This window comes from Quercus lobata, chromosome 4 (assembly GCF_001633185.2).
Source record: "Quercus lobata isolate SW786 chromosome 4, ValleyOak3.0 Primary Assembly, whole genome shotgun sequence".
NCBI lineage: Eukaryota > Viridiplantae > Streptophyta > Magnoliopsida > Fagales > Fagaceae > Quercus > Quercus lobata.
In genome coordinates this window covers 73,637,270-73,706,516 of record NC_044907.1, presented here as the reverse complement: position 1 = coordinate 73,706,516, position 69,247 = coordinate 73,637,270, and the positions used below count along the sequence as shown (strand labels likewise).

General features: G+C 34.6%; 4 protein-coding genes, 1 long non-coding RNA gene and 3 other non-coding genes across 9 annotated transcripts in view; 5 read left to right on the top strand and 3 right to left on the bottom strand.

Moving 5' to 3' along the window:
• LOC115985778 overlaps window positions 1–6,533 on the bottom strand; it is an 8,600-nt gene extending 2,067 nt beyond the window's left edge. The window contains exons 1-3 of the mRNA XM_031108677.1: window positions 6,373–6,533; window positions 4,175–5,409; window positions 2,810–4,075 (exon numbers count right to left, since the gene is read on the bottom strand). Of these exons, the coding sequence (XP_030964537.1) occupies window positions 2,810–4,075; window positions 4,175–5,409; window positions 6,373–6,379 (2,508 nt within the window). The 5' untranslated portion in view covers window positions 6,380–6,533. The remainder of the gene's footprint in view (window positions 1–2,809; window positions 4,076–4,174; window positions 5,410–6,372) is intronic.
• Window positions 6,534–9,960: 3,427 nt separating this feature from the next.
• On the top strand, window positions 9,961–10,461 carry LOC115985777. The gene has a single exon (XM_031108676.1). The coding sequence runs from the start codon at window positions 9,961–9,963 to the stop codon at window positions 10,459–10,461; it is 501 nt and encodes a 166-aa protein (XP_030964536.1).
• A 6,784-nt stretch (window positions 10,462–17,245) lies between these two features.
• Window positions 17,246–24,030, top strand: LOC115987530. Its single transcript, XR_004091132.1, has 7 exons — window positions 17,246–17,505; window positions 19,134–19,192; window positions 19,282–20,028; window positions 20,398–21,131; window positions 21,911–22,035; window positions 22,119–22,153; window positions 22,228–24,030. It is a non-coding gene; the product is annotated as an uncharacterized LOC115987530 (long non-coding RNA).
• Window positions 18,099–18,192, top strand: LOC115988256. Its single transcript, XR_004091426.1, has one exon. It is a non-coding gene; the product is annotated as a small nucleolar RNA Z223 (small nucleolar RNA).
• Window positions 18,503–18,624, top strand: LOC115988264. The gene has a single exon (XR_004091433.1). It is a non-coding gene; the product is annotated as a small nucleolar RNA Z278 (small nucleolar RNA).
• On the top strand, window positions 18,770–18,872 carry LOC115988202. Its single transcript, XR_004091377.1, has one exon. It is a non-coding gene; the product is annotated as a small nucleolar RNA snoR97 (small nucleolar RNA).
• Window positions 24,031–38,087: 14,057 nt separating the features above from the next.
• On the bottom strand, window positions 38,088–39,624 carry LOC115987525 (receptor-like protein 33). Its single transcript, XM_031111100.1, has one exon. The coding sequence runs from the start codon at window positions 39,553–39,555 to the stop codon at window positions 38,434–38,436; it is 1,122 nt and encodes a 373-aa protein (XP_030966960.1). The 5' UTR covers window positions 39,556–39,624; the 3' UTR covers window positions 38,088–38,433.
• A 9,592-nt stretch (window positions 39,625–49,216) lies between these two features.
• On the bottom strand, window positions 49,217–50,214 carry LOC115987527 (DNA replication licensing factor MCM4-like). Of its 2 annotated transcripts, none has more exons than XM_031111104.1 (2): window positions 49,434–50,214; window positions 49,217–49,342 (listed from the first exon to the last, which is right to left on the bottom strand). In XM_031111104.1, the coding sequence occupies exons 1-2, from the start codon at window positions 49,759–49,761 to the stop codon at window positions 49,278–49,280; spliced, it is 393 nt and encodes a 130-aa protein (XP_030966964.1). In that variant the 5' UTR covers window positions 49,762–50,214; the 3' UTR covers window positions 49,217–49,277. The 2 variants fall into 2 exon arrangements, with proteins under 2 accessions (XP_030966964.1, XP_030966965.1); XM_031111105.1 differs by having other exon boundaries at window positions 49,456–50,214.
• Between the last annotated feature and the right edge of the window lie 19,033 nt (window positions 50,215–69,247).

Sequence of the window (69,247 nt, the reverse complement as noted above, 5' to 3'; positions counted from 1 at the left end):
AGCATCGTTATCTACACACACACATTTAATAGTATCAATTTTGTCCCTCGACTTTCAAATCAATTTCCCCAACTATTAGTTGTATCAATTTTGTTCATACACTTTTAAAACCAATTTGTAAGAATAAAATTAACTTCATTTAAATGTTGAAAGTCGAAATTAGCACATTTATATTAACATTGACGCCATTTTAGCAAGGGAATAGACTATTACATGCACAAGGAGTGCCTTAGGAGTGCCTTTTTGTTAATAAGAGATGGTTTGAAAACAGTTTGAATACATTTTTATCTAATGTTTCATCTTGTTTCCCAGGTTCATCTTGAACGGAAATATGTTGTTGACATTGATAAAAATATCGATATCACCAAGATAACTCCATCAACAAGAGTTGCTCTCCGTAATGACAGTTATGTGCTTCATTTAATCTTGCAAAGCAAAGTTGATCCATTGGTCAACCTCATGAAAGTTGAAAAGGTTCCAGATTCCACATATGACATGATTGGCGGTCTTGACCAGCAAATTAAAGAGATAAAGGAGGTTTGCCTCGTGTACCCTTTTACTTTCTGCATTTAAACTGGTAGTGGCAATGGTGACAGTGAAGTGCAGCGGACTATGCTGGAGCTTCTCAACCAGCTAGATGGATTTGAAGCATCAAATAAAATAAATGTATCGTGTGTGTTTTCATTATGCAGCTTGGGTTGTTTAGTTTTTGGTACTTTTCTTTATTGTGACCTCAACTATTTAAACAGATTCATCTCTTATTGTAAGTATTTGGCAAGCATGTCAAAATAGGCTTTCATTCTTGTAAAGATTGCCAGTATTTTATTCAATTTAAACAATCTCAACTCTTTTGGATGGATTTGGATAGAATGATAAGTATAGTCTTGTTAATTCCATAACGAGATGTTGATTTTCTTTTCTTTTTCTTTTTTTTCTTTTTTTTTTGGATTTACAAGGTTGGGTTAGTTAGATGTTGGCAGTTGAAAACTAAAAAACCAGATTGTATAATTTTATTTTGTTCATTTCAGTTATATTTTTGGATTTACAAGGTAATTTTACTCTTCGATGTTGGTGGTTTAGTAAAAAATTACCTGAAATTAGTTCTCAATGGTAATAAAAAAAAATTGAAAAAAAAATCCTAGTAGAACTCTAGTTTAATGGGTTACCATAAATGGGAATCGAGTCTTAGAGGCTCGATTTCCATAAATAGAAATCGAGTCTCTAAGACTCGATTTCTATTTATAGAAACCGAGTATAAGATACTCGAGTTCCACTGGGAATTTTTTTTTTTTTTCTTTTTTGGCCGCAGGTCACCAGAATTATTTATCACATTAATTACGTTTTTTAGTTCTCAAATTGGGGTAAAAAAAAAAAGGGGAAAAAAAAATCCCAGTAGAACTTGAGTATTTTATACTCGGTTTCCATAAATGGAAATCGAGTCTCTAAGACTCGATTTCCATTTATGGAAACCGAGTATAGATACTCGAGTTCCACTGGGAATTTTTTTCCCCTTTTTCCACCAGAATGGAAAAAAAGGGGAAAAAAAATCCCAGTAGAACTCGAGTATTTTATACTCGGTTTCCATTTATGGAAACCGAGTCTCTAAGACTCGATTTCCATTTATGGAAATCGAGTATAAGATACTCGAGTTCCACTGGGAATTTTTTTTTTCTTTTTTGGCCGCAGGTCACCAGAATTATTTATCACATTAATTACGTTTTTTAGTTCTTAAATTGGGGTAAAAAAAAAAAGGAAAAAAAAAATCCCAGTAGAACTCGAGTATTTTAGACTCGATTTCCATTTATGGAAACCGAGTATAACATAGTCGAGTTCCACTGGGAATTTTTTTTTTCTTTTTTGGCCGCAGGTGACCAGAATTATTTACCACATTGAATTACGTTTTTTAGTTCTCAAATTGGGGTAAAAAGAAAAAGGAAAAAAAAATCCCAATAGAACTCGAGTATTTTATACTCGGTTTCCATAAATAGAAATCGAGTCTTAGATACTTGAGTTCTACTGGGATTTTTTTTTTTTTTTGCCACAGGTGCATGGACCAGAATTAGTTTTCTCCCCTGCAGCAAATTTTCCAGGGTCCAGAACACATCAAACAACTACATACGTATGATAGGCGAAGGGAGCATACATTAAAGTTTTACAACCAAATTAAAACAGTAACTATTCAATAAAATGATTGTTGGACAAAAGTCTTAGCACACAATGGCAGTTCAATACTAGAAGGGCCTTGTGGTTGAACTTGCCAAAGTAATATCATTGTTCGTATTATAGGAAAAAGCTGCATCACGCAACTAATGTAACGAGTAAAATGGATAGCAAAGAGTTCAATTATTCGTAATTTACAACAATAAACAAAATAACAACTAAGTTAATACAACATAGTCTACATATTCGCCTAGCGGATATAACATATTATACATAGTCACCTAACACTTGTCCATACTGATACAACATACTCTACATAATCACCTAGCTTGTCCATACAGAAGATAACGACAAGTCCCACGTACAATGTCACTTACGAAAATAAAGTCTCCGCTTGCCTGACAAACATGAAATACGGTTATTAGTTTCCAAATGCAAAGAACAAAAACCAAATGACATTCTGAGTATATTATATAAAAACAGTGACGGCACTTGCCTAGTTCATAGCACTAGCACTTGTCGAAGCCCCATGGGAATTGGGACAACATCTACGGTTATGCCCCTCTTGATGACACACTGTACATCGTTGCCTCGGTTGAATCTCCCTCAACTCCGGATCTTCCCTCCGGCTTCCCCGTTCTCGCCGTACCCCATCCATTTCATTCCTTATTCTTGACATCGTAGGACGACCTTTGGCCCGCAACAATCGTGGGTCAGGCACCCACCGTGGTCCGCGAACGTCTCTCCATAATGACTCTGACTTTGGCACCACAAAATTATGTGAATATGTGAGAATGGCGTTGTTCAGACTGTAACATGGGTCAATATAGCTGGGCGCATCGAGATGCAGAGCTTTAAGAACTTTAATTGCATGCGAACAAGGGATCTTCAAGTTTTGCCACTTTCCACAACCACAGGTTCTATCAAATATGCGCACATCATGACTGTGATTTCCCCCTCCAGCTCTATGGTCGTTATACGGGGTAACCACTTGATATATACCCTCTGCATGATTATAATTCCTCAGAGTGTGTCCTGCAATTTTCTGCTCATTTTTGTTATAGATCTCCATTGCATAATCACTCCACACCTTACCTCGAGAGAGATCAGAAGTAATTTGTTTATGTCGATCGTGGAAATATGCAACAAGTTTAAAATAAGTGAACTCAACCATTGCAGCAATGGGCAAACCGCGGGCACCTTTAAGAACCCCATTAAAGCACTCAGAGATATTGGTTGTCATTGCCCCGTAACGTCTTCCACCATCATGTGACTGGGTCCATTTGTCTACATCCTCACTCATTAGATATGTGTATGGCATATAACGTATAATCCGGCGATCAGTAGGGTCTACACCCCTCAGTAAATTAATCTCGGCCTCCTTAATGGTTTGCATTATGGACACAAATTTAGCATCATGAGTCGCATATCCAGCTTTCAAGGCCAATGCCTTTAGAGTCGGGTTATTAAAATGTGTGTTGAAGTTGCTAGCAACATGTCGAAGGCAATATCGATGATATACCCGTTCTCTTCTGTCTTGCCCTCTAGGCCACTCTCGAATGGCGCATTTGATACCTTTATGTCGGTCAGAAATAATGCAAATGTCCTTATTTTCAATAACACGCTCTATCGAAGTCCTGAAACACTCTAAAAACCACCCCCAACTAGCCCCTGACTCCTTGTCCACAACAGCAAAGGCGATAGGCAAAACCTTTTGATTAGCATCGGTTGCCATTGCAATCATCAATACCCCTTTGTATTTACCATATAAATGAGTTCCATCAATACTGATCACTGGCCTGCAATACTGGAATGCAGCAATGCATGGAGCGAATGCCCAATATACATAGCGCAGTAACGTAGTACCTTCTAATGGCTTAGGTATGGTGTGATAGCTATACTGGGTACCCGAATCCTGATCCAAGTATGCCAACAACAACTTTCGCAACCTTTGGTAAGACTCCTCCCAATCCCCAAAAATCTTAGCAATTGCCTTTTGTTTTGCGTCCCATACTTTATAGTAAGAAAGCTCATGATCATACTTAATACGGATGATCTCCCAAAGCTCATCAACAGTAGCAGTGTGCTTTTTTCGCAATCTTCCCACAATTTCTGATGCAACAAAATTAGAATCCATCATTCTACCATCTCTTCGCAGCCCAAAGGGTATACAACTGTGTGGACCCACATAAGACGTGACCATCCACAGACCATTGAATTTAGGCTTCATGTATGCCCCAACGTACCACTTGCAATTGTCGTCAATGCATGCGGCGCACAATTCAGTTGTGCTCGACCTTTGGATGGAGAAATTTCTATTATCCTTTGCTGCGTATATTATCAATGCACGCTTCACCGCAGCTTTATTTGCAAAAGTCAACCCTTTACAAAAATGCATCCCATCTTGCCAAGTACAAAGATATGGTATCTGAAGACGTGAAGGATCAACCATATTTTCCCAAGTATTTGCGTAGAATGAGTCCGCAGGAGGTCTGTAGCCAGTGGTCGTATCTGTATCATGCTGGACACCAATATCATCATCATCTGCATCACCTTCATCATGGTACTCCATATTTTCCTCTTCAAAATTAGGAACGACTTCATGCTCATCCACATCGTTCTCAAAGTCACCTCGCTCAATCCTCTCTTCGTACTGATCCATATCATCATTATTTTCACCATCATTCACAGCATGATCTTCGTCTTCGTCTTCGTCTTCGTCTTCCTCCTCTAAATGTGTCTCTTGAGAGTAGAGGGTTCCACCAGTATTCGCAACATAATCTTGAGATGAGAGCGTATAACCTCCCATTGTAGTGCATCCATCATCTAGGGTTGTAAATTGTAAAGCCGTAGATGTTTCTTGCACCACCTCAGTACTGTTGTCTACACTCGCCTCCAAACTTACATACAACTCAGCAGCATTTACTTGGGGCATTTTCTGGATCCTACTAAACATCATCTTTACATGTTTATCTTCTTTAATCGCCATATACCCATAATTTATCCGTTCATGAAGAACTTCTTGTGGGCAACGATAAATAATCTTGATGTCATACCAAGCAGGGTTCAATTTCAATTCGTCCATTATTTTCCTCTTCAAATCAGTCAACGTCTTCAACTTACGACGTAACATCATGTAGTAGCATTCGATACCCTCCCCTCTAAATGGGAATCCGTCAATCCCTTCAGGATTGTAAAGGTGTCCACCGAAGTATACATTTATGTCAATATTCTTCAAAGATTGTGCACCTATTAGAGAGCCAACTAAATTTATGTTAGTGACATATTTGATCTCTTTCATTTCACATCAATTACAAAAACTTTTCTATCTACTCAAAGTACAAGAATCACAACTTCTAAAAGTGTAACAATTGCATATACTCACCCCACATCACATACAAACACACTCAATCATTATAATTTCATACTCAAACAAATAAAAAAACTGAAGACAAAACTCACCCCCATTACAAAATTGAAACTCAGCTCTAACAAAAATATAAATAAAAATATCAAACCAAACAACAAAAGTCATGAGGATGTGCAAATGAATGAGTGCAATTATGTAACAACATCATTCAAGTCATTTTAAATTAATGCCATACCCTATTACACTACTATTGATGAAATAACATAGAGCAGGGTTCATCAGACAAAAAAAGGAAAAAAAAAACACTAATGTGAATATAATCATGATCAATCAAATTAGACATATCATCTAATTTAATATATAAATATAAATATATTTATATATTTAGCCTATTTATACAACTATATAATTAAATATTTATATAAATATATTTATATTTAGCCTATTTATACAACTATATAATTAAATATTTATATATTTATATAAATATATTTATATAAGTATTTATATATATAGTTGTATAAATATAAAAATATAATTATATTTATATAAATATTTAATTATATAGTTGTATAAATAGGCTAAATATAAATATATTTATATAAATATTTAATTATATAGTTGTATAAATATAAATATAAATATATATACGTATTTTTTATAAGGAAACAAATATACATATTTTAATACAAACAAATATCTTATCAGGAAACAAATATATTTGCCTAATACAAACAAATATTTTATTAGGAAATGGCATATACACTAAAACAATGCAAGCAACACTTTTTAAAGCAGCTATATACACTAAACAACTAATTAGAGAGTGAGGAGACCCTTACTTGACATAATGATGTGCAAATGTACTGCTGAGATTGTATGAGAGTGAGAGGAGCAATGTTTTGCTGCTAAATATGTATGAGAGTTTGAGTCTCTGTGAGAGTTCTTAAGAGAGGTTCTGTGATTGAAGTTGCTGAAGGTGAGAGTTGTTGAGGCAAGTTGTTCTTCATGTGAGAGAGTTGTGTTTAGTCAAAATATTCTCTGCATCTGAGAGTAGTGTGAGAGTTTTTTTAGGTTCAACATACTGAGAGAAGTTTTTGGTGCTTGTGCTAGTGCTAGTTTAACATATTTTTTGAATGTGTCTCAAAACAGACAAATTATATTCACATGTCCTTCAGCAACGTACTCATCTTACCTGCTGGAGGAAGCAACAAAGACTGTTGACTAGCAAAAGCACCAAAATAGACTAATAGACTAGCACAAGCAACAGACAAAACATGTCATTCAACACAAGCTTTAATAATAGCACAGAGCACGTATTCAGCTAATAGACTAGAGCACAGAGCACGTATTCTAGCACAGAGGACAGCAAAGACACTTGATAAGACTAGACAGGAGGGGAAATAATGGTTTGAAACTCGAGTCTCTAAGACTCGGTTTCAAAAGGTAAACCGAGTCTCAAAGACTCGAGTTCAACACGCGTATCTTTTTGGTTAAAACTCGAGTCTTTGAGACTCGGTTTACCTTTTTACGTAAACCGAGTTTCAAAGACTCGAGTTTAGGTCGCGCCTACGTGGAACTCGAGACTTAAAAACTCGAGTTCCACGTACACTCCTGCCACGTCAAGGCCATGTCAAAGGACGTAAACCGAGCCTCAGAGGCTCGATTTAGGGGCCCAAAATCGAGCCTCTGAGGCTCGAGTTGCTAGTTTGCGAAAATGTTTCCAAACTGACCCTACTAACTAAATAGTTGGGGTTTTATGGGTAATTACCCATTTTCGCCGGTTTGATGTGCTAAGAGGTTTCTTTATCCTTTGAAACTTTTTTTTTTTCAATTTTATTTCTTCTTTTACTTTCTCAATTGGTGATCTGGCTGTGCATGATTGGTATAACCTACTTTGTTTTTGAGAAGAAGATGGTATAACCTACTTTTTTTTTTCTTTTTTCTTTTTCTTGAGAATGTGGTATAACGTTTTTTTTTTTGGAGAGAGGTGGTATAACAATTTTTTTTTTTTTTTTTGATAGGTAGTGGTATAACCTACTTGATTCCAAAGAGTCATATAAATTTGCATATAAAAGATACAAAATAAAGCACGCCGAGCTTGACCACGTTATTATATAGTGATTACCAATTTACCATATAAAACGAGAAAGATACAAAATCAGCACACCATGCTTGACTGCTTTATTTATTAGTGCTCTAGACTTTTGGAAGGCAACCATTATTAATTCCACCTTTGGGAATCAACTTAAATGAATAAGTTAATCATGATGTTACCTCCTCCATCCTCATGTGGCTAAACTCAGGTACTTTGCCCCAATCTATTAACCATACGTTTATCACACCGATACCCAAAACACACTCCCCTGAATATGCACACCAATTTCGCCCTATTAGTTTGTGTAACGTGTTGTATACAATTTTTTCTAAAGTTTTAGCCAACCGTTTAAAAAAAGTTTTACCTTCAATTATCACAGAACACCAATCTGCCTTTACCAAAGATAGACTTATCTCTGATAATATAATGGTGGCATTTGAGACATTACATTGTTTGCAACGATATAATTCTGGCTCGCATGGTTATATGGCAGTAAAACTTGACATGAGTAAGGCCTATGATAGGGTGGAATGGCCTTTTTTGGAAGGCATAATGAGGAGGATGGGGTTCAATGAAGGATGGATAAATCTAATTATGTTGTGTGTTAAAACTGTTACATACTCAGTGTTGGTGAATGGAGAACCTTGTGGAATGATTCAGCCTACAAGGGGTATTAGGCAAGGCGACCCCATTTCCCCTTTCCTTTTTTTGCTATGCACTGAAGGGTTGAACGGGTTGCTCAAAAAAGCAGAAGGGAATGGGGATATTCATGGTTTCTCCCTTTGTAGAAAAGGCCCAAAACTAACACATTTGCTTTTTGCAGATGATAGTCTCCTTTTTTGCAAGGCAACAATGGAGAAATGTGACAAAGTATTGGAAATGTTAAATGCCTATGAAGTTGCTTCCGGCCAAAAAATAAATAGAAGCAAGACAGCACTGTTCTTCAGCAAAGCAACTAACGGAGCTTTAAAGGAGCAAATTAAAGAGGCTTGGGGTGTACCAGAAATTATGCACTATGAGAAGTACTTGGGTCTACCATCTTTTGTGGGGAAAAGGAAAAAAGCAAGTTTCAATTACATTAAGGAGCGAGTGTGGAGAAAACTTCAAGGATGGGAAGGGAAGTTACTTTCATAGGCCGGTAGGGAGGTATTGATAAAATCAGTCATCCAAGCCATCCCCACATACACCATGGGATGTTTCAAAATTCCAATAGGTCTATGCAATGAGATTGAGACCATGATTAAAAAATTTTGGTGGGGACAACGAGGAGATCGCAGGAAGATACATTGGGTCAAGTGGGATGAATTGACTAAAGCCAAAGGAGTGGGTGGCATGGGCTTTAGAGACTTAGCAAAATTCAATGACTCCTTACTAGCAAAGTAAGCTTGGAGGCTTTTGCATAATCATAACTCCCTTTTCTACAAAGTGTTCAAGCCGCGGTTTTTTCCGAATTCAACCATTATGGAGGCCAAGGAGTCAAGGATGGGATCTTATGTTTGGAGGAGTATTCTTGTAGGGAGGGATGTTATTCAAAGAGGGGCTAGATGGAGAGTTGGTGATGGAAAAAAAATCAGAATTTGGCAAGATCATTGGCTGGCAAGGAAACACCCTCCACAAGTACTTTCCTTTCCCTTGACAGATTTTGAAAATTCTAATGTGGAGATCCTTATCGACCCAAGTAGGAGGATGTGGAATGAAGAGATGCTATACAGATTGTTAAATACAGAGGAAGCAGAGCTAATCAAAACCATTCCTTTAAGCAGTGAAGCTTCAGAGGATATTCTATTTTGGCCTCACTCAAAGCAATGGCCAATATAGTTGCAAGACCGGATACAAATTCCTAAAAATGGAAGATGAGCTTTCTGCTGCACCACAAGTAGCCACAAATGCCGAGAAGTAGTTGTGGAATGGAGTTTGGTCACTGCGAGTTCCTCCCAAGGTGAAAACATTGCTATGGCGTGCATGCTATGAAGCTATGTCGACGAAGAATGCACTATTCCGACGAACCATCTCAACGGATTCTCTATGTGTCAGATGCCACGCCCATGCTGAAGACTCACTGCACGCCTTGTGGTCCTGCCCAGAATTAGATTTGGTGTGGTTGGATATGGAGCTATGGAATTTTCGGTGTTCTGTTCAGTTCGTGACTTTCAAAGAGCTGCTGTCATGGTTAATTACAAACAACCATCAAACAGAGGTCTTTGCTGTCACGGCTTGGACAATCTAGAACCAGCGGAATCGGGTTCGTCTCAACCAACCAGCGGACTCACTTCACCAAATTCCTCTCATCTCGAAGTCTTGGTTAGCCGAATACCATGCTCGGCAACTGCCTATGGCCACTCCAGTGCAGCAGAATCGTAGTACCAGACTTCATTGGACGCCACCACCATCGGAGCTTTTCAAAACTAATTTCGATGGTGCCGTCTTCCCACATGATAAAAAGTCTGGCATTGGAGTCGTTATACAAGATCACCAAGAATCTGTGATTGCTTCATGCTCAAAACTGGTACACCAAGAGTTATGCAGTGAGGATATTGAGGCAACAGCTTCGGCATGGGCTCTGTCATTTGCTTTGGAAGTGGGGGTGAAACGGGCAGTAATAAAGGGTGATTCTTTGTTTGTTATCAAAGGGTTAAGGGAGGAAGAAAGGCTGCTAATACCATTGGGATTGCTCATTGAGGAGGCCAAACAATTATCTCAACATTTTGAAGAATTACATTACTCTCATGTTAAGAGGGATTGTAATGTTTTAGCTCATAATCTAGCTAGACATGCCGCTGGCATTCCAGATTTGTTAGTTTGGATGGAGGATATTCCTTCACATTTTTTATGATGTACTTCAAGCCGATTTATTAGGCTTATCTGAATAAAAGTTTTTTACGTGGTTTCCTCAAAAAAAAAAAAAAAACTTAAATGAATAAGTTACCATATATTTGTCGGTAGGAAGTTTCAAACGCATTCTTGCCACCTTATTTTATAAGTTTTTTTAATAAAATTTTTGTAGCATTTTCAGCATTTTTCTTGTATCCTTATCTATATGAGAATCTTTTCAAAAAAGAAAAAAAATATATCTATATGAGAAATATTATGCCTACAATATTTTCCCAACAAATACTAGATGTTAGGTTATTATTGCATGTTATTGATGGACAAAAAGTAATTTTAATTATGTATTCAAATTAGAAGTAGAACTGTTTCAAAAAAAAAAAAAAAAAAAAAAAAAAACTAGAAGTAGAACTAGTAACAATTTGTCACCTAAGATTTATTATGAAAGTGTTATGAAAGTATTATGGACGTAATAATTTTATATTTATTGAAAATTGACAAAGTTTACCTCAAAATTAGTTTGGACCTATTTAAAATTTATATTATATTTTTAAACAAACCTTATAATTTATTTAAGAAGGAAATGGATTTTTCGTCTCAACAGTTTGGCATCATTCTTATTTTGGTCCATACTTTTTAATTTTACCGCTTTTAATATCTAAAATGACAAATGCATTCTATTTTGGTTTCTACTATCATCTCACTAACAGAAATTATCTACGTGACAAATAGAGTTACTGTTGGTACACTAAATGCTAACGTGGCCATCAAAATAATAATAGTAATTTTTATTTGGCATTAAAAAATGCCATGCCAGTATCTAAATCTAAAAAATTAATTTATCAATTTTAACTAAATAAAAAAATTAAAAACCAAAAACTACATGAGTTGAGATCTAAGTTTATCTTGAACAAGAAAAAACAAGAATACAAACCCAAATTTAAGAATACAAAATTAAAAACCAAAAATCACAAACCCAGAAAATAAGAACACAAAAATAATTCTCCAACTCCAATCTTTGTGCAAGCTATCTCTTTGGCCAAAAGAATCTCACTAGAACCATATCCCCCAACATTGCACGGCTAGACAGTCTTCGAGTGCTCGATTTGAGTGAGAATGGGGCGAAAATAGGCAAATACCACGTTTTGGCAAAATTTGTGGCAAATTAGCACTATTTCGAAAATATTTAGCAATCTACCACTTTTTTAGTACTCGAGTTCCATAAAATCAAGTTCTAAATAGTACTCGGCAGCTCAAACAACACCAGCTAACGTGGACCATTGCAACGTGGAACCATCAATGGACCATTTAAGTGGATCGGTTACAACTGATGCACTTAACTCTCCAACGGTTTTTGAGCAGAGCAATCTTCAGGATGGTCCGTTGGAGAATAAATTAGAGAGAGAGGTAGGTGCTGTAGAGAAGAATGATGAGCCACCTGTAGGGGAACGAATTGCCAGCCCACCAGGAATTAATCCGCATTTACTCCCTTCCAATAATGACCCGGATCAAGCTATGAAATCAAGGGAATCGACGCAAAAGGAAACTTTCCTTTCTGAGATTGCTGAAATTGATGAGGGGCTGTCTAAATTAAAGGCCGGGCCAATTACAGTAACCGACTCTTTGAATGCTGAAGCTCCAATCAATGTGCAAGTGACTAGTGAGGAAGTAAAGGAGGCGGCTAGGGTTTCTCAAGTCCTAGAGGGTGTCTATCATGCAAACCCACGTGCAGCAACTACTGAAGCACAGAATATTCCATCTCCACGGCAACAAGGGTCATGGAAGAGGTTGAACAGAGCAGATGGACCCAGCAAGCTGATCGGAAAATCCAGCACTATTGAATCTGTGCTATCAAGCAAAAGAGTGTATGAGGAACTATCCAATCCCAATGGTTTACTAAGCAAAAAACGTGCGGTTTCTGTTGAGATTATTTCTTCAAAGTTGGCGGAGGCTGATGCTCAGCCCCGCCCTACACAATGAGTCTCTTAGTTTGGAATTGTCGTGGGCTTGGGAACCCACGTACAGTGAGAGAGCTTGGAGATTACATTCGGGCAAAAGATCCTGCTGTTGTGTTTTTAGCCGAGACATGGACAGACGATGCAAGGCTAGATGAAGTGTTACGAAATTTTAGTTTCAGAAATAAATGGTCAGTTCCTAGTGGCCAAAGAGGTGGTGGTTTGGTTTTGTTGTGGAAGGAAGATATTCAAGTCTTAGTGGAAGATTCATCAAAGTATTGTATTGATGCAATTGTTGAGAAAAACACTCCTCAAGAATGGCGGTTCACGGGTTTCTATGGCGAACCAGTGACACATAGAAGGCATGAGGCATGGACAAAGCTACGAACCCTAAATGATAAGCCGCACATTCCTTGGTTGTGTGCAGGGGACTTCAATGAAATTACAAGACAGGAAGAAAAGAGAGGAGGTGTATGTCGTGAAAATAGTCAAATGCAAGCTTTCCGGAATGTTATCAATGAGTGCAGTTTTATGGATTTGGGTTTCATAGGCCCAAATTTCACTTGGGCAAAGCACTTCAATGATGGACATTCGATTTGGGAGAGACTAGACCGTGGATATTAGCAACCAATCCGTGGTTCTTGCGGTTTCCAGGCACTAAAGTTCATCATTTACCCTGTCTTTCCTCGGATCACTGCCCATTGTTTATCAACCCTTCAGGAATTGAAATTCCATCCTATAAAAAACCTTTTAGGTTTGAGGAGATGTGGCTAGCTGATAGTAGGTGTGGGGAGGTGGTTGAAGCAGCATGGAGGTCATGTGTATCATTAGATCCTAATAAGGAAATCCTTGGAAAAATAGAAAAATGTGGCAAAGACTTGTCATGGTGGAATTACAATGTATTTGGGAATGTGAGGAGGGAGCTAAAAAAGAAGAGAGATATGCTAGTTGAAGAGGAAGCAGTGGCATTGAGAACTGGAAGCAATGTACGGATCAAAGAGTTGCAAAGAGAGATAAATGAGTTATTGGATCGAGAAACAAGGATGTGGAATCAATGCTCTCGAATTCTTTGGCTAAAAAATGGAGATGGAAATACAAAATTTTTCCATAGTCGAGCCTCTCACCGGTATAGGAAAAATGTGATATTGGGGTTGAATGATAGCCATGGAGTTTGGAAGGAAGGACCGAATGAAGTAGCTGGTATCCTCATTCACTACTACAGTGACTTGTTCACTACCTCAAATCCACCCACTCAACATGAAGCTCTAAGCCACATTCCTCAAGTGATCACTGATGATATGAATAGTGAATTGACTAGTATATTTGAGGAATGGGAAGTACTCCAAGCATTGAAACAAATGGCACCTATGAAGGCACCAGGACCTGATGGAATGCCCCCCTTGTTTTTTCAGCATTTTTGGCCTATGATAGAAGGTGATGTTACTCACTCGGTACTATCCTGGTTAAACTCAGGTACTATCCCACATCCACTGAATCATACTTTTATTACTCTAATCCCAAAAAAGAAAAACCCAAGCTTAGTGTTAGATTATCGCCCTATTAGTTTATGCAATGTGCTTTACAAAATTTTTGCAAAAGTCCTTGCCAATAGACTAAAAAATTCCTCAATTCAGTTATCAATGAAAACCAATCTGCTTTTGCCAAAGGCCGCCTCATATCAGATAATATCCTTATTGCCTTCGAAACTTTACATTGCATGAAAAATTATAATTCAAGTGCATCGAGTTTTATGGCTTTGAAGCTTGACATGAGTAAAGCCTATGATAGGGTTGAGTGGGTGTTCTTAGAAAATGTGATGAGGAAAATGGGATTTTCAGAAAGGTGGATTGGGCTTATTATGGTGTGTGTGCGATCAGTCACCTACTTTATACCTGTAAACGGAGAACCAAAGGGTATGATTCACCCCTCAAGAGGGCTTAGACAAGGAGATCCTCTCTCTCCTTTTCTATTCCTCCTTTGCACTAAGGGCCTTCATGGCCTGATAAATAAAGCAGCAAATAATGGTGACATCCACGGATTCAGTTTGTGCAAAAAAGGACCCAAACTAACCCACTTATTTTTTGCAGATGATAGCCTTCTCTTTTGTAGGGCCAATTCCGAAGAATGCAGTAAAGTTTTGGAGTTGCTATCAACATATGAAGAAGTCTCTGGCCAAAAATTAAACAGGGAGAAAACAGCTTTATTCTTCAGCAAAGCAGTTACAGAAGCAAGCCGCCAAATCATCAAAGGCATTCTGGGAGTCCGTGAAATCCATCACTATGAAAAATACTTGGGGCTGCCATCTTTGACTGGAAGGGGAAAAAAACCAAGCTTTAATTATATCAAGGAGAGAGTGTGGAGGAAGCTGCAAGGATGGGAAGGAAAACTCCTTTCCCAAGCCGGAAGGGAGGTGCTTATTAAGGCGGTCATCCAAGCCATACCTACGTATGCAATGGGTTGCTTCAAATTACCTTTGGGGTTGTGCAATGAAATTGAGGTGATGGTTAGGAAGTTTTGGTGGGGACAACGAGGGGAGAAGAGAAAGGTTCATTGGCTAAAATGGGATGAGATGAAAAAAGCCAAAAAGGAAGGGGGTATGGGCTTTCGTGATTTAGCCCTACACAATGACTCTCTCTTGGCCAAACAAGCTTGGAGGTTATTGGAGGATAAAACTTCCCTATTCTACAAGGTTTTCAAACCTTGTTTCTTTCCAAATTGTACAATCATGGAGGCGCCAAAATCTAGCCGAGGTTCTTATGCTTGGAAAAGCATACTCCAAGGGAGAGATGTGATCAAAAGGGGTGCATGTTGGAGAATAGGCGATGGGCAGAAAGTGAAGGTGTGGCATCATGTTTGGCTACCATTTAAACCACCGGCGAGAATTTTATCACCCGTTCTTGAAGGTTGGGAGGAAGCCACAGTCGACAAACTCATCAAGGAAGATTCAAGGACTTGGGATGATGATGTGATTGATGGCCTTTTTGCTCCGGGGGAAGCTGCCATCATTAAATCAATCCTGCTCTCAAGATTCCCCACTGAAGATAAGCTGTTTTGGCCATGGACTCAAACAGGGAAGTATAACTGCAAATCTGGTTACAGATTTTTAAAGCATGAAGATGATGTTTCAGGGGCAACGGAAGCACTGGCAGAGGACAGAATTTTCTGGCGCAGCATTTGGGATTTGCGAGTCCCAAACAAGATAAAAAATTTTCTATGGAGAGCAAGCCGAGAGGCAGTCCCAACAAAAGCAAATTTGCAGCGACGACACATTCTGGAGAATGGCAGGTGCGAGCGTTGTATGATGGAGGATGAAACCACGTTACATGCATTGTGGTCTTGCAGTAAGAACAGGTCTGTCTGGACATCATCAGAGTGGAACGGCTGCAAGAACATAAGCCCCGTCAACTTTAAGGAGCTATTATCATGGATACTTCAAAATAGTGGTAATTCGGAGCTCTTTGCAATGGTGACGTGGAGCTTATGGAATCAGCGGAATCAGATTCGGCTCAACAAGCCTTGCTGCCCATCGGACCTGATTGAAGCCCAGGCGAAGGAAAATTTGGAGGAATTCATGGCTACAATCCCAGCTAAACCAGCGCCCTTACCTCGACAGAGAGTGAAGTGGAAACCACCTGATGCCGGAAGCTTCAAAATAAATTTCGACGGCGCAATTTTCAAGCAGGAAAATATGAGCGGGATTGGGGTGGTTATTCGTGATCACACAGGGGCTGTTATGGCCTCTCTTGCTCAAACCGTTGCACCTGTTATGCAGCCTATTGAGATTGAAGCAGTAGCTACTGCTCGGGCACTGGAGTTTGGTGAGGAAATAGGCATAACAGAGGCTGTACTTGAAGGTGACTCAGAGCAGCTTATAAACTCATTCAAAGGTGGACACTCAATTGCTTCAGTGGAGCCTTTACTTCATGATGCCACGGTTTTCTCTAGTCATTATGCAAAATTGCTATACTCTCATTGTAGAAGAGATGGCAATAGATTAGCACATAGTCTAGCGAGATATTCTATTAATGTCTCAAGCTATGTAGTTTGGATGGAGGGAGTTCCCAATCCATTATTCAATATTGTTCAACAAGATGTAGCCAATTTGGCAAGATAATTTTTTTTTCAATAAAATATCATTCTGTTTTCTCAAAAAAAAAAAAAAAAAAAAGTGCCTAGTGAGTCACTAGCGTGGTATTACTAACTTGGAATTTGTGTAATTAAAAAAATAATATGGCACTCGATATTAATGAAATCGAGTACTTCTTTATAAATAACTAGACATCATTTTTAGGAATTAAGGACACATATAGCTGGTACAAAGGGTGCACCTAAAAATTCAAAAGAATTAAAATATGATACATTCTCATCACATGAAGAAAAAGTGGAAATCTAACATCGTATTGGCATGTCCCTCCGTTATTATTAGGTTATAAATATCAAATCTAAAAAAAAAGAAAAAAAACCAAAATAATAAAATGATATATTTGTAGAAATAGAAATTTAGAAGGAAAAAAAAAAACTTTTAAAGATAGTTCAATTTTTTAGAGAACAAATTATTTTCAATAAATTTTAGAGAAAATAAATTATGGATTATATAATATTAAAAATGATTATATATTCCCACGCATTACCTGTGGGTCCATAATGAGGTAAATCGTTAGCTCAAGGAGTTTTTTAAAGTGTTAATGTCTGGACTTGAAATAGAGAGCTCCTAATCAAACTCAAGATAGTAACTTTGAAACTAAGTGTCCAACCACTTGGCCAACTCCACTGGATTTCTTATAAAACTTTAAACCTTAGCGCCACATGTCCATCAATTCCCCTTTCTCTCAAAATTTTGTTCACTTTTCCCTCTAACACTCCTGACTCCCAACTCCCTCGGAACACAATTCCCCTTTCCCTCTAAATTTTTTCACTTTTCCCTCTTAACACTCCCAACTCACGCCAACTGACAACACGCAACTAAAGAGAAAAGCGACTAAAGATCAAGACAATTGAAAAAAAGAATACCTAACTTTCTAAGTGAGACCTGGGAGAGTGAGAGGCTGGGCAGCGGCAGCAGAGCAATAGCAGAAGCAGGAATTCGAACCCCACAGGTCGGTTAACGTGTGAGCAATTCAATTGCATATATACAAATTTGGGCTTTGTTTCTTCTTTTCTTTAATGCCAATTCCTGTTGTAATTGGCGTCTTGGTGGGGGTAATTATGTACTTTTCCCTTTTTAGTTAAGATGTTATAATGATAGATAAGGCTATTGGTTTTGAGATCAAATCTCTATCTCTCTCTCTCTTCTTAGTTATTTGTTTTCTGGTTTATTTTTGTTCTCTAGAATTATTGGTTTTCAACTGGAATTGGTATTTTCTTAAAGTATCAATTGTAAATTTTTATTGTTAGTTAAGAGTAAGCTAGGTTTTTTTTTTTTTTTTTTTTTTTTTTTAAATTTTAGTAACGAAAGTTGGTAGCATCTGGTCCTTTGTCTATGCACTGGTTCTTTTATTGTTTGAATGTAGTAGTCAATACATTCTTTTTCTTTTTAGTACCATCTATAACTCAGTTTATTTTTTCCTTTATCTCCTACCTAAATAATTTGAAAGAATGATTATAAAAGAAATCTTTTGGTTGCTGCCGTATTGGTGGTGATTCTCTCAATTACATTTTTCAATTTGGCAAAATGTGAGGTTTGTTGATAAATTGGCAGTGACGATGAAAATTTCAGCTTTAAATGCCAGTTCTGCTTCAGAAAATTCTTGATTGATAGAGCTGTTTTATGATCTGAGCCATTAAATACATAATACACCTTTAAAATATCTTGTTTGAAAACTGTTTCTCAAATTTGTAAAACTTCTTGTTTTTTAAATCTATTAACTGAGGCTGTAATTATATGCGAAATTAGTTTTCATTTTATGTCCCTCGTCTTAGTATTTGTGATAGATGTGTTTAGTGTAATATATTGTGATTCCTTTCTTGACCTATGTAGCCTTTTTGATATTGATGTTCAATTCTCCATTGTTATTGTGTTTGTTATTTGGGTTATTACTTCATGTTACAACGTTTAGGCTGCCTTCAAGTTTTGTGTTTCATAAAATATAATCAGCCTATGATGTTTTTCAATCCAACTTGTTTGAGGGGCGTTAGATCCCAAGACCCTGTTTTACAGGGAGAACCTACTTGGTGTATCTGCGTTTTCCTTTGACTGAAACAATGTAAACTGAGGCGCTTGTCGAATTACTGTCTCCTTGTTTTCTTATTCAGCATTGTATCTGAATGTCTAATTTATTGCTTAGAGTTTATGAAATCTATTTCATGGAAACATAGCATTGTCGTTCTGTTTGTTATATATTGAGTTTTAACTATACTCATACCCTGTTGTGGGTATAGAGTCTGAAAAACTCAGACGTTGTGTGTTGTCATCAGCTTCTTCTCCCCATTTACGAGATTGGAGTTAAGTAATAGCACTACGTTCCAATTCTCTATTGAACCTAACTGTTATTTATATTAATGCAAAATTTTGGTAAATTAATTTTCCTAAGTGGTTTTCTTCAATCATAAAACTGGTAAATGGACTGTTCAATTATTATAGGAGGAATCGGTTTCTGGCCAATTATTCAGTTGTTACTTTTTGATTATTAATACTTTGTGATTCACACTTGTACTTAAAAAAAAAAAAAAAAAATGTAAAAGGTTTGGTGTTGCTTCTTACATAAGAACATCCTTACAAATGTAGGTGTTCTCGACATTGACAGCGTGCATAGACAAGAATTTATTGCGTGGTTTGAAAAAAGAGTAAGACAGTAATTTATTTTGAAAATGTATGTTTGTTTATATTTTAACTACTACAACTTGAGTTTAACCTTATTTAGGTTTTATTGTAGATCACCAACTTATATAATACAAGGCAAGTTGATGGGCATATGTTTTCATTAGCTCAGGGCCCTGAGAAAAGGGCTATTTTTTTATCGAGGTTACAATGTTAATGGGTTCAGATTTCATACAAATCAATGTGATGAAAGTAAAAGAGCACAAAATAATGGAGTTATGGTGAGAGGGGAGGATCAAATTTTCAATGTGCTTTATTATAGACAACTAACAAACATTGTTGAACTTCAATATGCTGAAGGGAACAAAGTTGTGTTCTTTAAATGTGATTGGTGTGATGTATCTCGTGAAGGAATTGGTTATAACTTATAAGAGGGATCGGCACGGAACCATTATTGTGAATACATCACGAAAGTTGAAAACTGTAGAGCCATTTGTATTAGCATGTCAAGCAACTCAAGTTTACTATGTTAATGGAATAAAAGATCCCACATGGAATGTTGTGATTGAAACGAAGCCACGAAACTTTTATGAAATGCCATCAGATGAAGAAGAGCCATACCAAGAAGAAGAAAATTTACACTGTAATGCAAATGTGCTGCAAGAAGAAAATGAGGATGATGATATAGATTGGAGGAGTGGTGTTGAGAATATGATAATCGAGTGACTGTTAGGGGTGAGAATGCAATGCAGCTTTTGGAGAGCAGTTTGAAAGTGAAGGAATATGAGTTGCTGTGAAGGAACTTTAGTGATACTGGATGTTTTGGGTTTGGTATTCAGGAGCACATTGATTTGGGAATCAAGTAAGCTAATATGTCCCTGAAACTTCATTTATGCCTTTTTATCAAGAAATTTGGCTTCCATACGTTTATTGGTGTGTCAACTTGGTGCAAATCCGTTTGATTTTGAAATAGCCTAATGTAAACCTTGATTAATAGTAAATGATCTCTCTCTCTCTCTCTCTCTAGTATCATTATTTTACTCTTGCTAAAAACTTGGGGGAAAAAGCATAAAAACATTTTCTTATATCATTGTTTTTGTGGTAACTTTTGTGTTAAAAAAAAAATTTGTTCATTAGAAAAGTAGTGATTCCTTGTATTGTTTTTTGATGCATCATTTTGCTCCAGTTTTAATATTTATTTTCATTTGTTGGTCATCTTATGAGTCTCTAGCCCAACCTAAGATGCATGTTTACTGTTTTTAAAGAGTCCTTGCCTGCCTAGGTGCCAACATTCTGCTTCCAAGGCCATGCTTCCCATCCTATGGTGCTCATGCCTCATCTAACAATCTTGAAGTCCGTTATTTTGATCTGATTCCAGAAAAGGGTTGGGAGGTTGACATTGAAAGCATAGAAGCTCTTGCTGATGAGAATACTGTTGCGATGGTTATCATAAACCCTGGCAATCCTTGTGGAAGTGTCTATACACACCAACATTTAAAGAAGGTAGGTTAAACCATTAATGTACTTAACTAGGCAACATTAAGTCTTAACTTCAACTCCAATCCTAATTCACAACTTTACCTCCTTAGCCAAGGTGTTCTCAGGGGACGAGTAAAATCTTGACCTTTAATATATCAACTACAATCGACTCAAAAAATAGCATTCAAAATTTACCTCCTTACCTGATTTCTTTATCATTTGAGCCAATGTCTATTTGGAAGTAGAGTCAAATTTGTTTTGAGAATATCAAAATGTCTATAAGTTCATAATAAGAATGACTTAAAGCTTTTAGTGGCGAAACAACGATTAAATTTTAGTTTATTTTGCTAGACTCTCATATGATCTTGTTACTTACATGTAACACAATGGTGGATTTAATGGTTTAGAAACATTTCTGCAATAAGCGTGAGTTTTCATATGATCTTTTTTTGCTCGCTCACGTTCTCGATTAGCTTCTCCATGGAGGTAACTTTTCTAAATTGTTTCCAATCCTAAGCATGATTGTTCTGGTTTCCTAGTTGTCTGAATTGTGTCAGCTCTCTTTTATTTGCTTTATATATATGTTGGATTTATTTCAGTAGGATGGGGATAAGGTTTATGATTTTTTTTTAATATGGGTCTCAAAGTTGCAGAGCTCTGATGTTACTTGTAGAATTGCTTCATTTGTGTGTATGCCAGCAAATTTCTTTGTATGCGTACATGAGAAGTAGTGGGGATTTGCATGTGGTTGATACCTAGATTGGAGGACATTTTGGTAGAAATTGTAGTAGTGCCCATATGAAATGCTGTTTAATATGGGTTGTGAGAGGTGCCTTGTAAACATTGCTGTTCATTGTGGGTTGAAGTAATTTCTTTTAGCCCTTTATGTGGCTTGGGTGACAGATAGAAGGTATTGGATGTGTACAGGTTTTAACATAGCCATAAAATGTTTGGATCATCATTATCTTGTTTGACAGTACTGGTATTTCCAAGGGCAAGACTCTACGACTCCACCTGTCTTCAATTTAGTGTTGTTTATAAGTTCTATCATGCCCATTGTTCTTATGATGTCACCTTGATTTTTTCAACTTACATAAAGACTATGTTGGTTCTGAACTCGAGTTGCAATATTATGTTGGCTTCAATTTCATTCCGCCCCCTCTTTTTTTTTTTTTTTTTTTTTTCCCTAATTTGTAATAGGCTCACTATGTTGTTGAGTTTTGCAAAATGCTATTTTCCTTTGTTAATTTGATTTGTGCTGTTAGTTTGTATTACTTTTTAGCTTAAGCATGCCGTTCTCTGTGGGGGTGTTGTTTACAATAGAGGTCGAGCACTAGTTGGAAGACGTGGGCGGTCATCATCCTACTTTGGATCACCTAGTCCACACAAGGTTTGTGTCTATTATTTTTTGTTTCAAAAGAGAATTCTTCCTACTAGATACCTTACATTGCTTATTCTTTCTAATTATAATAGTTACCTCAGAGATCAAGGAGTCGTAGCCTGAGAAGGTAATTTCTATCTGTGAATGGTTTCACTTTTATTCGTCTAAATACATTTTATTTCTCTTCTAATGGGCTTTTAGCTTGGATGGCTCTTCCTCTGCCCCTGGGATGGAGGGTGAGATCATAGATTCAAGACTCACCTGGCATTTGTCGAACTTTGCAATGAAGAAAAATAAATTTACTACTCACTTTTATGGGTAGAGAGGAGGATATGGGGTTTGTGGTCATAATATAATTTTATATATTTGGCCTACTCTCCTGTCCTCTCCTCTCCCCCCATCTCTCTTAATCCAAACATGGGATTTCAACACGATGAATTTCATTCTTATGTGCAAGGTATATGAGCTTGCAAGATGACCTTCCTTCAATTTTCACTTGATGAGTCCAAGATGAAAATGTCTTTGTTGTGTCCCCCAGCCCCAGATCAAATTAGCATTTTCAATAACATCTAGTTTAAGTTCATATCAATATTTATACTCCAGAACTATTGGAAATTAAACTCCAAACTATTAAATGCTTGTTCCCTTGGGAATTTTGATTTCCAAATGGGACTCTCAATGTGATATGGAGAAGGTAAAATATTTTGGTGGTTGCACTTGGGAAAAATATTTAAGTGGGAGTTTTTTCAGGTATATAACATTAAGTTGGGAAATTTATAGAATTCAAAGAAATGGATATCACTGGAGAAAAGGAGCTCAATGGAAATTTCCTACTACCAAAGAGGTAGTTTTAAATTCTGTAAAATACACATGAGGGAGCAAGCTGTTGCTTTCCAAGAGGAGATGGAAGTTGAGTTGGCATTTGAGTTTCAAAAATGGATTAGAGGATATTTTAGGCAATCAGGCTGGCTTTAGATTTGGTTTGTACTTTGTAGTTCAATAAATAAGCACTGATGATGATGATAATAACATGAACAGGCTACAACTTGGGAAACTTCAGGTTGGTTAATTCATGGTTTACTGCTACTGCAGTGTTATGTTGTCATCATCTTGGTTTGAGTCGACTTAACTGGCATTTTCATTATGTAACCTTCACTGCTAAATCATAATGTCTGTTCTACCATTTCTTGTGGACTGCATAACTTGCATGATTCCAGAGTGCTTCACTAGACTGTTTGGAATTTTGTGGATATATCATAGGGTATTGATTCCCTTGGTCTCACTTTATTGGCAAAGCTATGTGTATTATTTATCCAAAATAAAAATCATAAATCTCTATACATTTGTAGTTTCTCTTCTTGCTGTTGATGTCATGCGTTTTTTATAATACTGCATTTTATTCTTCGAGGAGACATTTCTTAATTTTTATGCAAATATCAAATCATTTCATTTAGAGCATCAGAGGTTGTCCTGCCATAATATTTCAAATCTTTAATGCAGCGAACCATTTTTTATATCTTCATGTGAAATCATTGTGTGTTGTGGTAATGCTTGATTTGTGATGACTCTCAAACCAAATAGTGTATGTCTGCCAGTAAAAGCAAGTTAAAAAAAAATGGAACGATTTTATTGTCCAATTTTCCACAAAAAAAGATTATTGCTGGTGTGTTTATCTTATTTTACTTGATTATAACCCCTTTAGAGATAGCCAACAAAATCCTTAGGTGGCATCATTTTGGGTGATTATGCCACATGAACAGAATTAACAAGTATCCTAACTAGGCAACCACTGCCATGTAGTTGAGGTTATAGTTTGTTGCAGCTAAATAATTTGAGATTTTAGCCTTTTCTCCTTTTTGACATTTTATGTCAATACGTGTTTCTTAAGAAGCAGAGTACATAAACTTAAGGTGGCACTGGTGTAGTCAAAAGTCACATGAATAAAAATATTGAATTTCCTCTAACCAGACTCAGTGGGATATTGTTGAACCCTGGTAGGAAAAAATGTAGTAAATGTGAGCTAAATCTATACTAATATAGAAAACCAACTGCATTCGGTGTGAAAAGGGTTTTTTTTTTTTTTCTTTTCGGTGTGAAGATGTTTTCCCTTTTCCATTATCCCCAAATTAATGGAAGATAGTAGAAATCTGTTTCATCTCAACTTTTGAGGATATAGTTGTATAGACAATAATTTGGATTTGGATTTTTATTATTTCAAGTTATTTATATCTCCCACTTTCCAAGATTTTCTTGGCAGTGGGATCTTGTTAGGACCAAAAATTGTGGAGAAGGGAATTAGCAACTCAAATAAATTTAATAAAGAAATTTTGTGATTCATGGTACTCACACATGGTGCATGCCAAACATCTAGTTAATAGACTAACAATTTCCTAACTAGGTTCTCTCCTCTATTGACTTTGCCTGAAGTGTAAACTTGATACCTTTAACACATATCATATTAGGTTCCTTGTTGATATATATAAATATATATATATATATATATTTATATATATATATATATATTGTAGTTCTTGGTCTGTGAAGATATGTTGTTAGGTGCTCTGTTTTATTTTCCCATTGAGGTCGAATCTAAACCAGTGCTTAAGAGATAGCTGTCCATATACTGATAAGGGATGTATGGATTCTCGAGAAGAGAGGAGTCATGGTAGTCCCCCTTGGACTGCCCAGATCCGACGATTGAATAGAAAGTTGGATCTATATATATAGTTTTAGTACTTGTGTTTGCAGCTTTAAATGTTTCATGCTTTCATTTATATTTGGGTTTGTTCTGATGGAAGCTTGCTTATGTGTAGGCCCATTAAAGGAAAAAGCTGTAGCAACAGCAGCCGCAGTAGTTCGCCACTACTGCCTCGTAATGTATGATGTAATGTTGACGTGGTATTGACTGAGAACAAGATATTGTGGCTGTAATATGCTCTCTAATGGCGGCATTTAGGTTTGTCTCAGTTACGGTGACCATTAGGTTTGTCTCATTTATGTTGGAGGCGCTGTTAAGCACTGGTTATTTGCTGTTTATTTTTCCAAAAATTATTAAGCTAAACATTCTGATGGAAGAAACAATATGCAAAAGCTGTATTCTTGCTTTTATGAATGCCACATGTACAGTTTGTATGATTAATATTGTTATTAAGTGTGCGGAAACATGCAGATCCTTTATTCAAACATGAGCTGATGATCTTTGATTGCCCATTCTCTCTATAGCTGTTCGAAGAATCAAAAATCATACTGGAGCTTGTCCCAGACAAGGGCCAGTTTCTTGTATGACTTGTTTAATTAGTTGATTGTTCATCCACACGGGTTTTTTAACAAGAGAAAATATAGTGTCTCATGTAGTTGATTGGTGTTGCTATTGGACGTTCAAAATATAAGGTGATGTTGGTTCAATCCAGTTCAACCATCTAGTTTATAGGTTTTCTTAAAAACCCTTGGGTTTCAATGGTTTAGTTGGGTTAGTTGCATTCCTGGTATTTTCAATTCCATTGGTCATATCCATTGGTATGGCCTAGGTTGTTAAAATGGGATCTAACGTAAGATAAATGGAAGGGATCAAGAATGTAGGATCAAATCAAAAATAATTTCTTACTTCTTGTTGAAGAATAATAAAAAAAGGACATTAATAGAGACTCTGTATGTTGAATAAATCATTAGAATTAAGAAATTATCCATGAAAAAAAAAAGTTTTAGTTTAATAGTGTAATTATACCTATATAAGTGCGTCTATAACAAATTCTTCATTTAAGAATTGCTATATATAAAAAATAAAGTCCATTTGTGCATTGGAGATTTTATTATTTTATTATTTTTGGAGAAGAAAGGCAAGTTGAAGTTTATGGAAAAGATTTGGCTCCAACCAGGAATATGACGCTTTTTGTCATTTGGTTGGTTGAGTTAAGTGAATCATGTGCAATACACATGATGATATGGATTAATGTCATCTTTTTATTGATGATTGGTGCCCAAGACACCAAATATGTTTGAAGCCAAATTTGTTCAAATTTTATTAAGACAACGAGATTAGATATAGAAAGAAAGATCTGGAGAGAACTTTTTCATCCAGACAAGCTGATCATTGCCTTCCTTAGCTCTTCCTGCTAAAGCATGTGTGGCCTTTGCGTTGTACATTATACAAACGAGAGTGGTAAAACCTTGTACAAAGACTTATTTTACTGATGATTATGTTGCCACATGGAGTAGAACATATTGGCAGTTTTCTTAATTTCATGACTTTTAACATCTGAATCGCCTTCAAACTCCATAGGATCAACACCAATCTCCATAGCAAAAATAACCGCTCATTTTGCAGCATTACCCCATTGGTAAATAAAGTCTTAATCGCTATTTTAGTGCCTACTAGCAGCTACCCAATAAAATCCTTGAGCCAAACAAAAATGGCTAGGACAGCAAATAATATATATATAAAAAAAAAAAACCAACTGTATGCCCGCCTATTCTTTTACTTTAGTTACCGTTCTCCTTTGAACAAAGCAAAGCTTCAGTGCTGTAATGCAGTGACATAAAAACTGCTGTAATGCAGTGACATAAAAGGTGAAAAACAAGGAGGTGTTAGTGTTGCCAAATTTCCCAATACCTATTCAAGTTGTGTTGACTAAAAGCAATCCAGGGTGAAACGAAAAAGTGAGCTCCTTTCTCTGGTTATGATGCCGAAATCTATATGCTACAAAAAAATAAAATAAAAGACAAATTTTAGTTACAAAATTGATTATAGCCTAAGGTTACAACATTACTCAATTAAATAAACAATATTGTATATTTTGAAAATGACAAAGTTTAGCTACAAAATTGGTTGTAGCCTAAGGCTATAACTTCCTTTAATAAAATTAACATTATTACATATTTTGAAAATCTAACTACTGAATTACATGTTCTTTATGCTTTTAATACACATGTTAAATTATGTGTTAATCAGATGTTATTTACTATATATCTATAAGCTTATATTTTATATATAATTATAAATTACAAAAACTTGCAATTTAAACAATTTATTGATGATATAGCTATTGATCTTTAATTTTCTAGAAATTTTGCAAGCATGAAAAATATAAGAAGAAAATGTAATCCAATGGTGGATTTGTTAAAATTCTTGAATAAAGTTGTAACCTTAGGCTACAACCAATTTTGTAGCTAAACTGTCATTTTAAAAATCTAACCGTTGAATTGCTTCTTATTTACGCTAATACACATATCAAATTTTGTGTCAATCAGATATTATTTACTATATGATCTATAAGTTTATATATTATCAATAATTTTAAACTACAAAAACTTGCAATTTAAATAATTTATTGATGACATAGCTTTTGATTTTTAACTTTCTAGAAATTTTGCAAACGTGAAGAATATAAGAAGAAAATGTAATCTAATGGTGAATTTGTCAAAATGCACTTCAAATAAAAAAATATTGAATAAGGTTGTAGCTTAAGGCTACAACCAATTTTATAGCTAAATTTTGTCCCAAAATCTATTAGCTTGCTATGAGAAAAATTGAACATTTTGATTAGCGAGGAGGCTCGGTTGATGCTTTGCAAAATATTAGTCAAAGAATTTTCAGTTTAGACTTTAGACTCAATCTTTTAGAAGAAAGGATTGGTTTGGGATCATAGGATCTTGTGATTTTATCGATCCCAAGCCATCCTACAAGCAATTCTAAGTTTTATACCATTCTAATTCGATCCTAACCGTTTTGAGGAAGTAGGATAGTTCAATTCAAAATTTTAACAATCTTGGATATGAATGGCTACTGGTATGGTCCAATTCCAATAAAGTAGTTGGTTTTGAATTCTGATGAATATGTTCACCTTTGAGCCAATTTTTTTCTGCCTCTAGCATAATTGGTCATGTCAGATAGGAAGTTCCATATTTCATTTTCTTGCTTGCTATGTAGACTTTGACCAAGTTCGCTGCTTTTGATTAGTATCTTTCTTTCTTTCTTTCTTTTTTTTTTTTTTTAATTTATTATTATTATTTTTTACATTGAATACGTGTAAACTGATTCACGTTAGATTCAAATTAGATATTAAGTTGGGTTTGACACATCAAACTTGTTTAATTGAATGTCAATTTTACCAATTTATCCATAATTTTTAATTATATTTTAATTATTGATGACTTTTTTGGTATCTAGTTATATATTTATATACACTAGTAAGTTGTTCGTGCTATGCACGGATAATACTGTAATGTTTTATATAAGATGGTTTTGGAAAATCTTGTACATATATCATAGTATAATTGTCATAAAACTTTGTTAGTAATGAGTTCATCATAAGAAGTAACTATTATAAATTGTACACATTTCAAGCTACAAAATGATGAAATAAAGTTGAAAAAAATAAACCCTTAATGAACCAAACGTTAAAATCCTCTATCCATACGTTATTGAAATTCATAGAAAAGAAAGCACACAACATATAGATCATTATACAGTCACCATTAAACCAAAACTATAAAATAATAATAATAAAAAATAATAAAAATAAACCGTTTAACCAAAACTCAATTTACTATAGGGAAAAAGTCAGTTTGTATTTCTTTATTGAAATATCAAGAGACTCACTCGAGAAAGAAGCTTGGAGTCTAAAGAATGCTGATTGAATAGTTGTGTTGTTTTTATCTACAAATTCAATTGCCATTGACTAAATCCCCTTCAACCAAGATGATACCTGCTTGAACCCTATAATTTGAATTTAAGTTGTACAGTAGGTTTAGTTTTTGTTTATTTTGAAAAGACCGATCTACTCAAGCCATATGCTAAGATTAAACAAACTTGAAAAGGACATTGACAATGAAACTTTTACACTAAAATAAACAAATATCAACTTCTCATTTCTAGACTTTTGGCATCTTTTGGAAATTGATAAATAGAATAACACAACCTATAAAAGGAAATAGCAAAACAAAGAATCTCATAATCTTAACCCTACTAATTGTAAGTGAAGAACTTACTTTTTGAAAGTAGCAAAAGATAGCTTGAACTCACACATATCATGGCCACTTAATGTGCAATGGACAGCCACTACTAGCTACAACAAAAGATTACAAGAGCAATAGGTTTCTTCTATTGGCTAGGTTTTTTAAAAAATTGTGAGCATGGAAACAAAATTTGAGAATAGCAATAGTTTTAGAAATTTAACTATCGAAGGGGTTTTTTTTAGAGAAAGAAAGAGAATGGAGACGTAAATTCGAAGTTGAGAGGGGAAGGCAAAGCGTGAGAGAGAGGTTGGGGATTCAAAGGTTTAGGAAATACTACATTAATAATTATAGTAGAATGTTGATAAGGTACATTATGTGCAAACAAAAAGGCAAAACTTTTTTTTTTTTTTTTTTTTTATACAAGATAGAATTTCTACTTTAGCCTAATCTAAGTGTATATGTGTGTGAAGCTCCCTCTTATAGACTTGAATCCAGGCCATTGCCCCCCACCCTCCCAACACCCCACAATCATTTATACTTGTGGAGTGACCACCGCACCAAGGGTGCGTGGTGGTAACAGAAAGGCAAAACTAAAACATCATTTTGGAGGCAATCTGTGATTAATGCATCTACAGAATTACAAAGGCAGAAACTTTTTTAAATGAAAAAACTTGCCTTACCAAAAAAAAAAAAAAATAATAGAGGAGGGAGACTTTGTTTATGAGATGTAAGTATGTAACTATATCACCATAAAAATAATAATGGTTCCCATAGAATAAAATAAAATAATAATGATCATAGTAAATAAAGGATATGGATTTGTGTAATTGAGGCACCAGAAATGCTAAAAGACTATCTATCTCGATCTCATTAGTTATTAGTCCCTTTAAATAAATAAAAATTGAAACAGCTGGTATACTAAAATACATGAAGAAGAGTGAGAGTCGTGGTGTAAATGTAGGCAATTAATGGGAGAGTTTGATGATTGTAGAGTTTGAGAATTGTTAATAGGTTATCCGTGCTAGCTAGGTAAACATGTAAACTTTACTACATGACCTATTTATTAAATAGGTTATGTCAGGTCATACCGATCCTAATACAATTTTATTAAATGGGTTATGTAAATCGTATCGTGTCAACTTGTTTAATAAACATGTCATGTTAGGATTGAGAGATCGTGACTCGATTAATAAACATGTTGTGTTTGTGTAGATTTATATGGTTGGATACTTATGAGTTAACATGACATGAACATGACATGAGAACACAAATGATCATCCCTAAAATTGAATGTTATTTTCTTTTGATTGTTTAAGGAGCTTGCAGACAAGTGGCTTCAATGCCTTGAGATTTTTTTTTTTTTTTTTTGAGAAACAAACACACCCACAAGGGAGAGGGAAATTGGGTCTAAAATAAAGGCACATCACAAACTTCACTTAAAAGTCATGATAACTGGCTTCTATAATGCTCTCTTATAATATGTCTTGGGATGGGGCTTATAATATATGTATATTGTATAGTGTATACTCATTGTGGTTTTCTTTTGTTTTAAATCTAAAGATTTCTAATAGAGAGAAGAGAGAAAAGCTCCCAAGTACCAGTGTTCTTAGTTAAAGTTTGTTAAGTGTGTAGAGCCATTCGGTCTTTTAGAGAGGGAGAAGAGAGTGACAAAAGGCATCCAATGTTAAAGAAACTAGATGGAAACAACAGAGAAGAAAACAATCTCAATGTAATTTTTTGATGTAGGCATATTTCTTCAAAGTCATGCTCCATAGAAGTTGAACCCAAATGAAACCCATCATTTACAAAGAATAAGACAAAATGCATATCTAGCCTTCACAATGCTAAGTCGGTACATTTGTTGTATCCATTGGAAGCATCACTTGTTTTTCTCCTCAAGAAAATAGAAGGAAGTCTATAGGCAACGAACACTAAGGTCTAAGGGCTTCAGTCTATGATAATTACTAGTGCTAAAGCTATGCCACCATAGCCTAGTGAACATTGATAAAAAATTTTAATTGGCATTTATTGAACAGTCATTTATGCAAAATAAAAAAAGATAAATGTATTCAGTATGTCTTGTGTTATTGGATTATGAGCTATATATAGTTCATGGTTCTGTAAATTTAGTTGTAGCAAGCTTGAAGCCCCCCACTTCGATTGTAAGAATGAACAAGTTGGGGGCAAAAAAAATGTTTTGGTCCCCTGTATAAGTAGAATTAATGTGATATGCTTCCATTTATGCTTCCATTTTTTCCTTGGAAAACCAAACAAGTGGCATGTTGAAACATTCAAACCCAGTACATCATTGTTCAACCGTTCAAACAAAAATAATGGGGCCTCTTCTATCCAAGTTACATAATCTTCAATATTATGTGCACATCTTGCCAAAATGAGTATCTAGTAAAACTAATTTCCCATTGCTGAACATGTTAACATTGCAGATGAAATTTAGCTTCCTTCACAACGTTAGCCCACCAAAACTCATAGTTTCCGTGTTCCTGAAGTTTTGCGATAATCCCCCACTAAAACTTGTCCCCTCTGTATGCCAACATCACTAGCAAACTGAATGGTTTGGACTACAGCGTCAGGTTCTGCCACAAAGCTCTCCATAACTGGTCTTCCTTTTCGGCTCATTGCTGCAACGAGCAATCCTTGTTCATTCCGGATTATGACTCCTGCTCCTGTTCTATGTAAATCCTCAAAAACTGCAGCATCAAAATATTCCTTGTACATAGGTTTATAGAGAGGATTCCAATGCAGTGTGAGATTAATACATTGGCCTGTTACAGCTTGAGTTGTTGAACTACTTGAGTTGCAGACTGCTTGAAATTCCTGCCAAAATTCTATAGCCTCACCTGCTATGACACTTGGCTGTCTTGTAGACTGCTCAAAGACCCACTTATTCCTTGCCTTCCAAATCATCCAGGACAGTATCAGGAATTGCTCCATAGTTTTGTCACAGCCCTCCTCCAATACAGGCCAAAATATTCTAACAAAGTCTAGGAATTCATGCTCTAATTACCTCTTTTCTGCAGCACCAAATTCTTTGTGCCTCTTCACAATTCCATAATACATGCATCATGTAATCCTCATTTAATTTGCAGCTTGGACATCATGACTATGTTAGAACCCTTCTATTCACTAGATTGGCACATGCAGGTAGAATGTTATGACATGCTCTCCATGCAAACATCTTAACTTTATTAGGGACCTTTGCCTTCCAAATTAAGCACCAAACCATCTCCACTGCAATTTTACTGGAGCTTCCAATTCCTATTGAGCACATCCCATCTTGTACATTATATTTATTTTTTCATACCAAACTAGAAATTCAGTAGTCACCCCCGCCCAAAAAAAAAAAAAAAGGAACAAGAAAGATTTGAGTGAGATGTCTAGGAGGAATAAATTTACAAAAAATTATTACCCATTGAGAAATAACAGCATACTGATAGAGAGATTTCCAAGATAATTTTGAAAGAAATACCAATAGGCTATTAATCATAGAAAAAGGAAGAAAGATATAATGCCAATGAGGATGTTGTTTAAATTATAAAAATTCTGAGCCCATCAGGACTTGGTGAATATTAGCTTACTAGCTCGTCACTAACTCATCAGAAAATCTGAAGTAGTAAAGCCCATTTTTTCCCATGTTATGATTTGGAAAAAGAAAAAGCAACTTCACAAGAAGGAAATGTCGTGCAACGATTAATAAATTCGTAAGTTCTATAACCTATTAGAAATTTCAGCAATCCAACCTTTACTTTATGTAATGAAGATAGGAACAATGAAAAGCAAACTCATTAGAACCATTGGTTTATACCCATAACATTATCAGGGACTATAATACCTAGTACCACAACAATAATAAAAATCTATACCAACTAACAAGATTTTCATGTTTGTTAAGGATATTTACGGAATCACATATCCTAGATACAAACAAGTGAACAACAATATTCAAATTACAAACCCAACATATATGGTGTGTTGAACTATAAGAGACAATTAAGGGATTCCTAATCAGCTTAAGGGGTTTTCAATCAGCAGTAATAATGGGATTTGGCAGCTATTAATTTTTTTTGTCTAGGTCCATTGTAACAGCATCTATACATTTAGACCAATGTAAAAGTTCTATACATAGAAAATCCAATCCAAATTGGTCCAACCTTGTCATATTCAATCCCGTGACCAAATTGCTGACATTTTTACCAAGCCTTTGGGTAAGGATTCTTTTCATCGTCTTATCAGCAAGCTGGACATTACTCGTGTACACACTCCACCTTGAAGGGGAGTATTCAGCTCAATTAAGGGATTCCCAATCAGCTCAGTTAAGGGGTTTCCAATCAGCTGTAATTATGGGATTTGGTAGCTGTTACTATTCTGTCTAGCTGCAATTATGGGATTAGGCTGTTAATATTTTTGTCTAGGTTCATTGTAACAGCATCTATATATTCAGACCAATGTAAAAGTTCTATACACAGAAAATATAATTCTGACAAATCTTTGTCCTCCAATCTTATTATACATGAACATATTCATTTATTGTTCATTAGAAAAAACTCAATTATTTGTATTTTCCAACCTCACTGTGCAAAGATGAATCAAGTATGGCTCTGTTTTGCAACTCTACTCAACCTTGCCTCCTAGCATTGAATTATCTTTTGAATTTGATTCAAAAACTGTGAAAGATTAAAGAGACACACAAACAGAGAGAGAGAGAGAGAGAGAGAGAGAGAGAGAGAGAGAGGTGTATGTGTCACTTATAGAATGGAATCAGGACTGTAGAATTCTGGAGCTAATTAAGTGCCCTTGATGGACTTCTTGAGTTCCCAATTAAACCAACAGAAGATTCGTCTAGCTTAAGAATGTCAATGGAAGATGATATAAAAAATTGAGCTGCTGTATCAATTACTGCATTTGAAAAAACTAACTACTAAGAATAAACCCCAAAGAGAACTCATGGAAAGAGAACCCATTGAGTTGAATCTTCACAAGTTTTCTTGGGCTCAACATGTTGATTAGGAGCTTTCTCACATTTTCCTTGTTCATTGTTCTCAACTTTTCAATTAGATCTCTCCATCCAACTTCTTTCCCCTACTTTCTTTTAAAAGAAAATTGGAGTAGCACTTGAGCTTTGTTGATAAACAACAGTATATGTAGAAAAGAAAGCATTCTATGAGACAAAGGGTCTGATTACTAAGCCTTAGCAATAGGGAAATATCTTCACAAAGAGTGGAAAACAAATTTTGCTAGAGGATAGGAAATAGCAACCTCATATGTCAGATAATGCATAAAGCTATCAATAAATTTGAGCAGGCTAAGACATAGCAGTGAAGATCTATGACATTGCAATTCCTTTCATGATAAAGGCATGACCTCCTTTCAAAATTATATTGGAACTGAATTAAAAGAGCATGAGGCGTGTTATATGCAAGGAGGTGAGAATACATGATAGGTATTTTTTTCATACTTGATGCACTTGTCACAACTGCATAGAGCTAATAGTCTGTGTTTAGAATGAAATGTAAAGTGAAAAAAAAAAAATCAAATGTTACTTTGTCTTATCTATAGAAAATGGACATTGTACCTAAGAATAAAAACTATAGGCATCTATTTAACACAATTAAAAAATAAAAAGATAAAAAAAAAAAAAGAACCTAAAGGATGGAGCTTGTTCTAATAAAGGACAAGAAGGATTCATCTTCTGAATCATAGAACGAGAAAAAAAAAATCAGTTATTACAATAAGCCAAAAGTCATGGTTAATAGGAATTGAGTTCCCATTTACTACCAGCCATTTAGCTTCTATGAGAACAGATAATCCCCTTTTTTTTGGATAAATAATCATTTTCATTAAAAATCAAGAAAATTGCTTCCCCAGTACACAGGCTTGTCTCAAGTACAATTTTCTTTTCACTTCTTATTTAACATGAAATCTTCCTATAAGGTAGTGTGAATCTACACCCAAACTCTGCTTCAAGATGTGGTAGTAATATGTTTCTGATTTCCATGGGTCGGTAAGTAGTCAATCAAAGTTATAATTACAAGGTTCGATGAATGATATATATATATATATATATATATTTATATATATATATATATATAAAAACAGTTTTTAAAAGCTTTTTTATCATTTAATATGTAATGAAAAGTTTTTATGAAGTGAATTTGGGCTAACAGTTTTTAAAAGCCTTTTTTGTCTTTTAATATGTAATGAAAAGTTTTTTATAAAGTGAATTTGGGCTTTTGGAGTAAGTGAATGACCTGCGTAGTTTAAAACCAGAATTGGGGTGTACCTTGTGACATATTGTTTTCAAGGTTTTGAGAAGACCTTAATAACAAATGAATTTCTCTCAGGCATGTTTAGTCAACTTTATTGTTTGTGAACTCCCTCGAACTAGTTTGAATGATGTTAAGAAAGATTCTTAGTCCACAACTCCTCAACACCCCCTGCCCCACAAACCCCAGCGAAAAAAAAAAAAAAAATGGTGAAACAAAAAGCTTTAAAGAATTACTTTTCACCTATTAAAATCAATTCTTAAAATACACCCACATCCAGTTTATAAGGGAAAAAAATTAAGATTAATCCTAATCTGAATACAATATCGAATGAGTCCTAAACCCAAATTGTTTATCTACATGGTCATGAAGCTTCCCCTTTCTCTAGTATGAGATTCAAGGAGAGTGGTTGTGGTATTGGGGTATTTATGCAAGAATACTACACATTATTTGAATCTTGAAAAAAAATATTATTGTCAAGATAATCAATCTTTTTTTTTCCCATCACTGAATAAGCGTATTTGGACAAGTACTAGTAGTTTTCTTACAATCAATCTTTGTTTCTCTAAGTTTTGAAGAATGTTTACGTCCATGTATTTTTGGTGGCTTGAGAAGTTATGCAACATTTAGTGCCAACCTAAATCACAGATAAAGTTCATTACAAAAACCTTGGCTACAGCCTATAGGTAAATTGGAACTTTTGCATTGGATTACAGAAGGTATAATTCTTTCCCTCGTCAAATATGCTGTGTATGCAGATAGTTTAATTGAGGTGAGTTCTTAAATGGACAAATGTCTATGGATATTATATACCTAAGCACATTCATTTAGAGAGCCCATCTTCAGTTCACAGTATGCCATGAAGTTTGAGATGCTTAGCTCATAACCTTTTGTAGAATTCAGAAGCAAGTTAAACTATTAAATGCTGATTTTCATTTTCCACCTATCCTTTCTACATGCAAAAGACTGACTTGAAATTGGAGCTTCTCTCTTAATGCTTGTCTTGTATTCCATTGACAATAGTGTGACTCAGAACTACTTTAGAAGTTTATTTTGAGCTTTACGAAATTGGCTAAAAAACTTGGACAGAGGTCCTAAAGAATAGAAAGATCAATTCCAAAAACTTAAGGAATAAAGCAGTAATATCAGCAACTACAGTTGCTATCCCAACAATAATGAAGTTGTGGCCCAACCATCCTCACTATAATTCAAATATTCCTAAGTAACAGAAAAAGAACAAAAAATAATAAAGACCTATGCTTTTAGATTATATTATTGAAAAATAGCTCTTCATCCAATCAACAAACTATATCGTTTCAGAGATCCTAACCAAAGGCATTAAAATGTCAAGCCATTTTAACTTTTGGACAACATGTCCTACTTTTAAATGGTCAGCTAACCTAGTAAACTATCATAGACTAGTAAGGTGCAATGTTGCAGTGCGAATCATTCGTGATTCTCATCTCAAACAATTTTGTACACAGCCAAACAAATGTAGTGTAGCTTTTAAAAGTCAAAATGATAACACATTTTTCTAAAAAATTCAAGATTTTGTGTTTGGTACACATCAATTTCTAAAATAAGAAACCATTTGATTAAAAAAGAATGACTGGAAATAGGAAATTAACTGTTGCAAGATTGCTCCTGACTATAGTGAGTACTCATGCTTGATAAGGTAAGTAGAAAATATGAATCTTAAGTAGACCAATCCGATCAATAAAATATACATATGAAAACCTACTGTCCAATATTGAAAACTAGATTGACCTCCCATCCAAGGTGGAGGAAATTTTGGGCCTCCAACACCAACTATCACAATTAACTGCATTAGAAAAATAAAAATCAATTAACACATAATAAATACTTGAGTAATTGAAAAGTCTATGTTAATAATCCAACTATGGATGAGCCTCTTAATTTTGAGAGAGAGAGAGAGAGGGAGGGAGAAGAGAGTGACAAAAGGCATCAAATGATAAAGAAACTAGATAGAAAAAATAAAGGAGTAAACAATCTCAATGTAATTTTTTGATTGAGGCCTGTTTCTTCAAAGTTCAATCAAAATGTCATTTTTTTTCTTTGATGGTGGAAAGAAATTGAATTTGGAATCATAATTTACAAAGTCATGTTCCATTCAAGTTGAACCCAAATGAAACCCATCATTTACAAAGGTTAAGACAAAACGCATATCTAGCCTGCCCAAGGCTAAGTCAGATCCATTGGAATCCTCACTTGTTTTTCTCCTCATGAAAGCAGATGGAAATCTCCAGGCAGGCTGGCACTAAGGTCTAAGGGCCTCAGTTTATGATAATTACTAGTGCTAAAGGTATTCCACCATAGCCTAGTAAACATTGATAAAAAAAAAAAAATTAACTAGCATTTATTGAACAATCATTTATGCATAAATAAAAAAAAACACATTCATACAAAGTAGTATAGTCCCACAAGCTAACATAGAATTGTCTAAAATTATCAATAACAAAAAAATGAATTGTATAAACTGATTAAGTAAATTAATGAGTATTACTGGCAGGGTTAATATTCACATGCAAAATTAACATTACACACGCTTGATATTTTAAACTACTCATTGGTTATGATATGAACAATTTTTTTTTTTTTTTGAGGAATCAATCAATTTTATTAAATACAAACTAGAGTACATAGAGCCCTAAAGGGAACTACACCAGACGGAGGAACCCTTTGTAAGCATAGAAAATACAAGCACAACAGTGTCACCTCAACTCAAGCCAATAGACTAAGTCCGCCTATCCTTTAAAAAAATAATAATAATAAACCTACATAGCAAATGGAAACACAACAAAGGGATGATCCTTGTGAACAACTCAACAGTTATGACTACATCAAGACACCAGAATGCACCATTTTGTAGAAGACTAGAAACAACAGCCATTATCATATCCATATTATGTCTTCTTGAATAGCATACAAGGATTCAAGCCCCATTTGCTGCATACTATCCATGACATCTAAATTACACCAAAGAAATTGAATAAGAAGTTAAATCCATAAGATATCCAAGATACACAACTATAATTCAAAGGGACAGAAAAAAATTCAAATTTGGTAATAATAATAGACACTTTTATGTTTTCAAGTATAGAGATTCATTCTAAAGTCTCAAAAATAAGAACATCACATACCATAGAAACAGTTATCTTCTTCCATCACGTTTGTGGGCGTTCTTCTTCAATCTTCTGAGCATGATATGCTGCTCTAATTTGACCATCCTCACAAGGCACTTTGGTCTTCCAATTTTAAACATAAAAAATCCCATTAACATTCCGAATATTGTTCCACATGCATAACCTATGGATACAGCTTGCCAACCAAACCCATTTTCATGCTCTAAATTTTCATCTTGTTGCAAGGTTGATGGTGGTGGTTGCTTTGCCTCGTGGTTATCGCATGTTCTTGACAATGGAAACCCACACAATCCCAAATTTTCGGTGTACGAATCATTGTTGAATGTATTGAATTGAGTTCCTGAAGGTATGTGTCCTGTGAGTTGGTTATGTGATAGCTTTAAGACTTCAAGCCACGTTAGATCTGCCAATTGACTAGAAATCTCCCCATCGAGTTTGTTGAAAGAGAGGTCTAACCATTCAAGATTGGTCAAATTTCCAATTGATGGTGGAATATGACCTATAAGGTTATTGTGAGAAAAGTTGAGCCCCTTGAGTGATTTAAGCCTTCCAATTCTCTTTGGCATCTCTCCTTTAAAACTATTGTTTGAAAAATCAATGCTTGTTAAGATAGTTAGGACTCTCTCCATCTCAATATACTGCCCTTTCATCATGATATTCAATGAATCTTGATAATAACTATCTCCCATATATGGCCTTGCAACTCCACTTTCATCCACATTCATCATGGCTTTCAAATATTCAAAATATGTTATTGGCAAAGGACCATTAAACTGATTGTTAGAGATGTCTATGATTCGCAAATTTGGGAAAGGAAATTTGGTTTTAGGATTGCCTATACGACCTTGAAATCTGTTTGATCTTATGACAAGAACTTGCAATTTCTGAAGACTTCCCAACCAGTAAGGAAAGGCTCCATTTATCTTATTGTTTCCAAGATCTAGAACTTCCAAGTCTGTACAATTGACCAAAGATTGCGGCAATGGCCCTTCCAATTGATTGCCATTAAGGTTAATATTCCTAAAATTATTTCCTTTGGCAAATATTGCAGGAATGGTACCATGAAGGCCATTCATTCGCAAATCCAACACCGAGAGGGCAGTAGAGTTTACCAAACACTTAGGAATCATTCCGCTTAAGTTGTTATGAGACAAGTCTAGAACTCGAAGGTAAATTGCATCGCAAATAAAAGAAGGGATTTCTCCAGTGAATTTGTTCTTGGAGAAAAACATAAAGTGCAGACTTGTAAAATTTAGAGTGGGGAATGGCCCTTGAAGCAAGTTGCCACGAAGATCAAGTAAAACCAGTGAAGACAACTGAGAGATTTCAAACGGGGTTTGGCCAGAAAATACGGAAAAAGAAAGGTTGAGATGAGTCAAACTCTTAAAGTTGCCAATCTCAGAAGGAATTCGGGAGAGATTGAAGTTATTGTCAGCGAGGTTCAACCTCCTGAGATTGGGCAGAAAAAACAGGGTACTGTTGGAATGAAAGTGGCCAAAAAGCCAGCTGGAAGTAAGGTCCAGGCCAACCACATGGCTTGTGTTTTTGTCACACTCGACCCCATCCCAACTGCAACAGTGCTTATCCTCCTGCCAACTGGCTGTTTTAGGATAAGAAGGATCATAGCCAGAAGCAGATTTGTCAAGAGAAAAAGACTTACTAAAATGGAGTAGAGCAGAGCATGGTGGCATTGAAGACAAGGAAGAAGAGAGAGACGATGGAAAGGGAAGTTGAGAATGCAAGATCAAACTGAACAAAAAGAAGACTTGATACTTCCAAGTTGAATGCCCCATTTGATACCCAAATTCAACAAAAACAAAACTCTGAAAATGGAGTAGTATTTTTGATGATGTTATAAGGAGGGTATGGGATGGAATGAATATTATATAAAGATGCTGCCAAGTCAACAGAAGTCATCCACCTTTCTTTTATTTAAAAAACAAAAAGTTAATTTCACGTCACGTGTGAGGGGACGTGAAATTGTACAGCATGTACATATTCTCATACTTTAAACTTTCTAGGAACCTCTGTATATGTCATCAGATTAATTATAATATTTTAATAATTGGTAATTGAGTCTAGAAACTGACAATTAATTTGAAATATTAGGACCACAAAATTGCATTAGATTGCTTTTCTTTTAAGAAAATAATTCTTTTAAAAATCTTTGGAGCACTAAGGTCCTGTTGGGAAATGAGTTTTAGCAATTTTTTTCACATTTTAAATAATATTATACATATTTTCACACACTTTTTTGTCTACACGTATATTAAAAATACTCGAACAATATAACTTAAACTCCTCTCTCAAACACCTCCTAAATATTCCATTTGAAATTGAAGTGGTTTTATATCTAGCTGAGTAAATATTATTATTATGTACTAAAATTAAGAATTAAAATGGACAAGTCACTGGTGGAGTCAAAAATATAGTTTTGAGAGGTTATATATAATTTTTTTTGGTGTAAAATTTAAAATAATAATGTATAATATTCTCATTTGTTAATAAATAAATGGTATTTTCAAGAATCATTAGTTGGCGAAAGTCTGATAAAGATGTGGAGGTCACCATCAATTCTTGTTAGAAAATTGATAAAAATTAAAGTGGTCTAAGCGTGTAAATTGGTGGAAGGTAGGAAGTTTGTGTTCACACTTAAAAGTTTGATTTTATTGACTTGTACAGTTTTATTGACTTGGATAGTTTTTTCTCCGCAAGGACATGGAATGACGTGGTATTTTGAATTCTAGGTGCTGGTTAAAATTTTCTTTTATTGACTTCTACAGTTTTATTGACTTGTACAGTTTTTTCTCCGCAAGGACATGGAATGACGTGGTATTTTGAATTCTAGGTGCTGGTTAAAATTTTCTTTCAAATGAAAATGATCGAACCCTTTGAAAATTTCCAACAATTCGATAGATGGAGGAGACAAATATCTATATGATAATCATGGTGGATCTTTTGCATCTAACAATTGTGGGGGAACTGCCACTGACATTTTATTAGGTCACTTTTTCTTTCAGTGCAATATAGACGATCTAGATTGGTCCAAAGTGTATTTTTTTATATAGTTGTTTTTTTTTTTAAAATATAGAAATAACGTGGTCTTTACTCTTTTACCTTTTGAATGTACGCCATTTTTCCATTTTTGTATTCGAAGTGCATGTCCTTTAAATTATTTGATTAATCTAATAAAGATTGTCTAAAAGCATTGTACATATTATTCAAAAAAATAAAAAATACAGTATCAAGTAGATCACTAACAATGACGCTGAGAAAATAAGCTCACTTTAGCTTGGAGGAGTAGAATCAAGACAAAACAAATAAACTTTTTTATACAGGAATATCATTTAAATATTATTTGTTTTTTAATATTTTATTTTTTATACAAAAGGTAAGATTTCTTACTTAGATACACGAATACTAAGAAAAGGAAGGAAGAATAAAATTTAGGACAATTGTCTAAAATTTCAAGTGAGCTTAAACGTGTAATTGCGTTCAAACTTTAGACTATAAAGTTTTCACAAACTTTTTTTTCCCCTTATCTATAAAGTCTTTACCATTTGTAAGTGCGAGCCTTTTTTTAATTGTTAGATTAGTTAATGATACTTGTCTCCTTTATTGGCAGTGAAGGCTGCAATCTATGCGCAGATGGTTGTGATTTTTAATTATCTGATTGAGGAGATGAGAAAGAAAGAAAAGATGAGTTGAAATGTGAATGGCTTTTATGTGGTGTGTACTTGAAGGGTGAAGGCATATGAAAATGACAAACTTCAGTTACAAGCTCCTTCTAAAAAATTAACATGATTATATATTTTGAAATTAAATTTAACCATTGGATTGTATATTCATTTTGTTCTTAACATGCATGTCAAATTTCATTCAAATCGGATATTATTTACCATTCGAATCCATAAACTTATTTTTTGTACATAATTTAAGACTATACAAACTTGTAATTTAAATATTTGATTGACGACATAGCTATTAATCTTTGGTTTTAATTCTTAAAATTTTATAATGCATAAAAGAAATAATAAGAAAATACAATCTAATCTTGAATCTGTCAAAATTCACATTTAAAAAAAATAGGTAAAACAATATTTTGATCCTTAGACTTTACCAAAAGTTATTTATAATAGGAAATTGGAAAAGGAAGTGAGAAAAATTTTGCAGAAACCAAATATTGAGGGTTTGGCCAACAAAACCGAAAAATCACCTTGAAAAAAAGCCTTTAAAGTGAAAAAAACAGCCTTATAGTTTATTATACACACTATTACACAACGAGAGTAGTGTTTATTACACACACTATTACACACTCATTTTTTCAATTAAAATCATGAATCGAAGACATGATTATGCACACTTTCCATGAACTCCTTAGATTAAAAATATCATTCATCAATTCCAATTGTAGTGAAGTGGGGATAATTCATAATAGACTAGCTAATAACTGAAATTTACACATAATTCCCGACTTTTTCACAATATTTTGAAATTTGAGACTAGCTATACCTATGCTATCAGCAACTAATTAAAAATGTAACAGAGCACATGGAGGACCTTGAAGCTACAAGTACCAGCAAAGTCATCTCCATTTCAACCTCCTGCTCTATGAAAGTGAGGATCGCATATGCATAAGTTCATGCCCACTGAAGTTTGAATTTTTAGAATTGGTGCTAACTTCTAATGGACTTAAACACCAAAATCCTAACACATATTATGCGAAAATTATCTGAGTTTTCTTTTTGAAAATTATGATTATTTTTCATTAGTTATAATGCTTCATTAAAAATTATATATATTTGTGGGGATCGGCCTAGGATAATAGGTTGACTGGGCCCTGGGCCCGTCCAAGGACCAGTTCGTCCAAGGAGACATCATGGCCCAGAATCCTTATCTTGGCTCACTGGGGTAAAGAGAATGTGTCCAAGGACGAATTCCTCCTCAGACACTGCAAAATCCAGATCGAAGGTGCGTCCCAGCCACTGTAGTCCATTCCCTGAATACGCAAAAAGGAAGGAGACTCAAAATATCTCAGTAAAGGCTGCCACCACCACATTAAATGTATCACAACTGCTCTCCTGGCCGCATTAATGAAGAGAATACCCCTGAACAGTGCTACTTTGGCCACTGCAACTCACAAAAAATTGATAAGGGTGTCTGATGGGACATGTGCTCAAGTGAGGGTTTGGATGATCAACAAGTGTAAAACCCAGATGATAGGAGAGGGCCTATATAATATGTAAAAGTCCCCCAAGAGAGGGGAACGGGAGATGGAGAAAAAGAGGGGAGAGAACACTGTAGAGAAACTTTATTTGCATGGATCTGTACCCATTAATCAAGTTTGAGACCTAATCATTGAAGAAGGATCTCTTTTCACTGCTATCTCCTTTTGTTCTTGTTTCTGTATCCCTTGAGCCTATGCAACAAACCGTTTAAGCTAACTGAAACCCAGTTCTTCAACCCATACTCTACAAAAATTCATTGTCTGGGACCTTTTGGGCCAAGACCTAACTAACGAGGATCGGGTCAACTAAAACCGTGTCCCTACAATATTTTTTTCAATGATAAATACTCCTACATTCACACACATTTGAAATTGTGACCTCATTTCTAGCAATGGATTGAGGTTCAATTTGGTCTAGAATCCATTGGTTTCTTTTTTGACAGTACACTTTAGGCTCAGATCATCTAGTAATACTAATTCAACTAAAATCTACAAGCATTCTTGAGTATGACTAATTATAAGTTTGATCTTCATCTGTCTATAAAGTTATGTGTTGCTTAAGATATGAAGTATAGAAAAGACTTATATTATGTGTAACGCAGATCTCTGTCCAGTACTAGCTACCTATATTTTACACGTCCACTTACTTGTACAACTGAATGCTTTTTTCTACAGTAACTTTGGAAACATTTTTTTACCATGAAAAGACCGATTTCAGCAACAAATGAAATGATTAATTTCTTCCATCAATTATGCTTTTTCTTTGTATTAATTCCTATTCAAATTAGGTTGGTACCTAATCCTGAAATCCTATGAATCAACTTCCAAAGATGCAGATGAAACAATGCAACTAAAGAAAGTAATTTAATTTTAGGTCTCTAACTTTACTTTTGTTCAATTTTATTAGTGTTCATTAGAAAACTTCCATAAAATGTCTCAAAATGATGTGGTTTTGCTTTTCTATAGATTTTTATAGTAAAAAATATATATAATTTAATAAAAAAATACTTTTGATAAAAAAAATTATAGAATAGAAATTATTTTCTGAGTTAAAAAAGGATTAAATGAAAAAGAATAGAGAGAAGTTATCTCAGAAATTATTTTCTCAATAACCAAAAATAAAAATGAAAAGAACAACTCTGTCAATCCAAATCATACCAAAATCTATTCAACTGAATAAATCTAAACCAAAACCAAAATGTTACTTGCAAATCTTCAAGTAACCCATTTCATAGTAAAAATAGCATCCCCAAGCTAAAAATTATTGTTGCCACCAAGTAGAGATCCCACTAATTCATATGTGTTAAGTGCAAAATTCATAGATGGATCAATTTGGAAGGTAATATAATCTCCCAGTCCATGATCTCTTTTCATTAAGATGTATCATCCTTCAATTCCAACCATAGCAGAGAGATCATCCGTAACAATAAGCTCATACATGTCAGGGGAACAAACTAATAACTGAAATCCACATATAATTCCAACTATTTTTACTAGATGTGAAAATGAAACTCAAAAATAACTAGTCTATTAGCATCCAACAACATTCAAAAGGGAATCAAAAGCTTAAAGGACCTTGAACCTGATTTTACTTGAGTCTCGACACATAATTTGTGTTTGCGACTTGGCTAATAATAACTAAAAAAACAAAATGCACACTTTTAATAGGTTGCACATGATATAGGCCACAAGATACATTTCACATTATAGCTGTGACAAAATTTTTGTAAGTGATGTATGCCAAATATGGGTAACTCGTAGTGTCCAAATGTGGGATTTTAGATGAAACAAATCAAAGGGGTGAGCAAAGAAAATTTCATTGGAAAAAATGAGGAACTCTTCGTCAACCTTAGGAGTGTCGTGGTATGGGCTTTAAAGATTTGGTGAAATTTAGTGAGGCGATGCTTGCGAAACAGGTTTAATATCTCTTGACCGACCATAATTCTCTATTTTATAGAGTTTTTCAAGCAAATACTTCCCTAGAAGTAAATTATTTGATGCCAAGATATCTTCGGGTTCCTACACTTGGCAAAGTATTCTTAAATCTAGGAAAGTTATCTCAGTGGGGATGATGTGGAGAATTGGTGTTGGTATAGAATTCGGATTTATGAGGATAAATGGTTATCCGGTGAAAAGCTTTGTAAAATAATATCATGTGTTCGGAATTTTGTGCTCCTATCACATGTTCAGTTAAACAATCTAGTATTAGAGCTTCCGCAATTTCAACATATCTCCCCTAAATCCCCCTTTCCCTCCCCTCCCCTCCTCCCAACCCCCCAAATAAGAATCTGAGTTGTGAACGATACAATATCGAGGTGGTATTGATTACGAGAACAAGATATTATCGTTGTAATATGCAGTGATGGAGGCCAGTAACTTAAAAATGTTTTTTTGACTCTATATTGAATCAACCTACAGTTTACTTTTCCCAGTTAGGAACATGAATATCTATGAGATAATAATTCCTATAGCTTGAAGAAGCTATCAAGTCATTGACTCACTCTTGAATATTATAGTCAAACAGAACTAGAGAATATCATCCTACAATAAAAAAAAAAAAAAAAAAAAAAAAAAAAAAAAAAAAAAAAAAAAAAAAGAAAAAAGATCATGTGAACAGAAAGGACTCAAAGTGCAAAAATTCATGTGCGTTTGTTTAACAACATAATATTTTACCTGAATTGATCAGGAACCGAAACATTGTTTATATCAGATGTGAACCTCACTTAACTTTTTTGCCATGTTTGAAAGAATGCCTAAACAAAGTTTCTTCAACTATAACCAGTTGCCCCTAGTCTTTCAGTCACATGCACTACACAATTAATACCCACATCCAAAAAATTAATACACAACTTGGTAGATACATATCATATGTGTCACCAAAAAAAATTACCTCTTAAAATTTTTTTTTTTTTTTTTGTTACAATTCTGAAGTGGCCAATTGAGTGTGGCTACCTATGGTTTTTACATAAACTCATTATTTTTTCTTCAAATAATCATAATCTACCACATTAGATTAGTAACAAAAAAAATTGTGGTCCTAAATTTTCTTTGCTAGCAATTACTTCGGTGTCTTAGTTGGACTTTGAACTACTAGAACTCCTTTAAGTTCAATCACATATGGGCCCTCCTGACTTTGAACTACTAGAACTCCTTTCAGTTCAATCACATATGGGCCCTCATAGGAGGAAGAACTCCTTTAAGTTTAAAGTTTATTCAATTAAAGATCTTCCTTTAGAAAATTGCCATTAAGTCTTGCTTTTCTATAGATTTTCACTTAACGGCAATTACATGACGCAGACAGACACTAAAGCAATACCTTAAATTGAATAAATTTGAAACTTCAAGGACTTTCAAAATTAAATTTAGAGATCTGAAATGAATTTTGGTCAAACTTATTAAAAGCAATGCTATATATTCACTATTCACGGTGTTCTAAATGGCAGGGACCAGTATTAGTAAGGTCCAAAAATTAGAATGAATAAATAATCACTAAGTTCAGGAAAAGCAACTTGCATGTATATATATAATTACAATTAGATAAACAAAGGATAAAGCAAAATCTAAACAATATGATAATTAAATTATTTTGGAACATGATAATAAGTGCTGGGTATGAAGCATTGACAAAAAAATATATTAAGTAAAAAGTTCAATTACAAGGAAGACTAAGAATAGAAGCACTCACAAGAATTCGTACTACTACATCAAATCCTAAGGGATTATAAACTAAAACAATAACAACCTACAGAGAAGATGAGAATGTACAAGACATTAGATCGAGTTCTAATGTTTAATTCATGGGAAAGAAGACAGTTCAAATTAAAATAAAATCATACTCTTTTTTTGAATGAAAATATAGAAAATAAAATGATACTCCTACCAAGCTTTTCCCATCCAACAATACAGCTTGTGATGGAGAACAGTAACCTATAAATGCTTTTCTTTACTCTAAGAATTAACCTTCAATTTACTCTTCCCACTTATTGAGTATAACGAATGTGATGTGAATATCTAGATAATAATTCCATCAGCTAAACATTTTTTTTTTGGAAAGAATCAGTCATCTCAATAGCAAAGAATAGGATACAAACACCGATACAACACTTAATAGCTGGTTGCACTAAACAAAGTACAACACCTGCAAAAATGTAGAGCTGCAGTACATCAAAGCCTAAAACACCAAATGCTAAATGTAGCTAAACAAAACCCATCCTTAACCTAAAGTCAGACTATGCATCTAATTTACAAAACACAACTCTAAATCCCCACCTTGCAACACACTATCAAACAAGATCAAACACCCTTACAAACTAGGGAAACATTCATCCTCCATTTACAGTACAACACAGCACACGATTCAAAATTTAAATATTGAAAATCCTTAACATCTTTCATTATGACTAATAATAAACTGGTCTTCAGTATATAGTCTCTTAAGCTAATTTACAAAGTACAACTCTTAAGCTCTTTCCTTTTAGGTGAATTACACTCCAATCAACTAAATCCAGCCAGTTGAATTTGGGGTCAGAGATTGTCCATTTCCTTTAATTAAGTAAAAGAGCACAAAAAAAAGAGATGATTTCTGTCCTCAATACAGGACCTTCCACAAATCCAACTTCAGCTTAACATTGATTACAGAGGCTACAAAGTTATTGAGTCGCTCTTGAACATTATAGTGAAACAAAACAGGAGAACGTAATATAATATCATCCTTTAATAAATAAATAATAAATAATAAAAAAAATCATGTGAATAGGACTTTAACTAGCAAGTCTCCCTTCAAATATCATTTGTATATAAAGTTCTTACTCTTCTTTCTAGTGGCCCCTGCTACTTCACCAAGCCCTCAATCTCTTGTGGTATAGTTTGCACCCAGTGTTATGTTTACGCACTTTGAGCAAAGCTCCACCATTATTAAGACATCAACCCTAAGACTAAGCAAGACCCAATACGCCAATTTCATGAATTAACCAACCAGCATCCCAAACAGAATTGTAAACCCTGGCCTTATCATTAATAAGCCACTACCCACCCTCAAATTAATGACTCACCCTACCATTCAAGATCGACCAAGATCCACTGCCAATTGTATGACCCAACCAAATTGTAAACCCCCAATCACCCAAAAAAAACTTCACACCACACTGATTGCGAACCTAAAATAGATGAAGTTCAACATCAATCTTCTATGTATATACCCTCAGCAAGTACAAAGGTGAGTTTGTTTCACAACAGATTTCTTGACCTGAATTCCCAAGAGAAGGACAAACTAATTAAACACCTCAAATAATATCAGATTCTGTACAGCTTCCTTTCATATATGCTAGCTCTATTGACAGCAAGCAACAATAAAAATGGAGTCTTCAATGAACATCAAATATCCCTTCCCAACAAAAATTAAAATACATAAAAATAACTTGTTGATAAAGAATCTTCTATGAACTACAGACATCAGTAGAATATAAAATCAGTAAAAACTTGTTAGCAGCAAGATTTTATTACAATATTCTTACAGTCTACAGGCTATGAATTACTGGCATCGGTTGTGAACCACTAGTCAACAACTACTAAATACATTCATTTCAAGAAAAACAATTACTGTGACACAAATTAAACCAATAATCATCACAACACCCCAAATGAAATTACCTCTATTTGTAACAACAGGATCTGGGTAGTAACCTCAACATCTAATCAAAACACAACCCAAATCAGTACAAATATCCCAAAAGTCAAATATGGGTTTAAAAAATTGTATAAGAAGCAAAAGGAGAAACTAACCAGATGGGTTAAGATTTCTCACTGAAGTGGAGCTCTTGAGATTGAAAATCCGAGTTTGAATGTGATTTTCAAACAAGGGGTTAATTCGTCCCACCATGTTCATCAAAACAATGCCGAAAATCGCCAGCACTTCAAGTGGGTACCTAACCATCCTGGTGTACAAGTCGGAATCATAATCAAACACGTCGCGTGCATTGACTCTTTTGATCGCAATCTCATACTTCCCTTCCTTGACCAACCCATCTTCCGACTGAGACGCCGTGGAACTGTCCCGGAAATGCTTCAAAAACCGATAAATCGCCCCAAACAAACGTCGGCCGAGCATCATCGGCGTCGTAGCCCTCACCAGTGATCTCGGTTAGTTTCAAGTCCAGTGATCTTTTGAGCACTCATTATCGACACAACAACAAGATTCATCATCAGATCAGTGCTGGTGCAGAAGCTATATATGGAGTTGCCACCTGGTGTCAAGTTTAGGCCTAATGACGCAGAAATTGTTCTTTACTATCTTCTCAACAAGGTCCAAGGGAACCCAATCTTCGAGGATTCAATGAATATTATCGTCGATTGTGATGTTTTTGGGGATCCTAGCACGTGGATGAAGAGTTTTCAAGAAACCCATATGGACCATCTCTATTTTTACACCAAACTGAAGAAGAAAAATAAGCACATTGAGAGATCTACCCATTCTGCAACTAGGAGAAGTCAAAAGGACGAAGAGCTTTATGATGATAGCAAAACAATACACTATGGGTCTAAGCCAAGTTTCAGTTTTGTCGCTAAGAATGGCATACCGTCTTGACACAGAGTTTGCATGCGCGACTAATCATGTAAGTTTTATTTTCCTTGATTTTCTATATTTAAAATTCATATTGCTCTGTTTCTTGATTTTATTTGAAATATTGTTTGGTGCTCAAACTTGATTGCTACATTATTTTGTATGTGTGTCCAAGTTAATAAATTTAGGCTAGCAATTTGATTTTCGGCTCATTTACTCAAATGGGTATACCTTATTTTATTGATTTATTTCTTAGATTTCAGTCACTGAATTTATGTTACTGCACGTGTTGTTCAGGATTTGACCAGTTTTGTCAAGTGGCCATTTCGAATTTAGGGGTTTAATGTTTGTTTGGACTGCATGTATATATGGAACTCCATGGTTCTACTTGCTGTTTGTAAATTCAGAATTCTAGAGGTTGTGGATTTTAGTTATAGTGATCCAATTTGTGATCTGGGACTGTTGAAAACAGTGTGTGATATTTCTTGTTACTCTATAGCCGATTAGTTCCCATTTTATTTGGTTGCTATAATTAATGGTGACCCAGTTTTGGTTTTCTAATGATGCTTGTTTAATATTGTTGCATATACATACTGTTCAAATTAAGTTATTGGGTAAGATTTATAAATACGCATGTGTGTGTGAGAACGTTTATGATTTATTTTGCTGCATGTATATGTTAGAATATCTAGCAAAATGCCCCAGGAGGGGTGGCCCAGCGGTGTGGGATCTCGCGTGCATGCTCATGGTCCCTTGTTCGAGTCGTGACGGGTATCATGTGGAGAGGATTTTCATGGTATGCATTGTACCCCCACACTCTGGCTCTTTTGGGGTGTTAGGATGAGGTCTGTGACGTCCCGATCACAGTAATAGGGGCATGCCCTAGGAGGTAAGTCACATATGGTCGCCCCCGCCCTCCCTTTCAATTATCAAAAAAAAATCTAGCAAAGAATGCACCTGAGAATAGATGAGTGTGAACATTTTTATCTGAATGATGCTTAATTGCTTAATGTTGCATATTGTCCAAAGTTATCTGATTATATTTATTATAGAATAAACAAACAAGGATTTTTTTCTCCATGCACAAGTTTCCTAATTTACTTGTTTAATAAATTAAAAAAAAAAAAAGCCACAATACAAATATTTCAATATGGTTTAAACTTCTCCCTAAATGTTTTTATTGTTGTTGTTATTGCAGGATAATTATGTCATTTGCTGCATTTCAAAGAAGGAGAATATCTAGAAGACCAATATCTAAGACCTCGTTGGGCAAGAGATAGAGCATCTCCAATCTAGATTTTTTTTTTTTTAACAGAAAGTAAAAAAAAAAAAACAAAAAAACACTAATTTCACAGTATTTCATTTTCATTATTTCTTAATTATTAATCGTGGTGTTAATATCTTATTCTGATGTATTTGTTCCTATTTGACCTTTGCTTATCTTGAGCATGTATATGATGTTAGTAATTTACACTAATTTCACAGTATTTCATTTCTATTATTTCTTAATTAGTACTAATTCATTTTTTGTCATTTTCTGAATGAGTCTTTCTTAAAGTTTTTTTTTTTCCTGGTATTTTCAAATTTATTATAGATTAATCGCGTTAATACTATCTTATTATTATGATGTATTTGTTCCTAAATTTGACCTTTGCTTTATCTCGAGCATGTATGATGTGTCATTGTGAAATGGGAACAATAACATTGTGAAATGTGTCATTCCGACGGAACACATGCCCTGAAATTTTGGAAAATAACTAAGGGAAAATTCAATAAAATTTTCAACTTTTAAGCCATGCCATGCCATTTCGAAACATAAATAAAAGAGAGGAGGAGAGGATGAAAGAAATATATATGCAATACAAGATGAACAACTTAATTAATTGTACCTTAGGATCTTTATGACTCTTATTTAGACTATAGAGTGATACTGGTAAGCTTGTTCAAAAGTTATAACTAAGTCCTCTAAAAAAAAAAAAAAAAGTCCAAGTGTATTAGACTATTAGTTACAAAATCATTCAATTTTCCTTATTTCTTTAATTTTGCTTCTTTTAGAAAAAATAATAATAATAATAATTTCCTTTTGTATTAGTGGATAGGTAAGAAAATAAAACTCAAAGAAATTAGTAGTTAGTTTTTCACATTAGATATAGTGTACGTGCTGAAACCAAGTGGTGGTACATGCAAACACTAAAAATGCATGCAAGCCAATAATTGGATGTCTTAGTTGGACTTTGAACTAAGTACGACCTTCACAAAGAAATATTATTCAGCAATAATCAACTCTTTAATCCGGGGCCTATAAGTATTCCCAGATCACATCATATATTGAAAGAAAATAAAATAAAATTACAACAACAAATAAAGACATCGGATGGGCTATCCTCCTCTGTTGAGGTCCAAAAACACTTGTGGTCAAAGGCTTGTAAATAAACACAGTGTTTAGCTAATACAGTATATTAGCACAATGGTAAGATCATTTTATGCTGGAGTGAAGAAAAAAAGGTAGTCTTGAGATACGTACATCTAACAAATGGTTTGCTAACGTGAAAGTTTTGGTAAATTAGCTAATTGATGATGAAAATTGCAAAACAGGTTGAGAAAGACATATTTGAGGTGCCAAAACCCAAAAGCCCCCAAAATCCTTAAGTCACACATCTAACAATAATCAATCCTAATGAAGAGTATTTGAAGAGTATTGAAGACTAGGCCTTGAACACGACCTTACTCCAACAAGATTTCTAAGTAAACAATAATCTAAGCTTGGTATATGGTCAAGAAACTTGTAAGTTGTAATTTAGTAAATAGCACATGACCAAACTTATTTAGCTAAATAGCATAATTTTAAGAAAAATTTAGTAAATAGCACATGACCAAACTTATTTAGTTATGAAGCACTTTTTTGGAACTCAAGTTTGTCAAACTTGAGTTCCAAGCATTTTGTTTGATCCGATTGCCATAATACTTGAAATTTGAGTTTGGTAAACTTGAGTTTCACTTATTTAGTTATGTAGCACTTTTTTTGAAATTTTTTGCTAAATAAACAATTCCAAACTTATTTAGTTATATAGCACTTTTTTAGAACTCGAGTTTATCAAACTTGAGTTCCAAGCATTATGTTTGATTCGATTGCCATAATGTTTGGAACTCGAGTTCAAAAAAAAAAAGCTATATAACTAAATAAGTTTGACTTGGTGCTTTTTCCCTAAATATTTCAAAAAATTATGCTATTTGAAAAAAAAAAAGGCCCATTTTGGTGTTTACAAGGAAAAAAAATTTAAATATTCTCTTCCTCATTATAACCATCAAATTATCACAAAAAGAAAATAAATAAATAAAAAAAATAGTATATTTTCCTTTGGCTTTTCTGGGGCCAAAATAAATAAATTATTAGATTCCATTCCTATGTTTATTGAGTCTCTATTTTTTTTGTATATTGTCTATTGCATTTTTGTAAAAAAAACAAAACAAAACAAAAAAAAAAAAATCTTATTATTATTATTATTGAGATGAAATCTAAACAAATCATATTAAGATAGTTAATACTAGCCTTCAAATATATAATTAGTTTTTTATGTTTAGGTTACTTCCCTAGTAACAATTGCCTTGTGGATGCTTGTCTGTGTAGTGGCAGAGCTAGGATTTCAATTCAGAGGAGGGGTAAGATTAGAAGTCAATATTAAAAAAAAAAAAAAAAACAATAACAACTATAAGTGTCATACAAAAACTAATTAAACGTAAACTATAGTTAGACATTTAAGTTCATACTATAAAATAAATTGAGGAAATAAATTAATTTGAAAATATTAAAAGTATAGCAATTTACTTGCAAATTTATATACACATCTCACTATCTTTTCTTGATTGTTTTTGAAACTAGAGGTAAAAAAAATTAAAATTCTTGTTCATAACATAAACCCACAATTTAAAATCGAAATGTCAAGAAATTAAGGACAAAAAAAAAGTGTGTAAAATATAGGACTATCAATTGAAATGTCATCAGAAAGACACTAAAATACATGATAATGATGATAATGATGATTATTATTATTATTATTATGCTAAGCTTAATAAGTGCATGATAATTAAAAGCTAACACCTGACAAGTCAAAGCTCTTGGTGTGTTATATTGGGGCAAGGTTTCTATTTAGTGGCCAATGCCACTGGATAGAAGCTGAGTCCGTTATATTGTGCCTAAGAGAAATTCTTCCATTTATTTTTGGTTGTGGCAGGAAACCTTTTTTTTTTTTTTTTCTTACACGGTGTCATTGACTTGTTGGGCATTAGCTAAGCTTGCCATTTCAGCAGGACCAGGAACCTTTTTTTCCTGATTTGTGTTTAATTTCTGCATCAAGAGAGCTAATTTGTGTCACCACAACACCCCCCCCCCCCCCGGCTCCGCCTCTGTGTCTGTGTCCCCATGTTTGACTCATACAAAGTGTGCATCTTTCCCTTTTTGTGAGAGATCTTTTTGACAATTAATATTTATTTATCTTCTTGCTTTTCTTGTAACTTGAATATGGCCTTTGTTTTCGTTCAGTTCACCTCCAAGACCAGCTCTCAGACCTCTTAGAACTTAGAAGGTCTCCTATTGGTCGTAGGCGTACTCCTCCTATTCGTACAACTGCTCGCTCACGTTCACCATCAGCTTCTCCACGGAGGTAACTTTTCTAAATTGTTTCTAAATTGATCTGGTTTTCTAGTTGTCTAAATTGTGTCAGCTCTCTTTTATTTGCTTTATATATATATGTCGGATTTATTTCAGTAGGATGGGAATAAGGTTTATGATTTTTTTTAATATGGGTCTCAAAGTTGCAGAGCTCTGATGTTACTTGTAGAATTGCTTCATTCGAGTGTATTCCAGCAAATTTCTTTGTATGCGTACATGAGAGGTAGTGGGGATGTGCATGTGGTTGATATATGGAATGTTGTTCAATATGGGTTGCGAGGTACCATGTGTATAGGTTTTAACATAGCCATGAAATGTTCATTATCTTGTTTGACAATACTGGTATATCCAAGGGCAAGACTCTACAACTCCACTTGTCTTCAATTTAGTGTTGTTTATAAGTTCTATCATGCCCGTTGTTCTCATGATGTCACCTTGATTTTTGCATCTTACATAAAGACTATGTAGGTTCTGAACTCAAGTTGCAATATTATGTTGGCTTCAATTTCATTCCACCCCCTCTTTTTCTTCAAATTTGTAATAGGCTCAGTATGTTGTTGAGTTTTGCAAAATGCTATTTCCCTTTGTTAATTCGATTTGTGCTGTTAGTTTGTATTACTTTTTAACTTAAAGCATGCCTTTGTCTGTGGGGGTGGTGTTTACAATAGAGTTTGAGCACCAGTCGGAAGACGTGGGTGGTCATCATCCTACTCTGGATCACCTAGTCCACGCAAGGTTAGTGTCTATTATTTTATGTTTTAAAAGAGAATTCCTCCTACTAGATACCTTACATTGCTTATTCTTTCTAATTATGACAGTTACCTCGAAGATCAAGGAGTCGTAGCCCGAGAACGTAATTTCTATCCGTGAATGGTTTCACTTTTATTCATCTAAATACATTTTATTTCTCTTCTAATGGGGTTTTAGCTCGGATGGCTCTTCCTCTGCCCGTGGGATGGAGGGTGGGATCATAGATTCAAAACTCACCTGGCATTTGTGTAACTTTGCAATGAAGAAAAATAAATTTACTACTCACTTTTATGGGGAGAGGAGGATATATGGGGTTGTGGTCATAACGTAATTTTACATATTTGGCCACTCTCCGCTCCTCTCCTCTCCCCCCATCTCTCTTTATCCAAACATGGGATTTCAACATGATAAATGTCATTCTTATGCGCAAGGTATACGAGCTTGCAAGATGACATTCCTTCAATTTTCTTGTGATGAGTCCAAGATGAAAATGTCTTTGTTGTGTTCCCCACCCCCAGATCAAATTATCATTCAGTAACATCTAGTTTTAAGTTCATTTCAATATTTATACTCCAGAACTGTTGGAAAGTACCTAAGCATGTATTGTTTTGATGGTGGAAGTCAAACTCCAAACTATTAAATGCTTGTTCCCTTGAGAATTTTGATTTCTAAATGGGACTCTCAATGTGATATGGAGAAGGTAAAATATTTTGGTGGTTGCACTTGGGAAAAATATTTAAGTGGGAGTTTTATCAGTTATATAACATTAAGTTGGGAAATTTATAGAATTCAAAGAAATGGATATCACTGGAGAAAAGGAGCACAATGAAAGATTCCTACTACCGAAGAGGTTGTTTTAAATTCTATAAAATACACACGAGGGAGCAAACTGTTGCTTTCCATGAGGAGATGGAAGTTGAGTTGGCATTTGAATTTCAAAAATGGATTAGAGGATATTTTAGGCGATAAGGCTGGCTTTAGATTTTGGTTTGTACTTTGTAGTTTGATAAATAAGCACTGATGATGATGATAATAACATGAACAGGCTACAACTTGGGAAACTTCAGGTTGGTTAATTCATGGCTTACTGCTTTTGCAGTGTTATGTTGTCATCATCTTGGTTTGAGTCAACTTAACTGGCATTTTCAATATGTAACCTTCACTGCTAAATCATAATGTCTGTTCTACCATTTATTGTGGACTGCATTAACTTGCATTCAGTTGCATGAATCCAGAGTGCTTCGCTAGACTGTTTGGAATTTTGTGGATATATCATAGGGTATTGATTCCCTTGGTCTCACCTTATTGGCAAAGCTGTGTATTATTTATCCAAAATAAAAATCATAAATCTCTGCACATTTGTAGTTTCTCTTCTTGCTGTTGATGTCACACATTTTTTATAATACTGTATTTTATACTTTGAGGAGACATTTCTTAATATTTATGCAAATATCAAATCATTTCATTTAGAGCATCGGAGGTGGTTCAGCCGTAGTATTTCAAATCTTTTATGCAGTGAACTATTTTTTATATCTTCATGTGAAATCATTGTGTGTTGTGGTAATGCCTGATTTGTGATGACTCTCACACCAAATAATGTATGTCTACCACTAAAAGCCAGTTTTTTAAAAAATAGAATGATATTATTGTCCAGTTTTCCACAAAAAAGATTATAACCCCTTTAGAGATAGCCAACAAAATCCTTAGGTGGCATCATTTTGGGTGATTATGCCACATGAACAGAATTAACAAGTATCATAACTAGGCAACCATTGCCATATAGTTGAGGTTACAGTTTGTTGCTGCTAAATAATTTGAGATTTTAGCCTTTTCTCCTTTTTGATATTTTACGCCAGTACTTGTTTCTTAAGAAGCAGAGTACTTAAACTTAAGGTGGCACTGGTGCAATTAGAAGTCACATGAATAAAAATATTGAATTTCCTCTAACCGGACTCGGTGGGATATTGTTGAACCCTAGTAGGAAAGAAAATGTAGTATATGTGAGCTAAATCTATACTTTTTTTTTATAGATAATCAGAGAACTATTATTAATGAGTAAAAAATGAATAGTACAAGTTGTTCATGATGATGAACAACAAGAAACAGATGAAACAAACAACAAAACAAAAGAGAGGGAAATCAGAAAGTTAATCTAAGGGAAAACATAAACTCTGAAAGAGACGAAGAATCAGTAAAATCCCAACAACGAGACCACTCAAAAAGACTACGCTAGCATTAAACCTTTAACTCTTCCAATGTCTTCTCCATGTTCTCAAAGGAGCGACAATTTCATTCCAACCAAACAATCCACATTAAGCACCCTGGAATCAAATTCCAAATATTCGAGTTATGCTTCCCAAGTCACTGATGCCAACAAGATAACAATCCTGCCACCGATCCTGGCATAACCCAATGAATACCAAAAGCCTGAAGCATAAAAGTCCATAATCTATACTAATATAGAAAACCAACTGTGTTCGGTGTGAAAAGGTTTTTTTTTTTTTTTTTTTTTGGTGTGAAGATGTTTTCCCTTTTCCATTATCCCCAAATTAATGGAAGATAGTAGTAGTCTGTTTCATCTCAACTTTTGAGGATATAGTTTTATAGACAATAATTTGGATTTGGATTTTTTTTTTTTTTTTTTAAGTTATTTATATCTCCCACTTTCCAAGATTTTCTTTGTAGTGGGATCTTGTTAGGACCAAAAATTGTAGAGAAGGGAATTAACAACTCAAATAAATTTAATAAAGAAATTTTGTAAGTCATGGTGATCACACATGGTGCATGCCAAACCTTTAGTCAGTTAATAGACTAACAATTTCCTAACTAGGTTATTTGTAGAAAGTAATTTCTAAGGTTATGCTAGGAGGAGTACTTGGCCTTGTTTTTGCATGTTTCACCTCTTTGACTTTGCCTGAAGTGTAAACTTGATTCCTTTAACACATACTATTTTAGGTTCCTTGTTGAAATATATATATATATATATATATATATATATATTTTGTAGTTCTTGGTCTGTGAAGATACATTGTTAGGTGCTCTAGCTCTGGGAAAAGTATGTCAGAATATAAGCCAAATGTCTGCTTTTTATTGCACAACTTCCCAATTTACAAATCCACCGTTTATATCAAATCAAAATTTAAAATCCACGGCGAAGATTAGTGGCTACAGATCATAGAGCAGTGACTCAATCGGCACAAGTACCCTATTTGTAAATAATTCCGTTAAAATTAGAATCATGACCAAAATCGAACGGTCAAAAGTATATATTAGACTTTTGATTTGATCTCTCACTGGCTCTAATTAATCTCTTCAGTTCAGTCTCACAGTTTCACGCTCCCTCTTCAGACTTCACTTACTTCCTCGGTCTTCTCAGTTCCCACCACCCAAGAGATTGAATAGTTGTGTTGTTTTTCCTCTGCAAATTCAATTGTCTTTGAATAATTCCCCTCCACCCAAGATGATACCTACTTGATCCCTATAATCCAAATTTAAGATTTATAGTGGGTATAGATTTTGTTTATTTTGAAAAGATCAATCTACTCAAGCCATATGCTAAGATTAAACAAACTTGGAAAGGACATTGACAATGAGACTTCTACACTACAATTAACAATTATCGACTTCTTAGTTCTAGACTTCTAGCATCTTTTGGAAATCGATATACATAATAAGTTAATAACACAACTTATAAAAGAAAATAGCAAAACAAAGAATCTCACGATCTTACCCCTACCAATTGTAATTGAAGAACTTAATGTTTGAAAGTAGCAAAAGATAGCTTGAGCTCATATGGATAGCCACTTAATGGAAGAGTTTGATGATTGTAGAAAAACTTCATAGGAGGTGCCACTGGGTAAAAGCTTAAGACCCTCACACAATGAGGTCTCTGCTTATATATATATATATATATATATATATATATTGATTTTATAAAATATGAGAATTGTTAATAGGTTATTCATGCAAGGTAAATATGTAAACTTGACTGCATGACCTATTTATTAAATGGGTTATGTTAGGTCATGCCGACCCTAATACATGTTTATTAAATGGGTTATGTGAGTCGTATCATGTCAACTTGTTTAATAAATATGTCATGTTAGGGTTGAGGGGTCGTGACTCAATTAATAAATTTGTTGTGTTCATATAGATTTATATAGGTAGGATACTCATGAGTCAACATGACATGAACACGACATGTGAACACAAATTATCACCCCTAGAATTGAATGTTATTTTCTTTTGATTGTTTGAGGAGCTTGTAGACAAGTGGCTTCAATACCATGAGTTTTTTTTTTTTTTTTTTTTTTTTTTTTGGAGAAACAAACACACACACAAGGGAGAGGGAAATAGGGTCTAAAACAAAGACACATCACAAACTCCATTTAAAAGCCATGGTAACTTGCTTTTATAATGCTCTCTTATAATATGGCTTGGGATTGGGCTTATAATATCTGTATAGTGTATACTCATTGTAGGCTCTTTTTTTTTGGTTTTAAATCTAAAGATTTTTAATAGAGGGAAGAGAGAAAAGCTCCTAAGTACCAGTGTTCTTAGTTAAAGTTTGTGAAGTATGTAGAGCCATTCAGTCTTTCAAAGAGGGAGAAGAGAGTGACAAAAGGCATCAAATGTTAAAGAAACTGGATGGGAACAATAGAGGAGAAACACCATCTCAATTTAACATTTTGATGTAGGCATATTTCTTTAAAGTCATGCTCCATTGAAGTTGAACCAAATGAAACCCATCATTTACAAAGGTTTAGACAAAACACATATTCGGCCTTCCCAAGGCTAAGTCAGTACATTTTTTGTATTTATTGGAAGCATCACTTGTTTTTCTCCTCAAGAAAACAGAAGGAAATCTATAGACAGGTGTACACTGAGGTCTAAGGGCCTCAGTCTATGATAATTACTAGTGCTATTCATATCCCATGCAATAGCTATTCTCAGCCATAAATTTAATCTAATGGCTTAAACCTTTGACACCTCACCAATCCACGCTGGCAATCCATGTGCTCACTTTTCTTTTCATTTTAGCTTCACTTTTCAATAAAGCACTCTCTCCTCTCTCTTTCTCTCCCACTTCAACTGGTGTCTCTCTTGCCTCCACCACTCTCTCAACCTCCACACTTCCCTCAACCTCATCGTCACCGCTGCCAACATACCCAACTCAGACCCACCAGCATACCCAACTCAGCAAAATCGAAGAGAAAACATCAACTCACCGTTTGAAGCCAAACCCCCATGCCTCGTAGAGCACTTTTTAAACCCAGATCAGAGAGCCAAGTAAACATTGATAAAAAAATTTCAACTAGCATTTATTGAACAATCATTTATGCATAAAAAAAATTATAAAAAAAAAAAAAAGTTCATACAAAGTAGTATAGCCCCCCACAAACTAACTTAGAATTGTCTAAAATTATTAACCCAAAAAAAAAAAAAAAAAGATTTGTCTAAACTGATTAAGTAAATTAATGAGTATTATTGGCAGGATCAATATTCACATGCAAAATTAACATTATAAATTCTTCATATTTTAAACCAATCATTGGTTACAATATGAACAAAATCTTTTTGATGAATCAACCAATTATATTAAAAACAAAACAGAGTACACAGAGTAATCTTTTGTAAGCACAGAAAATACAAGCACAACAATGTCACCTCAACACAGGCTAATAGACTAAGTCAGCCTATTCTTTAAAAACAAAATAATAAACCTACGTAGCAAATAGCAATACAACAAAGGGATGATCCTTGTCAACAAAACATCAGTTGTAACTACATCAAGACACCAGAATGCACCATTTTGCAAAAGACCAGAAACAGCAGCCATCATCATAACCATATTATTAAATAGCATACTAGGATTATGAACATTGCTCGTTTGCTAGTGTCAAGTCAGCCACCATCTGCCAAGTTGTGTTGTGTCAGAAACGCCGGTGAATCTAATGAACTGTGCAAGTTGAGGCACCTGGATGTGAATTTATTGGTCCTCTTTCTTTGGGTGGTTCATTGTAATGGTGAGTAGGACCTAGTGGAATGTCATGGAGAGTTTTCCATCAATCACATATCTCCCAAATAATGAACATGAGAAGAAAGCATAATCAAAATAAGATCAGGACACTAGTAGGAGGGATAAATGTATTATCTATGTCATGTGTTATTGGATTATGAGCTATATATAGTTCATGATTCTGTAAATTTAGTTGTAGAAAGCTTGAAGCCCCCCACTTCAATAGTAAGAATGAACTAGTTGGGGACAAAAAAAAAATGTATTGGCCCCTGTATGAGCAGAATTAATGTGATATACATATACTGTTCATCTTCGCTTCCATTTTTTCATTTTTTGGTTTGGAAAACCAAACAAATAGCTTGTTGAAACATTCAAACCCAGTACATCATTGTATGGTACTGTAATTTCATTTGCTACTTGCATATCTTAACCATAAACCATTATTTGCTTAACTCGGGAAAGAGGGGATGGATTAAGCTAATGATAGACAATTTTAGCTGCATTAAAAAAAAAAAAAAAAAAAGTGAGTGGAGGTAGACAGAGAGACAAAAGAGGCTTTAGTGAAATAGTAATCTATATCTATATATACTAAAAGCTTAAGCGTAGCATTTAATGCTGCTACTCTCACGTTGCGCCACATCAGCTGCCACGTCATTTTTTTTTTTTTTAAAAATATAATTTGTCCTACAATTCTAAAATGGTTTTTACAATTTTCAGCCCTATAAATGCAGTCCACTACTTATTTATTTACTTTCACTATCACCCTATAATAAATCTGTATAATTAATCCACTCCACCTCTTATTTATTTAGTTCCACTATCAAGCTCAACCCAAAACCTTTTCAATTTAGCTTTAGGGTTTTGTGTGAGCCTTTTCAGCTTAAAGGAAGAAAACAAAAACAAAAAAACAAAACGTTGAAGCCTTTCAAGCTTTAGGGTTTTTTTTTTTTTTTTTTTTTTTTTTCCAATTTTCTTATAATTGTTTTTAACATTTTTTTTTAATATTTACACTTCTCCAACATTTCTCTCTCCCTTACCATTTCATCTCCCCACTACTTCTTTACTCTTTCTCCCTCCCTTACCTTTTCATCTCCCCACTACCCTCTACATTAATATCATTCTTCCTCTTTCCCTTCATCTTCCTTTATTTTTGTCTCTTCTTATTTACATCCTCTTACTATAAATTTGTCACTATCTCTTCTATTCTATACAAAATTTTCCCTCACAAAAAAAAAGGTTCCCTCTCTCTCTCCCTCTCTCTCTAAATTTTTTGGTGGATTTTTTTATTTTTCTTGCATCTCTACTTTAGGTTGATAATTTTTTATATTCTTTAAAACTCTATTTTGGGTTAATGCGATTTAGTTTTGTTTTTTAAATTGATATTGTTTTTTTTTTTTTTTTTTATTCTCTTTGATTGTTAAATGTTATCCTATTGTGTTCTAAAGAATTAAATATAACATATAAAAATATAATATTATTCTATTACATAGCATGATTTGGATAAATTGGTATTTATTCTATTACATAGCATGATTTTTTTATAGTTCTCAATTTAGATGTTAAACTATGAGACTTTACTAATTTTTGTTTATTTTCTAATCATTTGTGGTGGACAAAGTACTCTTAATAGTTGTATTAGAAGTACTCTATAATGCCATTTATTTAAAGAAAAACAAAGGTTAGCCAAACGAAAATAATCGGATAGCTGATAAATTTAACTTTTGCAATTTTATTTTTATTATTATTATTTTGTAACAATGCATGTATAGAAATTTAATTCTTAGATTTTGCTAATAATTTTTTATTTGATAATATGTTTTGGGCGGCCGAAATTATAATTTCTACAAAGAAAATAACCTTAATAGATTATTAATTTTTTTTAGTTTACGTTTTTTTGGTGTTTTAAATTGTTCCTATATTACATTTATGATTGTTCTTATAATAAATAAAAATATAATTATTAAATACATTACTCATTATTAGATTAGTTTAAATTGTAAAAAAAAATAATAATAAAACCACCATAAAAATAATTATCACGCGCAACGCACGGGTTCGCGGCTAGTAAATAAATAAATAGGGAAGAAGAAGAAGATATTGATATTAAGAAACAAAAGATTAGAGGTAAAGACTCCAATAATCAAACTATACTTTGCATTAATAAAATCATACATCACACCAAAGTGGTAGATCCTGATTCTGATTTGTGGGATCCACTCAAACCCCCACAAGCAAGGCTCTAACCCTTCTGGTTGTTTACCATACCTATCCCTTCTTCCAAACCTTAACAACTCCACACCTCTCATCTCTAATGTTTCATGTAGGAATCCCTCTCTCTCTGTTCTGTCTCACCCACTCACTCACTCTCGCACACATAGGCGAATGCTGAGCTATATTATCAGAGTTGCATAATCTTCAATATTATGTGCACCTCTTGCCAAAATGAGCATCTAGTAAAACTAACTTCCCATTGCTAAAAATGTTGCAGATGAAACTTAGCTTCCTTCACAATGTTAGCCCACCAAAACTCATAGTTTCCGTGTTCCTAAAGTTTTGCTATAATCCCCCACTAAAACTCGTCCCCTCTGTATGCCAACATCACGAGCAAACTGCATGGTTTGGACTGCAGCCTCAAGTTCTGCCTCAAAGCTCTCCATAACGGGTCTTCCTTTTTGGCTCATTGCTGTAATGAGCAATCCTTGTTCATTCCGGATTATGACTCCCGCTCCTGTTCTCTGTAAATCCTCAAAAACTGCACAATCAAAATATAACTTGTACATAGGTTTACTGGGAGGATTAAAATGCAGTGTGAGATTAATATGTTGGCCTGTTACAGCTTGAGTTGTTGAACTACTTGAGTTGCAGATTGCTTGAAATTCCTGCCAAAATTCTATAGCCTCACCCGCTATGACACTTGGCTGTTCTGTAGACTGCTTAAAACCCCACTTATTCCTTGCCTTGCAAATCATCCAGGACAGTATCAGGAATTGCTCCACAGTGTTGTCACAGCCCTCCTCCAATACAGGCCAAAATATTCTAACAAAGTCTAGGAATTCATGCTCTAATTACCTTTTTTCTGCAGCACCAAATTCTCTGTGCCTCTTCACAATTCCATAATGTAGGGAATTTAACCAAAAATTCCAACCTGTGAGAAACAAAACAAATAGAGAAAACACACGCCAAAGAAAAATAATCACACGCACAAGACAATATTTACGTGGTTCGGCAATTTGCCTACGTCCACGAAGTTGCAGGGATTTCACTATTATCAGGGAAAATACAATAGTGCACAAGAACACTCTCAAGAAACCCAAATCCCAATTACACCCTAGCACTCTCTCACAGAAAAAATAAGAATAGAAGCTGACTGCCTCTCTTTTCTCTATTTTCTCTCATGCGGCTCCTCACTAGGTTAATTAGAATTTCTCTCTATATAATCTCACGGCTACTCTTGAAATATAATATAATATATATATATATATATATATATGTCAAAGTCGGCTGCTTTTGGAATTGCTATTCCTTGTGAAATTCGGTCAAAAGTGACACACTTAGGTGGACGTGGGCTTGTGGCAATTCAAGCCACACACGGCCCACTTCAACACATAATACATGCATCATGTCATCCTCATTTAATTTGCAGCTTGGACACATGGCTGCATTAGAACCCTTCTGTTCACCAGATTTGCACATGCAGGTAGAACGTTATGACATGCTTTCCATGCAAACATCTTAATATTATTAGGGACCTTTGCTTTCCAAATTGAGCACCAAACCGTCTACACTGCAATTTTATTGGAGCTTCCAATTCCTATTGAGCACATCCTATCTTGTACATTTTAATTTTTTTTTTTTTTCATACCAAACTAGAAATTCAGTAGTGACGAACTAATGCAAGTATTGCAAGGCCCCAAATTAATATGCATTGAGAAATAACAACATACTGAAATAGAGAGATTTCCAAGATAATTTTGAAAGAAATACTAGGAGATGGTTTCAATAGGCTATTAATCATGGAAAAAGGAAGAAAGCTATTAAATTATTCAAATTTTGAGCCCATCAGGACTTGATGAATAATAGCTTACTAGCTCGTCACTAACTCATCAGAAAATCTGAAGTGGTAAAGCCTATATTTTCCCTTGTTATGATTAGGAAAAAGAAAAAGCAAGTTGACAAGAAGGAAATGTCGTGTAGCGGATGTATTACTATTAATAAATTCGTAAGTTCTAGTACCTATTAGAATTTTCAGCAATCCAACCTTTACTTAATGTAATGAAGATAGGAACAGTGACAAGCAAACTCATTAGAAGCATAGGTATAGAACTCAAGATTGAATTTTAACACCCCTATCTACCCTGCCTATGAGAATTAATTTGAATGAAGAAGATTTATGCAAATTATTACTACACAAAGTTCCGGTAATACCACAATCAACATAATTAAAACTAAGCTAAGTGTCGGTTTATACCCATAACATTATCAGGGACTATAATACCTAGTACCACAACAATTATATAAATCTATGCAAACTCACAAGATTTTCATGTTTGTTAAGCATATTTAAGGAATCACATATCCTATATACAAACAACAATATTCAAAGCACAAACACAACATATATGATGTGTTGAACATATTCATTTATTGTTCATCAGAAAAACTCAGCTATTCATCTTTTCCAACACCTCACTATGCAAAGATGTATCAAGTATGGCTTTGTTTTGGACCTCTGTTCAACCTCACCTCTTAGCTTATTCTGGAGCTAATTAAGTGACATTGATGGACTTCTTGAGTTCCCAATTAAACCAACAGAAGATTCATCTAGTTTAAGAATGTCAATGGAAGACTATATAAAAGATTGAGCTGCTGCACCAAATTGTAGAATTCTGGAGCTAATTATGTGTCACTCATAGAATGGAATCAGGACTGCAGAATTCTGGAGCTAATTAATTGCCGTTGATGGATTTCTTGAATTCGCAATTAAACCAATAGAAGATTCATCTAGCTTAAGAATGTCAATGGAAGATGATATAAAAGATTGAGCTGTAGCGGCATACTGTAGGCACATTGATTACTAAATTTGAAAAAACTAGCTACTAAGAATAAGCCCCAAAGAGAACCCATTGAGTTGAATCTTCACAAGTTTTCTTGGGCCCAACATGTTGATTAGGAGCTGTCTTATATTTTCCTTGTTCATTGTTCTCACTTTTCAATTAGATCTCTCTATCCAACATCTTTCCCCCACTTATAAAACAAAACTGGAGCAGCACTTGAACTTTGTTGATAAAGAACAATATATGCAGAAAAGAAAATATTCTATGAGACAAATGGTCTCATTACAAAGCCTTGGCAATATGGAAATATCTTGACAATGAGTGGAAAACAAATTTTGCTAGGGGATTGGAAATACCGACCTCAAATGTTAGATAATGCATAAAGCTATCAATAAATTTGAGCAGGCTAGCAATGATGATCTAAGACATTGCAATTCCTTGCATGTTAAGGGCATGAAATCCTTTCAAAATTATATTGCAATTGAATTAAAAGAGCATGATGAGGCATGTAATATGCAACGGGGTGAGAATACATGAAAGGTATTTTTTTCATACTTGATGCACTTGCCACACCTACACAGAGCTGATAGTCTGTGTTTAGAATGGAATGTAAAGTGAAAAAAATCAAAAGGTACTTTGTCTTATCTATAGAAAATGGACATTGTACCTAATAATGAAGCAGACATATCTAAGAAATTCATGGTCACGCCAAAGGATAGTATAGACTGGTGGGATGAGAAGAGTCAAAGCATGAAGAGCATTTAACCAAAAGTATAGCAAATAAAAAAAAAAACTACAAATATCAATTTAACACAATTAAAGAATAAAATAAAATAAAATAAATAAATAAAGAACCTAAAGTATGGAGCTTATCTTTTTTTTTTTTGAGAACGAGGCCTAAGAGGCTTTTGTATTAAGGAATGAAGGCTAAATCAGCCTGGAAAGCAGAAAAAGAAGGTGGAGGAACAGACTCCATCCACACAACGTAGTTTGTAACATATCTAGCATGCCGAGCTAGGCTATAGGCAACCTCTTTACCTTCTCTCTTTGTATGAGTAATGTAATTCATTAAAACAACTAGTAAAAGACTTAGCATCAGCTATCAAAGAACCAAGAGGAGACAGAGATTGTATCAGCAGAAATGGCTTGAACAACCAGCATAGAATCCCCTTCCAGCACTGCATCCGTTATCCCAATCTCAAGAGTAAATTCAAGTGCCGTTGTTGCTGCCGGAGTTTCAATTTCTGCTGCATGGTATCGACGTGGAAGCTGCTGAGAGAGTGCTGCAATGGCTGAACCTTGTGAATCTCAGATGACCTCACCAATGCCTGACATATTGTCTGATTCAAAAGTGGCACCATCATAGTTGATTTTATACAAATCAAGAGGGGGAGGCTGCCAGGAAGCACGAGAATGTTGCTGTTGAAGGCACTGTTGTGGTGAGTTTGCAGAAGGCTGGGCTGCACAGTACTCATTGTACCTGATTGTTGAGAGCTGAGCAATGTCAGAGAGCATGCTGCTGGGCTAATTCAGTTTGACTTGGTTTCTTTGCATCCAAACAGACCAGGCCGTCATAGAGAAAAGTGCAGGGCTGTTGTGTTGCTGCATTATCCAAGATAGAAGCTCCTTAAAGTTGAAGAATTGATGATTTTGTCGAAAACCCCACAAGTCCAGGTCTGCCCAAACAGCGTCCAGATAGCATGTAATGGTGATTCTGAAGCTTCAAGACATCGGTCACAGGTGGAGTTAGTAATGATTGTATGATGTACCAGATTCCCCTTGGTAGGTAATGAATTACGGCAGGCTCTCCATACAAGATTCTTTACCTTATTTGGAATTTTCAAAGACCACAATCCCTTCCATAGCTGCGTTTCCTGAGGCAGAAAGCCACTCGGGTTTGCTGGTTCAGATTCTTCCTTCAAAAACCTGTATCTAGATTTACAAGTGTAGCGACCATCATGAGTTAAAGGCCAATAGAGTGTGTCCTCCGATACAACACAGGCTAAGGGGATATTTCTGATAACATCGGCTTCACTTGGAACAAATAGACCATCTAGCATGTCATTGTTCCAATTTCTTGTTTCATCGTCAATTAGAACTTTTGCATTGGATTACAGAAGGTATACATCTTTTCCTCATCAAATACGCTATGTATGCAGATAGTATAATTGAGGCGAGTTCTTAAATGGACAATTGTCTATGAATATTATATACTTGAGCACAAACATTTAGAGAGCCCATCAAAGGATTTTAAAGGTTCCACACAGAATTTTCTGAATTGACCTCATCCTCAGTTCACAGTATGCTTTGCAGTTTGAGATGGTTAGCTCATAACCTTCTGCAGATTTCAGAAGCGGGTTAAACTATTAAATGCTGATTTTCATTTTCCAACTATCCTTTCTACATGCAAAAGACTGACTTGAAATTGGAGCTTCTCTGTTAATGCTTGTCTTGTATTCCATTGACAACAATGTGACTTGTAACTACTTTAAAATTTTAGTTTGAGCATTAGAGAATTGGGATAAAGGATCCTAAAGAATAGAA

What these genes read in the sequence shown, in the direction of transcription:
- LOC115987525 (XM_031111100.1), bottom strand. Translation starts at nt 39,555, where the DNA reads ATGATTCCTAAGTGTTTGGTAAACTCTACTGCCCTCTCGGTGTTGGAT.
- LOC115985777 (XM_031108676.1), top strand. Translation starts at nt 9,961, where the DNA reads ATGGCCACTCCAGTGCAGCAGAATCGTAGTACCAGACTTCATTGGACG.
- LOC115987527 (XM_031111104.1), bottom strand. Translation starts at nt 49,761, where the DNA reads ATGATGCTCGGCCGACGTTTGTTTGGGGCGATTTATCGGTTTTTGAAG. An exon ending in GAGAAATCTTAACCCATCTG is followed by an intron (nt 49,343 to 49,433) that starts GTTAGTTTCTCC and finishes TGTTTTGATTAG; the next exon opens with ATGTTGAGGTTACTACCCAG.